At 38.2% G+C, this 72089-nt stretch overlaps 1 long non-coding RNA gene and 1 pseudogene across 3 annotated transcripts; both read right to left on the bottom strand.

Annotated features, from left to right (window-relative positions):
* Window positions 1-43807: 43807 nt before the first annotated feature.
* On the bottom strand, window positions 43808-46910 carry LOC111916825 (uncharacterized). Of its 3 annotated transcripts, none has more exons than XR_006192646.2 (4): window positions 45960-46910; window positions 44957-45755; window positions 44708-44797; window positions 43808-43981 (listed from the first exon to the last, which is right to left on the bottom strand). It is a non-coding gene; the product is annotated as an uncharacterized LOC111916825 (long non-coding RNA). The 3 variants fall into 3 exon arrangements; XR_002858682.3 differs by having other exon boundaries at window positions 44957-45355; window positions 45603-46908; XR_002858680.3 differs by having other exon boundaries at window positions 44957-46910.
* Window positions 46911-51332: 4422 nt separating this feature from the next.
* LOC111916828 (3-oxoacyl-[acyl-carrier-protein] synthase I, chloroplastic-like) lies at window positions 51333-53315 on the bottom strand (annotated as a pseudogene).
* Window positions 53316-72089: the final 18774 nt, after the last annotated feature.

Below are 72089 nucleotides of genomic sequence, written 5' to 3'. Positions count from 1 at the left end.
GGTGCGGTGCATAACACTCGTTTCAGTGTTTGGAACGCCTTCTCTTGTTTCTCTTCCCAGTCAAAGGCCATGCCTTTCTAGGTTAGTGTAGTAAGCAGCTTAGCGATGCTAGAGAAGTTCTGTATGAACCTACGATAGTAGCCAGCGAGACCTAGAAATTGACAAATTTCTGTAGGTGTCTTCGATGCTGACAAGTTCTTAATGGCCTTGATTTTGGAAGGGTCCATGTGAATTCCCTCTTCACTAACAACGTGGCCCAAGAATTCGACTCTTCGAATCCAAAACTCGCACTTAGAGAACTTCGCATAGAGCTTCTCCGATCGTAATGTTTCTAAGACTCTTCATAGGTGTTGACTATGCTCCTCCTTACTTCGAGAGTAGATACGTATGTCATCGATGAAGACAATGACGAACTGATCCAAGTAAGGATGGCACACCCTATTCATTAGATCCATGAATACAGCTGGTGCGTTGGTTAATCCGAATGGCATCACTACAAACTCGTAGTGTCCATAACGAGTTTGGAAGGCTGTCTTGGGAACATCCTCCTCTAACACTCGTAAATGGTGATACCCGGATCTTAGATCTATCTTAGAGAAGTAGTTTGCTCCTTGAAGTTGATCAAATAAATCGTCAATGCGGGGTAGAGGATAAAGATTCTTAATAGTAAGCTTGTTGAGTTCCCTGTAGTCGATGCACATACGAAACGATCTGTCTTTCTTTTTGACGAACAAGACTAGTGCTCCCTATGGTGAGAAGCTTGGCCTAATAAATTCCTTCTTGAGAAGTTTATTAAGCTGACTGGAAAGTTCCTACATCTCTGCCGGTGCCAGAAGATAAGGAGATTTGGCTACTGGAGTAGCCCCTGGCACTAAGTCGATTTTGAACTCGACTTGGCGTTGCGGTGGTAATCCTAGTAGTTCTTCTGGAAAGATGTCGGGAAAGTCACGTACTTCTGGAATGTTCTGAATGTCCTTCGCTTCTTGACTCGTATCGACGATGTGTGGAAGGAATGCATGATATTCCTTTCGCAAGCACGTTTGAGCTTGGATACACGAAATGATGCGAAGGTTCGTACTAGATTTGTCGCCGTAGATAACTAAAGTTTCGTTGTTAGGGAGGTTAAGACGAACTACTTTCTCAAAGCACATGATGTCAGTGCGACGATGACTTAACCAATCCATGCCAATTATGACGTCGAAACTTTTAATTGAGACCGGCATGAGGTCTATTTGGAAAGAATGACCATCTAGAGTTAGAGTACAACCTATGTATATGCAGTTAGTACTTTCCGTTTTCTTGTTTGCCATTTCTACAGTGAATGATTCCTCTAGCGCACATGGTTTTTGTTTAAGTAAGTGAACAAATTTATGGCTTACGAAGCTTCTCTCTGCTCCGCTATCGAATAGTATACAGGTATATGAATTATCGAGGAGAAACATACCAGTAACTATCGTAGGATCAGCTACGGCTTCCTCGTGGCCTATCGCTAGAATCCTTCCCACTCCGCCGGTATTCCCTGCCTTCGGGCAGTCTCTCTTGAAATGACCAACTTCGCCACAACCGTAGCAAGCCTGGCTCGCACCAATGCCGGGGACTTGGTTAATTGGCCTTGTCGGAGCCTTGCAGAATCGGGCAGTGTTCCCTTTTCTGTTACAGTTAGCGCACTGCATTTCCTGGCAGGCACCATTATGATGAAAAGTGCATTTGTTGCACTTGGGTAAATTTCCAGTATACGACTTCCTAGGCGCTGTAGCAACAGGTACAATCACGGCATTAACAGCCACCACTTGCTGCTTCTTGGCAGAGTTCTGTGCCGATTTGACTTTCTTGTTATCCCAGAACTTCCGCTTGTTGTCAACGGCTTTGGAGGGTTCTGGGATAGCCAGGGTTGTTGTCGTTGTCGAGGTAGAGACTCTGTGATCAATGAGTCTCTCTGCCAATCGCTTGGCACTATCGAAAGTAGTGGGGTTTGAAGCTAAGAAATTTCCCTGAAATGGAGGCACTAGCCCCCAAATGTACCTCTCGACCTTCTTCCCCCCAGTGGGAACCATATTGGGGCATAGTGCCACCAGATCGCTGAATCTGGCAGTGTAAGCCTCTATGTTGGAGCCTTTCATGGTTAGACTCCAGAGTTCCTGTTCCATCTTTTGAACCTCGCCCCTCAGGCAGTATTCTTCAATCACCAGCCCTTTAAGAGCTTCCCAGCCCATAGCATTTGCCACTATTAAGGTTAGTGACTTGGCATGGCTATTCCACCACGTCAGGGCTCTATCACTGAAGGTGCATGTAGCAAATTTTACTTTGCTTCCTTCAGTACAGGAACAGATCTCAAAGATCGATTCTGTCTTTTTGAACCATTGCGACAGCGCAGTGACTTTACTGATCCATTGAAAGTTCGGGGCTTACAATTGGTGAAGTCTTTATAAGTGCACTCTCGCGAGCGCACGACGATGTCACCTTGCGTGGAATGAATGAATGTTCCACCTCCACTAGTTCCTTGGTTGTTGTGATATTGTGCCATGGCTGTAGCAACAGCCGCAACTACCACAACATTGAGAGTTGCCGTATCAAATTGTGGAGGATTTGGTGTTTGAGTTGGAGTAATCGGAGGATTACGCCTTGCTGACATGAGAGGAGGCATCTTTCAACTTTAAGTTAAAAGATGAGAACAATGATAAGAATTCAATAGTGAAGTAAATGAAGGAGTCCCATGAACTAAATCGCCATAGCTCAACAACTAGATCAGAGTATGAGTTCCATAGAGTTCTAGAATCACATGAATGAATGTGTTTGAACCAAGATTTCTATAAAAGATTAGCTGACTGTCAATATCATTGACATTAAGGATGTAATGAGTTTGTGAAAAATTGACCTAAGAGTAGGTCTTACATCATATCAGAAGTAGCAAAACTTTGACCGTTTAGCAGTCTAGTTAAAGTACTTGACTGACAGGAATATTTTACAGGAAAGTGCTACCTAAAGCACCGATACGAAAGGCTATTCCTTAAACCAGAAGAAAAGATGAGTCAGACATCTTCTACTGGCGACGGGTATTCCTCTGGCGAACCCTCAGATCTGCCAGTTGACATACTACGTCCTGAAGATGTCGCTCATGAGGTCTCTGATGCACTCGAAGTTCTATAACCTTAGCGCGGGATGCAGCTAGCTGTTGTTACAGAGTCTCATTGGTCCTTCTAGTCCTTTCCATGGCTTCTTCGAGTTGGCAAATGCGAACCGTGTTAACGCCAGAGTTAGCATCAATTTCCACGACTCAGCCGATAGCTGCTCTACCTTGCTCAATATTCCGAGCAATCCTGCGGACCATAATGGGCAGGACTCGGTCAGCAGAGCCTCCTTCGATGAGATTGTAAAAGCTTCGGTCTCCATTGAAGGGTAATGGTTGACCCTGCTCATCACTCCAGCGATTCAAGTTTGTTTCCCACAAGGGTTTGGGACCTTGAAATGCAGGTCGAGGGTTGAGATTTGGGGCTTGACCCTCTTGGGGTAGGTTGTTGACTTCTGGTTCAAGTCAGAACCATCCGAAAAGCCTTCTGCGAGGTGATCATCCAAAGGGATTGGATGGTCATCTTCTAGCTCGTCATCCAGCCATCCAACATTGCCCTGATTTGGAAAGTACGGGTCTCCGGGGATATGGAATCCAGCCATGATATCTACGCGAGAAAAGGGGTATAAGAAATAATTAATAGACGTACTAACTAAAAGAATTATCAAATGATCTTTATTAGTTACTCCAACATTAGCATAGGGCATATCAGTCATATGAAATCAAAACATGATAGACCTTCGAAAAGGTGATCCTAACCCTAAGTCCACAATCAAACAAGGAACAGGAAGTAAAGCAAAGATCACATATTCTAAGTCTATACCACCATAGTCACATATAACCGTAGTGTATCCACTCAGCAACTATTGACATACTAATAAAGACTTGTTTAGTTCTCAAATAAGTAATTATAGTAACACAAAATAGTCCTATAGTATTTTAAGTTTATGTTATGTTCTAATGTTCTCATTGTAGTAGTGTTGGTAAGTTCTTAAACTTTTTGATACATCACAACCATTCTCGGCATATGCTAATCACTTCTTGGACCAACATAGTTGATCAGGCTATGTCCTTCCCAGAACCGACTATACATCCCTGAGCTCAATTATGCTGTTCAACAATCGTAATACTTTTGTTATGTTCTAGTATGCCACTGATCTATAGTAAGTATGTAGGTATGTAATTATGTATACTTCTTGTTAAGTAATTTTAGTACTTAAAAGTATAAACTCTTGGTTACAGTATTTTAATCCCATTGTGTTTATAGTTTGTATATCTTTTATGGGTTGATATACTCGATTCACTATAAACAATGCTCTGATACCAATATGTCATACCCCAAAACCAAGAACGGCGGAAACGTTCTGGGGCTGAGGACGTCATGTACAGTATCATAACAATGCAAAGTAGTAAATAAGCAACAACATCATGCATTGCATTAATAGTATAATTTCATACAAATGTGTTCTTTAATAGTAATAAGACACCAAAAAGAATAATCAAAATAAAAGACGAGTCTTAAAGATGCTCCGTCTTCTCAAAACCTGATCATCGGTACCTGTCTACTGGTGACCTGAGAATACAAGTTATTTTGAAAGCGTAGAACAACATTTAAGCTGGTGAGTTCATAAGTATTTAGTGTCAATGATTGTATAAGTTTGATGAAAATGTTTGAAATTGAACAATGTAAATGTTTGTATATGTTTGAAACTCCTAGAAAATCCTATATTTTCTACTAGTATAAAAAGTAGTCTTCTACCAAGACCCGACTACTTTGTATGTTTGTCTCTTTGTAAAGTAAATGCTTTTCCCAAGTATGACTATCATTTCCAAATAGTTTTATATTACCCTTTATGTGAGAAGATCACAATTTGAATATAATGGGAAATGTATATGTGTACTACAATATTATTTGTATTAATCACTGAAGTAATAACTACCTTAAAACCAATGGTTTAATTAAGGAAAAATGTGATATGATTGTTACCATACTAATCTGACTATAACACGGTGATGAAAGTCGTCGGAAGAAATGACATTTGGCACCTGTAGACTTGCAAGTCCCACTGTAGCGAACAACAAAGGTGTAGGATAGTCAATCCAGTATAGATCTATACGCAAACTAATGCTCTCCCTCCAGGAGATTCTGGTTACAAAATGTGACATAATGAAATGGTCGATGTGTGATGAAGTAGGATCTCACGTTAGGTTATCTATGAGTCTTGTTATAGTACACTTGTTATAGTAATAGTATTCTATGTATAGTTTTCTCTGTCTAGTATTCTCTATTATAGTATGCTCTGTCTAGTATTCTCTGTTATATTATTCTCTATTATAGTATTTGCATATGATAGTATTCTCCTAAACTATACCTATTATAGTTTACTAGTAACTTATGTATATAAATAGATGAATGTATACCTTTGCTACCCAAAGGTACTGAACTGATTGAATGGAACTTTTATGTCCACATATGAATACATAATATATATCTAATATTTAGATGACCATCGGACATCTGACCGATACCCTAAGTCCACATCCAAACAAGGAAAATGAAATAAAGCGAGCTAGCAGTCCTAAGTCCTTTAAACATTATGTATATAACTATACATATATAGACATGCTTTTGACAGTATATATAAGTTAAAAAGAGGTTTTGTAATACATTTAAAGAGTTTTGAACAATAAATAACTAATGACTTGATGTCAGTTTATAAAACTATTTAAAAGTAGTTTGTTTTGAAACACAGTTTGAAGTATATGAAATCCTTGATTTGAAACACCGTTATAAATCACATGTGATTGATCTTATAACTAGCATGTTTTCTACTTGTACCCCCGTATAAAAGCATTTAAAATCATTTAAAAGATAATTTTAAGGGGTATGAACTCTCCTGAAGTGAGTGATGCGAATGTAGGATCGGTAAAGGATTCTAAGTGTCAAGTGAGGACTTGAGCACACACGGATCCTATTTAACATATAATGACACATATATGCTTACAATTAGTGTTTATAACAACTAATTAGATAATAGAACAACCTTAGGGACTAGGAAACACTTGCATTGAAGTGTTAAACCACTTAGGGTTGCATATAAGGTGTGTAGGGCCTCACTTGGGAGTTTATTACCCATATGGTATGAACCACATGAGTTTACGGCCCAAAGAGCATTTCCTCATGAGTTTACGGCCGTAAAATCATGGTACTAAGTGTCAAGTTGTGATTTAAGGTCTTATAAGTCAATATGAAGTGTTCTATGATCAAGTCTAAGCCCTAGGATGGAAAGGTGGCACTATTGCACCACTAACTAGTGTTCACAGCCTAAGGACCATTTCCCCATGAGTTTACGGCCGTAAACTCATGGTATCTTGTACCAAATCAAAGTTTAAGGTCCCTATCTTATGATACAAGTGTTCTAGACTTGATCCTAAGGCTTGAGAAGAGATTAGGGCTCATTTGGACCCTTATATAGAGTTTACGGCCCAAGAAGGTTCCTTGGCCGTAAACTCCCTGTTGATTATGTTTTCTTGATGATTTTTAAGTGTAAACTAGTTGATTCAAGCATATAACAAGCTAAGACACGAGTACTTACAGAGTAGAAGCTTGAAAGGGTGCTTAAGGCTCAAGAACACTAGTGTGTGTTCTTGGTGTTCTTCGTGAAATGAAGAACACTTGATTATCTATCAAATGAAGAGATTTCATCGATGAAATCATTCAAAAACACTAGATAATGAAGTTTATTAACTAATAAAGGAAGAAAATACTTACTAAGTTGAAGATCTAGTGATGATACTTGAGAGAGAATGAGGTTTAGGACTTGAAAATGGTTAAAAATGACAAAATTAGCTAAGTGTCACTTATATAGTCATTAGAGTTTACGGCCCGAATACCATTCGGGCTGTAAACTCCAAACTCTTGGAGTTTTGGAACTTAAATGTTGCATAATTTACCCTAAAGTATCATCTCTCCAGTTATCTCTTGCAGTACTAGGCTTTAGAACACTCAAACTGACTCCAAAACTACTAAAATTTAGCAATTGAAAGTTTGACTTTGATTGAATGCAGGTTTTGTTATAAGATAGAAATTTCGAGTTGTCACATTTTAACCTAAAAAGAAAAATAGTAAGTCATTGGGAATTGATTCAACTTAAGTCCAAATATACTTATATAATAAAATATTATAAAATCCCGTAAATTAAATAGTGAAAAAGTGCAAACGTACACCATACATCTTATTTTTCTTTTATAATGATAAAAAACATTAATATCAAAACGTTTGATGCAACAATGAATAATAACTTAGTCCTATTAAATGACAAATATATACCAAAAGATATAGGACAATAAAATTCGTAATTTTGTTCAATATATAAATATTTTTTGCATGTATCTTGGAAAAACAAATTAATTTATTTTGGAATTACATAAACAATCTCCATATACTTATTATTTATATTTTTTTTATTTAAATGTAGTATCACAATTTTTTTACAAACCGTTTTTGGTGTATATTTTAAAAGTTTTTTATTTTTGTAATATTTAAAGTGTTTTAATAAATTAATTTCTTTTGATATTTATTTTTATATTAAAATACAAAAAAAAAAAACAATTATTGAATCAAAAATACGAAAACAAATAGTTACCATATAAATCATATGTGATTAAAATACATGAAAAAAAATATTGAATCAATAACATGAAACAAATTTGTCCATATAAATCATATCTGATTGAATACATTTGAAAAATCATTGAATTGAAAAAGAGAAAACGAATCATATCTATATAAATCATATGTAATTAAACACATATAATCAAATGTGATTATATACATGAAAATATATATGAGACAAATTATTGAATCGACAACGCAAAAACAAATTTTGTCTATATATGTATTTAATCACACTTGATTATATGAATTTAATCACATATGTTTTATGTGGACAATATTCATTTTCACATTCTCGATTCAATAATGGTTCTTTGTCCATTTTAATCGCATGTTATTAAATACATTTAATCACATGTGATTGAATAGTGATTAAATGTGTATAATAACATTTGATTTTATTTGGAAAAACAAATATTCGAATATTGTCTATATAAATCATAACATGTGATTATATACACGAGATCATTTATTGAATCGAAACCAGAAAAATAAATATTATCCACATAAATCATATTTGATTAAATACATATAATCACATCTGATTATATGTATCAAATCATATATGATTTATGTACATAAGATTCATTATCGCGTTCTCGATTCAATAATTGTTATTTGTCAACTTTAATCATGCATGATTAAATATCTCTAATCACATGTTATTATATGTATCTAGTCACATATGATTTATATGGACAAAAAAAAATCTTGTCTTTAAAAATATGTGATTTGATACATATAATTACATGTGATTATATATGCAAGAGAACAACCATTGAATAAAAAACATGAAAACAAATTTTTGTCCAGATTAATCATATGTTATTAAATACATATAATCATAAACTAATAAACACATGAGAAAAATTATTGAATAGAAAATACGAAAATGATTTTGTCCATATAAATCATTTGTGATTAGATACATATAATCATATATGATTAAGTACACTAGCACACATATAGAATTGAGTACGCAAATTTTGTCCACATAAATCATATGTGATTATATACATATAATCATATGTGATTATATGTATCTAATCACATATGATTTACGTGTAAAAGTTTCATTTTCACATTATGGATTCAATAATTGTTGTATTTAATCATATATGATTATACATATCTAATCTCATATGATTTATGTGGACAAGTTTCATTTTCGCGTTCTGGATTCATAGTTGTTGTATTTAATCACATGTGATTATATGTATAATGTATCTAATCATAAATAATTTTATGGACAAGATAAGTTTTGTCTTTCTCAAAATCAATATTTATTTTCGTGTATTTAATGACATGTGATTTATATGCAAAAGTTTTGTTTTTGTATTCTATATTCAAAAGTTGTATTTTGTCTATATTAATCGTATGTGATTAAATACATATAATCACATGTGATTAAATACATGCGGAAATTATTATATCTAAAACATGAAAGTGAAACTTGTAATCACATATGATTTATGTGGATAAGTTTCATTTTCGCGTTCTGGATTCATAGTTGTTGTATTTAATCACATGTGATTATATGTATAATGTATCTAATCATAAATAATTTTATGGAAAAGATACGTTTTGTCTTTCTCAATTCAATATTTGTTTTCGTGTATTTAATGACATGTGGTTTATATACACAAGTTTTGTTTTTGTATTCTAGATTCAAAAGTTGTTTTTTGTCTATATTAATCGTATGTGATTAAATACATATAATCACATGTGATTAAATACATGCGAAAAATTATTTAATCTAAAACATGAAAAAGATACTTGCCTATATAAATCGTATGTGAGCAGATAGGTATAATCAAATACGATTATATGTATTTAATCACATGTGATTTATGTGATTATATGCATTAAACACATATGGTGGTAGTTGTAGGTAGTGGGAGGTGGGTGGTGGTAGAGATAGGTGGTGGGTATTGGTGGTGGTGGTTGTGGTTGGTGGGTGGTGGTGGTGGGTAATTGTTCTTTGTCAACTTTATATGGACAATCCATTTTTGTTTTCTCGATTGGATATTTTTTCTCATGTATTTAATCACATGTAATTATAAGTATTTAATCAAATATTATTTATGTGCATAAAATTTGTTTTCGCGCTCTCGGTTTAATAGTTGTTCTTTGTCCATATTAATCATACCTGATTAAAAACATATAATCACATGTGATTAAATATATTAGAACAATTATTGAATCGACGCAAGAATAAATATTTTCTATATGAATCATATGTGACTAAATATATATAATCACATGCGATTAAATACACAAGAACAACTATTGAATCAACACGTGAAAACGAATATTGTTCATGTAAATTATATGTGATTAAATACATATAATCACATGTGATTTAATAGATGATGCTAATTAATAAATCGAAAACACGAAAATAAATACGGCCCACCTAAATAATATTTTATTTAATACATATAATCACGTGTAATTATATGTATAATCACATATGATTTACGTGGAAAATATTTGTTTTTGCGTTCTCAATTCACCAGTTTTTCACGTGTATTTAATCACATATGATTATATGTATTTAATATCAGATAAATCATATATGATTCGATACATATAATCACATATGATTATATACACGAGAAAAACGAATGAATAAAAAATACAATAACAAATTTTTGTAGGTAAGGGTGGGGGTTGTGGCGGCGGGTGGTGGAGGCGGCGTGGTGGTGGTGTGTGGTGATGGGTGGTGGTGGGTCGGTGGGTGGTTGCAAGTGGTGGTGATAGCGATGGGTGGTGGTTTTGGTGGGTGGTGGGTGGGTGTCGGTGGTGAAGGTAATTCATTTTTGCTTTGTTATTATATGAGTCTAATCACATATGATTAAATACATACAATCACATGTGATTATATGAATCTAATCACATATTATTTATGTGGACATAATTCATTTTCGCTTTCTGGATTCAATAGTTGTTCTCATATATTTTATCACATGTGATTATATGTATAATCGTATGTGATTAAGTACATGAGCACAACTATTGAGTCGAGAAGGAAAAAATGCATCTTTTCCACCTCAAATCATATATGATTATATACATATAATCACATGTGATTATATGTATCCAATCATATATGATTTATGTAGATGAGATTCATTGTCACATTCTCGATTGAATAACTGTTCTTTGTGCACTATAATCATATGTGATTAAATACATATAATCATATGTGATTATATATATCTAATCACATACAGAAAAAAATAATGATGTCTCTATAAATCATATATGATTAAAGGTGTTCTTGGGCGGTAAACTCCCGAAACAATTCCTAGACCTTCCCTTGTGATATGATACTACCTTGGACTTGTATAGAAGTGTATTAGGGACAAGAAAACATCAAAGAATCACCCAAGTTTAGGTGTTCACGGCCCAAGATGATCTTGGACCGTGAACTCCAAAATCATGCACAAAAGGGTGCTTTTAAGGCACCTAAAGCCTTAGACATTTACTAGTAATTGTTTCCACTTAAATGAAGGACCAAAACACATCAAAAACACCCCTCAAAGTGAGTTCACGACCCTAATAAGGTTCTTGGGCCGTGAACATCAAACAAAGGTACCAAAGTGTGCCTAAGGCCTTCATATGTTTAGGATAAAAGTCTAACACCTATACCACATGTGCAAGAGACTTGAAAGCGTCAAAAACATCATTCCCAGGGAGTTTACGGCCATAAACTACAAAGGAATTGGCCTTGGGGCCGTAAACTCCTCAAAGGAGTGTTTCTATGCCCTAAACCCTTCCACGAATTAAACCACCAAGTTGGAATACTTCTAGGGATCATTTAACACCTCAAAACAACCAAGGACATTAAGTCTTGGAGTTTAAGGCCGTAAACTCAAGAGTTTACACCCGTAAACTCCATGTGTGAGGTTATTTGGAGAGTAAAGTCAAGTATAGGGTCCTTTGGAACCCTAAACCCAAGTACCTTGTCCCACAATAGCTTAGATGCAATCCTTAGGGCTTAAAACACTTATATAAAGTGTTTATTATGTTCTAGGATGTCTTAACATTATCAATTAGTAATTTGAGACTAATTGAGTGCATATATGTGTGACTATATGTTCATTAGGATCGTAGTGTGTGTATAAGTCCTCATTTGACACCTAACAATCCTACACCGTCCAGCTCATCCAAACCACCATCTACAGGTGAGTTCATACCCCTAATCATTGTTTTAAATGATTTTAAATGCTTTAATGGGGGGGGGGGGGGGGGGAGGAATACAAGTAGAAAACAACATGTTATTAAATCATCTATATGTATTTTATAACTGTGTTTTCATTCAACATATTTCACATACTACAAAATGTGATGCATGAAATGGTTTTCTATCTTTAAAATACTTTGTTATCAAATGTATTACTTTTGAAATGGTTATCAAAATGACATCAAGTCACTTTTATATTTGTTCAAAACCCTTAGATGTCTTACAAAACCATTTTACATTCTTGAACTAAACTATGCATATACACTTATAATCTTATATATGTATTGTTGTTATAGTTTACATCTTTCATTTATTTTCCCACACCCTTGGGTAGTAAGAGTGTATAAACCTACTTGAACAACCAATTACCTTTCAGTAAATTATCATAGGGATAATTTGAAGATATCAAACATTATTCCTATTACAAGGAATCACACAAGAGTCAGTTCATTCATGAGTCCACACCAGTACATTACCTGATACATGAGTACATGTACATATGTTTACCTGATACATGAACATGTTTACATGTACTTACCTGATACATGAACACACTTACATGAATACCATACATGAACACTGTTACATAGGTGCACTATCCTGTATTCACTTACCTGGATACTTGTACTTAGAACTACGAGGATGATTTATTAGTACTTTCTGTGTAAATTATCTTTCCTATCCCGGATCAATGGGCTATCTCGGCGGGACTAACCATTCCGAACCCCGCTGATTAGCGCCAGTGGTCGATGACCATCTACGGAGGTCTAAGGTTACTATTTATATTAGGTAGATCGATATCAGGGCTAACCCCTCCACCCACCTGCTGCTGCTACAGAGGACAAGTGGACAATCTTCGGATGTTCATTAGGTTATACCTTTTGCTTATTGCGATGTTTTGTTACTCCTAGTACCCAGTGATAACACTTAAATTAATACTTTTTCTGGACAATCTTCGGATGTTCATAAGGTTATCTATTTCGATTATTGCGATGTTGTGTTAGACCTAGTACCCAGTGACGACACTTACACGAGTATATTTTTCCGGTTTACTTTATTTTGTGATATGTTCACATAAACGATGAGTTAGACTAAGTACTTTAGTACTAGTCAATAGAAGGAAAAACTATCATTTTACTTACAAAACAGTCGGGTCTTGTTTGAAGACTACATTTCATAATAATAGAAAATAAGGGATTTTCTAGAACTTTTCATACTTACATCAACATTTTCATTTAAAGGTTTACATGACTTTTAAAACAGCTTTTCAAAGCAAGACAATGACACTTAAATACTTATGAATTCACCAGCTTTAAAGCTGATACTCTCTTTCAAAATAACTTGTATTCTCAGGTCATCAGTAGACAGGTACGGTGGCCAGTTTTTGAGAAGACGGAGCAGACGACTCTCGTCTTTTATTTTGATTGTATATTTTTCGTGTCTTATTACAATGAAAGAACACACATGTATTAAAACTTTACTTATAATGCAATGGATGATGTTGTTGCTTGTTTACTATCTTACACTGTTGTGATACTATACATGACGTCCTCCACCCCTAAACGTTTATGCCGTTCGTGGTTTTGGGGTGTGACTGAATGTGCTTACCACAATTAAATTAAAAAAACAAATATAATAAAGAAAAACTGTTTATAACTGCCTTAAGGTGTCAAGCCAAGAAAAGCTTCCATCATAGAGGCAAAGCATGATTTTTTCAGCAACAATACCTGGTTGGGTCAAGAAACTCTCAAGGAAATATCTCAATAATGTAATGTTTGTTAAGTAGAAAAAATAGAAAAAACATACATTTTTCTTTAATAAAAAAAAACATATCATAGCTATCTAACCTCTCACGAAGTGAATTCTAGTTCTACCCCTATAATAAAATTCAAAACATCAAACAGAAACCATTTTTAAACTACTCAAGGGTAATGATGTCAAATTGTTGATTACCTAGAAAGATGCCACAGTGTCGTTGTTGCTTGTATCCGCCTAAAATAAATGAGGGATATTAACCAATGTAGAGTTGAAATATATGTTGTTGAGATAGAAATCATGTCAAGTGTTAATGCAACAGGGGTTGCAATGCCAAAAATAACCCATGTTATGGCTAACACTTTTATGAAAAAAAATAAAAAGAAAACACATGGAGCCTAATATTGTAGACCAAATTTGAATTGAATTTAAAGAAAGAGTGTCAAGAACTCCTGCAAGCTTAGTGTTCAACTTAAAACCAGCAGGGTTTCCCGGTAATCGTGCACAACTTATTAGTAGTTTGTAACATCACTAGTGAAGGTCAAAATAGTCAAACAGGTGGAATGTTTTCATTGTGAAGCTTTCTTTGCATACCTTGTTCATACAAGTTGTTCCTACTTATTGGATGCAATAGGTTCGTTGATCAAATATGAAGATTTCCAGTCATATTGTGCTTATTAAAAGAAATCACTTCATCTGTGTTATACCCATATTAGCCAGTCGTAAACAAGAAGTAAACTTCAAAATTGACTCGACCTCATTTTGATGAACACACCTCCGTATTAGTTGATCCGGACAATGTTTCCAAAGATAAGGGTCATCCCATACATAGTATTTGGAATCACTCTTCAACTTGGCCTTTTGGTGCTTGGTAAATGCATTTGGAATTTCTTTAGTAACCAAGTAATTCACAATATCCGCGTACCATGGAATGGAATTTGACATATAGAAGAGGTGTTCATCCGGGAATTCATCAAGGATAGGAGAAGAAGAATCAACGATATACAACCGACTTAAATGATCCGCAACTAGGTTTTCGACACCACTTTTATCCTTTATCTCAAGATCGAATTCTTGTAAAAGAAGAATCCAACGAATCAACCGTGGCTTGGCATCTTTCTTGGTCATGAGATACTTTAATGCGGCATGGTCGGAATACACAATTACTTTTGTCTCAAGAAGATATTGGCGGAATTTCTCCAGGGCAAATACAATGGCTAGAAGTTCCTTCTCGGTGGTGGAGTAATTGGCTTGAGTATTATCCAAGGTTTTGGAGGCATAGTAGATGACATGTGATGCTTTGCCCTCTTTTTGACCTAAGATCGCTCCAACAGCAAAATTGCTTGCATCACACATTATTTCAAATGGAAGCTCCCAATTTGGAGGTTGGATTATTGGTGCAGAAATGAGCAAGTCTTTAAGTTTGTCAAAGGCTTCTTGGCATGCAACATTGAAGTCAAAATCGATATCTTTTTGAAGAAGAAGGCACATTGGTCGCGTGATCTTGAAGAAATCTTTGATGAATCTTCTATAGAATCCCACATGGCCCAAGAAAGATCTCACTTCTCTAACACACGTTGGGTAAGGAAGGGTTGTTGATGTGTCGTCATGTTATTGGCTAGCTAATTCAGTGTGAGTTAAGTGAATGAAGTTATGTTTATATATGTCTGTCTTCTGTCCTCTCTCCTCTTATCTTAGGTCATGTGTTTATGGTAATTGCTTCAAGAAGATGAAGCAATTTATGAGGTGACTTGGGTTTATGAGAAGGGTCCTGTTAATCTATTGTTGCTGCTATTGCTGTTGTTGCTCTCTTTTGGTATTCCTAAACCCGTGTTTCCAAGTACTTTTTTCACTTCATTTTCTAATTCTATCACCATGTCATCTTCATGACCTAACTATATACAAACCATAATTTAGATATGCTTCAAGGAGATATGCAAGAATCTAGTGGGGCAAACACAAAAGCTGACACAGGGCAATTAAGTAATTTAAACAAAAAAAAAAAGAATTTAAGACAAGGGGAAGATTAACATACCAATATCAAACATAGCTTTCTCCAGCAAGAAAATGTAGTCTCTGTTGTTTCCACATGGACCAGTATCAGTCGCAATCTGTCTGAAAATTTACACTAATATGAAAAAGACTAAAATAGCTTCGATAGAAGGATATAAAGTATGATAAGTAAATTACTTGGCCATAACAATCAAGAAACATAATTGCTTATCTCCTTGATCTGCTGATCTGCTGCTGCTGCATAAATGTACAAGTAATTCTCAAGACTTATAAACATATCTGGATTGGTGAAGAGTAGTTTGAATCACTAACCTCTCAGAAGTCCACTGCTGCTACTGTTCTATGTTCTGATAAGTTGGCATGGGGATGGGGGGAGGTCCACCTATGGAACCACCAGAAAAAAAAGCCAGGCAATACCATTTTCTTGGTCCCCTGATTTCTAGAATTATTGGATGAAGCTGAAGCAACAACAAAGCTGCTTTTGAACTGAGCCATCACTCTCGTCCTAAACGACTTAACAGTTGAGCCAGTAGGAGGAGCTGCTTTGGGTTCTGAGCTGTATCCGATCCCCAAAATAAAATCCACACCACGCACACCTCGATTCCCACTGACCTCTAATGAAGCAACATAGATATACTCATGAAGCAACACGTTTCTTAACGACGCCTGAAACCAAGTAATAGGTGTCCAGTCACACAGTGACGAAGTAGGGCAGAAGTGGTAGAAGAATGAATGTAAAACCAAAAGGATCAAGTTGTGAGCCTGAAGCCTCCGAGCAGAGCCCTCAAGTCGATCAAACCTCGGTGGTCTGGAATATCATGTGATGCACGTCAGCGAGGTTGTGAGCCTGAAGCGGACCCTCAATTCTTAACTCCATGTCGGAGTACTTGATCTAAGATATGAGCTTGGTTGCGTTATTCCTTTAGGATGAAAAAAGGGATTTGGTAGTGGTGGAGGCAGATTAGGGTTTACATAGAAAAGGAGAAGGAGAGAGTGAAGGTTGTCAGCTGGTGGCGTGCCTACTGTTGCCTTGATCGACGTCGACGACCAGGAATGGCAAGTAACAATGGTAGAAGTGCAAGGGAAGAAGTAAGCGGTAGTCAATGTCGGGAGGGGGAAGGAAGGAGTGTCGATAACTAGGGCAAGAGGGAAAGGAGAAAACGGAAGGCGGGGTTTTTAATTTTTTAAGATTTCATTTTCCCCAAACTATTAAAGGATGGAACGTGTGTTCCATTAAAATTTATAAAACGACATCTTCAGACGACACACATTTTATTATAGGCGCCCTCCGTGTTTTTTTTTTTCTTTTTTTAGACACTAATTTAAGGGCACGCAATAATGTGTGACCTAAATACTTAAATTTTTTGAAGAGACGACACTTTTTTAATGTCACTCCCTTTTGCGTAACATAAATCAATGAGTGTCGTGGTTTGTGCGTCGTAAAAGGCTGTTTTTCTAGTAGTGGAAATCTGTTATATTTTAAACTTATATGCACCGATCCTCTTGTAATGATTATGCACAAATTCACAACGACTAGTCAACATACATTACACAATATTCCAATGGAGATCAACTCCATGGAAACAAAGTCTCATATTCAAAGTACATTGCTTTGAACATCCTTCTTGCATTAATTTTTCTAATCTTACACAGATTGAATAACTTCCACCTATGGGATCATTCCTATTTTGACTATCACTTCTGAACAAGAGTTGCCTCTTTTTAGAATATGTCAATATGGTCTTTCCAAAATTAACACTATACTTGCAACTGTCCCTGAGCAACCAATCTTTGGTAAACATTAGATTGTCCTCGACAATTGCTTAATTATTTTAGTCATATCCAATTCTAGACCATTTTCCCCTCTTAATGCCACCAGACATTTGGAAAATTTAGAAAGGATAAATATTATAGCACATGCAATCGATCCTACACCCGAAGCATATGGGACACGATTCATGATGTCTCACAAAAAGACATGATTCTAGACCAGTTTTTTGCTACAATATTTTTATTTCTATTTTCCACGTTATTAAAATTCAGATTATGAAAAGGGATACCGTAATCATAATCAAATTTTAAAACGCAAATAATGTTCCCATATATAGAATGTCCTTATGTTGAACCATTCCAACATAACATTCATATATATACTTGACTAAATTTGATTAAAATATCAGAACTAAATTTGTTTTCTATAATTAACATTGCTAACTTGCAACACTTATTATAATTATCATGCTCCCACCAACATGATGATTATTAACATAACACTTATGCTCTCACTAGCTTTGACACGTACTCAGAAATCAGCTGGACTTCTAGAATTCAATACTTTATTGACTTTCTTACCAAAGTTCAAACTTCTGATACGAGATGCTTTGATAAAACTTTATCAAAATCACACACCTTTCCTTAGATAGCACACATGTGTGTCTAAAAAATTTCAGAACTATGAAAAGGGATGTCGTAATCATAGGCCAAATTGGGCCCAAGTCCTCACATGGGCCTTATCCTAAATCCCATCTAATTACTTTGGTCTATTAACTTGTTCTTGGATGGCCCATTAGTAGTCCAATTGCCAAAGCCTAATAGGTAGGCCCAATTCAAGGCCCAAGTGAGATTAGGGCTTTCACATGAAATTATGATTAGGCTAAAATGTTTCTTAATTAACCCCTTAAGGACTTAATCCGTTAAGGACTTAATCCATTAAGGACTTATTCCATTAAGTCCATTATTGCTAAGTTAGTTTGCCAATGATTATTAATTATTATTTTAAGTTTAATAATTAATTCTCATGTGTATCCCAAACAATTCCCACAATTAGGGTTTTATGCTCTTAGGGTTTTGCAAACCCTAATTTGGGTTTACCAACCCAATACTAGCCCATTAGTCCATTAATTGGGCTTTTAGGTCACTTTGGGCCTTATTGGGCCCATTAGGGATTTTCTCAAACTCTGGGAGTTGACTATGAGGAGACCTTCTCACCAGTAGTAAAGATCAAGTCTATTGGAGTTTTGCTAGCCATAGCTATATTTCATGATTATGAAATATGGCAAATGGATGTCAAAACGGATTTCCTTAATGGAAATTTGGTTAAGGATGTTTACATGAATCAGCCAGAGGTTTTTTGTCGATGCAAAGTACCCTAATAGAGTGTGTAAGCTTGAGAAATCTATTTATGGATTGAAACAAGCATCTCGTAGATGGAATCTTTGCTTCGATGAGAAAGTCAAAGAGTTTGGCTTTTCGAGGAGCAAGGATGAGTCATGTGTATATGTTAGGGATAGTGGGAGTATAGTTAGTTTTCTGGTAGTGTATGTGGATGACATACTACTCCTAGGAAATGACATCCCAACTTTGCAGGAGGTTAAGTCTTGGCTTGGGAAGTGTTTCGCTATGAAGGACCTTGGAGAAGCTGCCTATATCCTAGGGATAAGAGTATTGAGAGAAAGGAGTAAAAGACTAATTGGACTTAGTCAAAGAACCTACTTGGATAAGGTGTTGAAAAGGTTCAACATGGAGAATTCCAAGAAAGGAGACTTACCGATCCAGCACAATGCCAGACTGAGTAAGACTCAGAGTCCGAGTACAGAGGATGAGATAGCTAAGATGAGTTGATTACCATATGCTTCCGCTGGATGCTCAATCATATATGCTATGACTTGTACTCATCCTGATGTGGCCTTTGCTTTGAGCATGGTCAGCAGATATCAGGGAAACCCTGGCGTGGCTCACTAGACTGCGGTAAAGAATATTCTCAAGTACTTACGGAGGACTAAGGACTGTGTAGGGTCTGAAAGGTGTTGCGTCTTGGGCTCGCTCTTTAGTCCGTTTTGTCTCCGGATTGGGCCTGTTCATCCGTGAGTTATTTCTAGGGTTTTGTATTTATAGATGCTTGCATGCATCTTAGTACGTAAGATTTGGAATTCAATTATTCTAAAAGATATTATCTTTATTGTTTGTAACCCTAACAGCCTCTACAGCGGAAGTTCTTTATCGAGCTCTGCTGAGGCTTGAATCTATTGAATCATTCGACATATATTGATTCATTCTTGTGCTTTATATTGCTGTTTTCGTTTTTGTGATTAACATATTAAAAGATCTAAACGATCAAAGAGTTTCTTAACTCTTCAATTGGTATTAGAGCAGGAGACTGTGTAATTCATACACATCTCTTCTGTGAAAGAAGTGATTAGGGTTTATTCCGAATTTATTGATATTTATTGAGCCGTCACACCATAATTGACGTATCTCATTATTTATTCATCTTGCCCTAATATTACGTATTACAAGTCTGATCTTATAACAGGTTAAACGATCAAGCATGGACGATTCTCAATCCAATCCTATCAACATCTCAAACAGTATAGGATCTACAACCAATATTCCAATTCTCTACACTCAAGATTACGAGGTTTGGGCACATCATTTTGAAGACTATGTCATTGGATCTGAAGATAATGGGTATCTAATATGGGAAGCTATTGTGTCTGGACCATTTGCTCATTCAGGAACATCCAGAATTATTAAAAATCAAAAGGAGTATAATGATCTGTTGAAAGATGTGAAAGATGTTGCTCATGAAGAAAAGGAGAAGTTTCAGTGCAACATCAAGGCATTGAGACTAATTCGATTCGCTCTTCAATCTGACACGTTTAGATTGATGAGTTCTTGCAGTACAGCTAAAGAAATCCGGGATCGGCTGCGAGAGCTGTATTCCACAGATGAAGATCTCGAGCACTCAATTCAGACCTTACTTCTGTCTGAATTTGGAGAATTCAACCAAAATCCTGATGAGTCTGTTACGCAGACATTTGATCGCTTTAATCATCTTCTCAGCAAGATGATCAAACATGATATTGAAAGGAAGCTCATCGAACAGAAGGTCACTTTTCTGAATGGTCTAAGATCCGAATGGAGAGCTGTTGTGTCAACGGTTAAAGCACACGAGCAGTTCAAATCGTACTTGCTGGCGAAACTGGTGGGGATTCTGAAATCCCAAGAAAAGATAGTGCTGCAAGAGAAAAGCGTGGTTTCAAATCTGGGGTCTCTGGCGCTTCTATCCAAGGGTAAATGTGTAGAAGAAGACGAAGATGATCTAAATCTAGGAGTTCACGATTTGACAGCCGAAGACTATGCTATGATGGTGTCAAATCCTAGAAGGTTTATCAAGAAAAAGTTTCCTTCCAACAAAAATCATAATTGGCAGGGAAGCTATAGTTCTGAAAGAGTGAAAGATGAACCGAAGGTTGAGGAATCGATAAAGGAAGCGAAGGGTGAAGCTGACTTTAGTTTTAGTTGCTTCTATTGTGGGGGAAAGAATCACTACGCAAAAGATTGCGTGCTGAAGAAGATGGCAAAGAAAGATGAAGAAGCAAGTCTTATGAAAAGGTTGGAAGAGATAAAAAGGAAGAAAGCTGCTACTAATTCCTCTATGCATGCTCTTATTGTGCAGGGTTCGGCAGATGATAATGAGTTCGGTGGCGTACAGGTGTGGTCGACCGACTCAGAAGACGATGAAGTGAGAAAGCCTTCTCATGGAAAGGCTTATGTTGCAAAAAGTGGTGAAACCTATGGAAGATGTCTGATGGTGACCGATGTATCTCAGATGAGAGGATAACACTGATGGTGGAAATGAAGAGGCCAAGGAGTGAGAGGACTTATGATTTACAGCAAAACCTCTTAGTGTGCAGATCAGTGAACTTGATGAACTGATCAAGAAGGTACAATCTGTTTTTGTTTCATTTAAAATTCCAAAAAAGTCATATGAAAAGGAATTAAATAACTTGAATTCAAGAATTTCAAATCTAGATAATTGTTTAACTCAAACACAGGTCACGAATTCTAATCTGACTGACCAAATAAGCAGGGTGTCATCCAAGAGTGAGGAGCGAAGGATGTGGATAGAGCAGAAAGAGTTGGAGCTGATTAAGTCTAGGGATGAAAACATTTATTTGGAAAGAGAAAATCTTAAATTGTTAAAACAAAAGAATGTTTTTTGTTTGATTGCCAAAAGGCTTTATGCTAACATTACTCAACGGCATCTAAATTGTGAAATAGGGTAGAAGATACATCGCATGATTCTACCCTTCCTTGAGTTTAAGGAGGATGAAATCGATGCCGAAGCATACAACTGTGAAAGTGTTGTATCATCCAATGATGTTAATCCTACTTACATGTATGGTCTGGACAAAATAGAATCTTTTATAAAGTCCAAAGACCATAAGAACATGCTTAAAAATCTTTTGGATGAAAATGATAAGTTGAAACTCAGGACCGAAACCATACAAAAATTCGACTCATTGAGTACCAATTTAAGTTCAGAAAACAAAATTAATGTCGAAAACGCATCTGAACTTAATGAGGACGATGATATGAGTGAAATTTCTGTAGAGGACGAAGTTGACTGTTCTGAGTTCGTCAGGAGCGAACCTGAAAACCACAAAAACCTGATGTCTGAAAATTCTGTGGAATTCGCTCGATTGTCCAAAACTAAGTCCCCAGTCCTTAAAGAAAAGGCCGTTGTGTTTCAGAAGTTTAGAACTACTCCCAATCAGGTGTATAAGGTCATAGGAGTAACCGAACAACAAACAGCCGAACTCACTGCCATAGTGAACGAAGATAATGCAGATGGCTGTGATGAGTTTTTCTGGTCAGCACCTATAGACAATGCAGACGAAATGGTTGGTCTGTCGGAACGAACGTGCTGGAAGGCCAAAGGTAGATATGTGCCTGAACCGCTGAATTAGCCTACCAACTTTGACGTACCAAGTACCAGTGGCAGAAAAGAAACTCCTATAGAAGAAATCACCTCCACAAGCGAAACCTCGTCTATGAAGAGTGAACCGGTTGCTAAGAAGATGAAACAAAAGGCTAATATCCACAGACAACCGAAACAGGTGAGAAATCAAAAACAGTAGAGAAACCTGAGATACAAGAAAAATCTCTCAGAGCGAAAGCAGTTTTGGCGCTCTCAAAATCCTCATTACTCTTACCTTGATAAAGAGTCTAAGTTAGAGAGAAAGACTTTCGGGCCACACGAAGAACAGAACCGAAAGGATAGGTTTGGTCCCGAAAGCAACAGCAACCGAAAAGCTAGTTTCAGTCTGTCAAATAACAACAAGCAAAGACCTGATTTTAGTCCATCAAGCTTTTACAATAAAAGACCCAGTTTCGGACCACCAATCAACAACACCCAAAAATCCAACTTCAGTTCACCATCAAACGGCTACCGAAGGTCCAGGTTCGGTCCCTCACATGATCACAACCAAAAGGGTCATTTCGAATCTCAAGTCAGGAAAGACTCTCATTCTAATTTCTTTTCCTCTAATTCTTCTCGTTCTCAATCTTCTTCTAAGCCCAATTCAGTTCTTACACAAAATTAGAGATCATCAAGGGATTTGAAAGGAAAAAGGAAGATTTCCTCAGCCAAGGAAGACTGAAAGCAGACCAAAGTCCAAACACCAGAATCTGAATCCAAAATGCCTGCAACTAACTCTAATAAAATCAAAGTGTTTACCATTAAAAGAAAAGATGAAACAACCTTAATAAAACGAACATATCTTGTCGATGTTTCTCTTAATATTCCTGTTTCTGTGAAAGGCTCACGTGGACCCAAGAAAATTTGGGTTCCTAAATCTGCTTAATTTTTGCAGGTTATTAGTGATGAGCAGTTTGACGAAGAATGGTACATTGACAGTGGCTGCTCACGTCACATGATAGGAAGGAAGGAAGACCTAAGGGAGTTTCGATCACTTCAAAATGGTGGCAATGTCAAGTTCGGTAACAACTCCTATGGAACAATAAAGGGTTATGGGATGATAACCAATGGAGACTTCACAATAAGAAAGGTGGCATATGTAGAAGGGTTGCAACGTAATCTCATCAGTGTATCTCAACTGGTGGGAGGTACCGGTCTCAAAGTTTCATTCGACGACGAAGGTTCAGAAATTATAGAGAAGAAATCCAACAAGGTGATACTCAAATCAGATCGAAAAGGCGAAATGTTTCCTCTGAATCTCAGACCAATCAAAGGGAATCCAACTATATGTCTTTTGTCCAAATATCATTCAGACGAAAGTTGGTTGTGGCACCGAAGGCTATCACATCTCAACTTCAAAGACATCAACAAGCTCGTCACCGGCGGTCTTGTTCGGGGTCTTCAATTGCTCAAGTTTGATCGTGAACACTTGTGCGCTGCATGCGAAATAGGGAAACGGAGTCGTCAAAGTCACCCATCAATTATAAACACAAAAGTTGTTGAACCACTTGAGTTGCGTCACATCGACTTACGTGGTCCATCTTTAATCGAAAGCATTGGCGGTAACAAGTATATTCTTGTTATTGTTGATGATTTCTCACGCTTTACATGGGTATTCTTTCTTAAGCACAAATCTGAGGCAACTCCTAAGCTGAAGCTGTTTATCAAACAGGTCGAAGTACAACTGAGAAAAGTCGTTCGAAACATTAGGAGCGACAATGGACTGGAATTCAAGAACAACGAATTCAAAGACTTCTTCGTAGAAAAAGGAACCAGTCATAACTTCTCAGCTCCTTACACACCTCAACAGAATGGTATTGTCGAAAGGCGAAACCGATCCTTGTGTGAGGCAGCCCGAACTATGCTAAGTTTTGCTTCTCTTCCCTTATATTTCTGGGCTGATGCTATTGCTGCAGCATGTTTTACGCATAATAGGTCTTATCTCAACAAGCGTTTCTCTCTCACTCCTTATGAGATCATCAACAACAGGAAGCCGAATGTAAAATTCTTCCATGTGTTCGGTTCAAGGTGCTTCATCTTCAACTCCAAAGAACATTGCAACAAGTTTGATGTTAAAGCTGACGAAGGAATCTTTCTGGGATATTCTCTTACTTCAAAGGCATACAGGGTTTTAAATAAATATTCTAGAAAGATTGAAGAAACCTATTATGTGACGTTCGATGACAATTTCGTCAAGAAACTAAAGACTGCTGAAGAAGCAATTGGAGAGATTTTCTCTCAAACAGGTCAAGTCACAGCTACAATTTCTAATTTATTTGATCAGTTCGTAGACTTATTCGATGAACCTGAGAAAGCCACTCTCTCGGAAGCCAAGGCAACAGACAACGAAATCGATCGTCTGAAGCAGATTGTCGAAGATGTAGCCAAACAAACGGGAGAAGGAGAACCAGTTCAAAATGAACTTCCTCAGCACAGCACTTCGGTTGAGGGGGAGAATCAATTCTCTTCAAATCAACAGGACTCACATTTTCAGGGGGAGAATCCAATCCTTGTAGCACCCGAAAGCCCGGATACACCCGGATGTCCTATAGCTCCCGAAAGCCCGACTACACCTGAAAGTTCAGTAGCACCCGAAAGCCCGGATACACCCGAAAGTCCTATAGCACCCGAAGGTCCAAATCAACCTAAAGATCCAAATGATTCATCCTCTGTCGAGGGGGAAAATTCCGATATGTTCTATGATGATGATATTCAATCAGAGTTGGAAGCAATGGTCAATGCTAAATTGGATCCATCCTATGATCCAAACTTTCCTCCACTCACCAAATGGACCAGAGATCATCTTGTATCTCAGATAGTGGGTAATGTATCTGAAAAGGTCCTAACCCGATCTCAAGTGAAGGCAAAGCAAACTTCCCTATTTTCCAAAGTAGAGTTCTGCATGTTAAATTCTTTCGTGTCCAAAGTTGAGCAAAAGACCGTCAATATTGCTCTTGATCATTCTGATTGGGTCCAGGAAATGCAAGATGAACTCAATGAGTTTGAAAGAAATAAGGTCTGGCGTCTCATTCCAACACCGAAAGATGCCTCAGTCGTTGGTCTCAAATGGGTATTTAGAAACAAAATGGATAAGGAGGGTAATGTGATTCGAAACAAAGCTCGTCTTGTGGTGAAAGGACACTGCCAGGAAGAAGGAATTGATTATGAAGAAACATGTGCTCCGGTAGCAAGGCTGGAATTTGTTCGAATATTTCTTGCCTATGTTGCACACAAGAACTTCGAGGTCTACGAAATGGATGTGAAGTGCGCTTTTCTGAATGAGGAACTTGAAGAAACGGTTTACGTGGAGCAAACTCCTGGTTTTCTAAATGAAAAACATCCAAATCACTGCTATATTCTAGATAAGGCTGTTTATGGTCTGAAACAAGCACCTAGGGCATGGTATGAAACACTAACTAAGTTCTTAAAGATGTCTAAATTCAAACAAGTTTCGATTGACCCAACCTTCTTTCGTAAAAAGGAAGGTAACCACCTTATGATAGTTCAGATCTATGTCGATGATATCATCTTTGGCTCAACGAATCCTAGCTTAACAGCTGAATTCAGAAAGTTGATGGAGACAAAATTTGAAATGAGCTCAATGGGTCCGATTAACTTTTTCCTTGGTTTAAACATTAGACAGGGACCTGAAGGCATCTTTATCAACCAGGAAGCATATACCAAGACTCTTCTTGCTAAATTCGGCATGATGGGAGATTCAAAGGTCAAAGTTCCTATGGCGTTCGGCACCAAGCTCACACCATCCCTGGAAAAACCGGCAGTCGACATAACGCTATACCGCCAAATGATTGGTTCCTTGATGTACCTCACAGCTAGCAGGCCTGATATAATGTTTTCTGTGTGCTATTGTGCTAGGTTTCAAGCGAATCCCCGTGAACCACACATGCTAGCAGTGAAAAAAATACTCCGATATCTGAAGCGAACCACTTCTCTCAGTCTCTGGTATCCCTCAAACTCAGGTTTCTTTGTTCAAGCCTACTCAGATGCAGACCTTGGAGGATGTGGTTTAGACAGGAAAAGCACTACAGGAGGCTGTCAATTCCTCGACGGGAAGTTGGTGAGCTGGCAATCTAAGAAACAAACATGTGTTTCTCTGTCTACAGCCGAAGCAGAATATATTGCAGCCGCTTCTTGCACATCTCAAGTGATTTGGATCCAAAGCCAACTCCGGGATTATGGCCTCAATATGAAAAAGATCCCTCTATATTGTGACTCAGAAGGTGCAATTAGGATCTGTCATAACCCCGTGCAACATTCCAAAACCAAACACATTGCATTGAGATATCACTTCATTAAAGATCACGTGGAAGACGGAAACGTAGAGATTCATTTTGTTCGAACTACTGATCAACTGGCTGACATCTTCACCAAAGCTCTTCCTGAAGCAAGTTTTAATAAAATTCTACAAGGACTAGGTATGATGGAATCGGAGTCAATACCAAAAACTCCTTCTCAAACCTAAAAGTTGGAAGCAAAATGAACCAAACATTCGGGTTCGGTTCACGTAGGTACCGAAATGAACCGAGCGCTCGGGTTCGGTCCTATTCACTTGTCTTCGCTTATCACTTAAAGGTAGTTTCTTTGGTTGTAAACTTTTTTGTACTCTTATTTGTCAATTATTTCTCAATTATTTCCTAATTCTTTTTCTTTTTCAAACATTTTTTTTGAAACCGAAATGAACCGAGCGTTCGGTCTATTTCGGGTTCGGTTCCAAAAATTTTTTTGGTTTGTTTTATTTTTGTTTTTCTCTTTGAATCAAAAACTCCAAAAATATTTTTTTTACTTCTGTTCGGTTTTTACCATTTGTGGATGATCAATGGGGAAGGTATTGTTCTCACACCTTTTAAATAGTTAAGTGTCCCTAGAAGCATGCCGTTGTATGTTGTCCAAAGCCTCAACTGATTCTGAATAAAGCCTTACTGAATTAGTATATACAAACCTTGTCTTCCCAATTAGGCTAATATATTTATTCTAATCATGAGCTACCTTACTCTCTTCTCACATGAGATAAGAGTGTTCTGCTTGGTCCTTATTTTAACAACAGAGGTACTTTGGTTTCTTTACACCATCTCCAATACTTTTCTCCATCCTATTCGCTTCATACACGTAACCCTTGAGACTCTCAGAAATTACCACTGAGGTTTATGGTTACACAACTTCTGTTTTTATGATCTTAGCTTCGTGCCACTATGTGCTAAGTGAAACCCACAATTCAATACCTACTATGCATCGACGGTGAACAATTAACTTTGCTCTCATTTTCACTAATGAATTAACGATTTCACCCAAGTGGTTGTACCTTGAAATCTCTAATTTTTCTTTTTGTGTGATTCTTATGAAATTGTTAAATCCCATAACATTTCTTCCTTTAGAATCTAGTTTCAATTTTTTTTGAGATTTCACCTAAAACTATCTTGAACATGTCACTTATATTCTCTTCACACCTACTTGTTCAACAGACCACATTGGTCTCACAAGTACTTTAGTCGATTTTTGTCTTATGTCAAGATCATGAATTATGAACTGAAGCGAAAGCCTCCCAAATTAGCCTTATTAAAAGATGCCTTTCAACACTTCTTAATTAGTGTCTGATCGTAATTCAACGGGAAACCACACAAACACTTTAAGGTCTCTCTTGACTTTGAAGGAAGAGATTCGTGCCCAGGATCCACTGTTTCGTGTCTTTATTGACATTACAATTTCCCACATATGTGTTGCTTTATTTCTTTTTCTTTGACACTCTATGCACGGAAATCTTTTTGATTTTCCATAAATGTGGTTTCGTTAATTAGAAGCTATTTTTAGCTATGGGATTTAATGTTATAAACGAGATGTGGTTAACAATGTTACACGTGCTTCTCTTGATCTATGACGACAACTCATATTAAAAGGATAAGTTGCTGACTCAGTCGAAAGTCTAATCGTTTTTGATATTTCAAACGGCGCCTGATGGGAAGGCGTGTGAAGCGGAATCGTTTTTAATATATCAAACGGCGCTTGATGGGAAGGCATGTGAAACGGGAAAGTTTTTCTCTCTCCTACGTAATCATCGGGGTTCTAAACTGTCACGCGTCAATCACCTAAGGAAACGCTTCGTTTTTCTTTGAAGATTTGGGAACAAATTCTTCTCTCTTTTCTCACCACGGTATAAAGGGTAAAATCTACAATCCTTTACCTCTTTATTGCACCAAATATTCAGAGAGCAAGAAAAGATTACTTTCTCCTACTATTCATCATCTTCCCCAAAAACTTCTCTTCAATGGCGGACTCCTCTTCAGTTCATGCTACCTCCCACATTCTGCCCATCCGTCCTCAACAAAGCCTGATCATCGATCTCACCCCACAAGTTTATGATGCATTCATGTCCCCAATCGTGGAATGTCTCAAGTATTCGCCACTGGTTCCAGCACTTACCAAGGTCGAACCTGTTCCAATGGAGTGTCTGTTGCAAATCTTCTCCACAGCCCACTATAACAAGTCTGTTGATCGAATCTTCTTCGACATTCTTGAGAACAAGTCCTCCATCTCCAAACAACGATTATGTTTGCTTTTAGGTTTTGAACCTGATGAGTCTAGGGTTAACCCTGAATCCATTCCTGTGGGACAGTTGTTCTCCATGTTTTACAACATGGGTTACACTGAAATTCTGACTACCGTTACAAAGTTCAAGAAATCATGCTTACCTCCTCAGTGAAATGGCTTCTTCACTGTGTTGTTCAAAGGGATATCGAAACGAAGTGCAGGGTCAGATGGGGCGAGCCGCCTGTTTATGAAAATTCTATATGGGTTGTACCACGACATCAATCTCGATTATGGATCGGTTTTATGGCAGCAGCTGATTCAGAGCCTAGCGTCTACTTCTCGCCATTTAGAGATATCTTATGCCAGATTCTGGACGCTGGTCACAAAGTGGGTGATGGACAAGTATCATGTCCCTATTGTTGCTGATTCTCCACTCTCCTTGATAGGAACTTTCCACACTACGAAGATCATAGTGTCTGATTCCTCCAAATTTCAGTTCGTTGGCTCAATCCCTGAGTCAATGTATGGGTGTGTTCCAAGCGACAGTCGCATCATCAGAACATACAAGGAGTTTTGTCGCTCAGGTACCAGAGAGCTCACTCCTGAAATGATTCAATCAATCCATGACCCTGATAGGCCTGCTCCCAGGGGAAAGAAACAAGACAAGGGAAAAGACAAGAAGGTTGTCAAAGGAGCGAAAGGTCCTTCTCCAAAGAAACGCAAACCTTCCGAGGCAGCTCAATCCCCTCCACCAAAGAAGAGGAAGACTCAACCCAGGCGTAAGCTTATTCTTGCCTCCTCCTCCAGTGAATCTGAGGAAGAGAGTTCAGACTCAGAAGAGTCACTTCGAGGTAATACTCCTCCACGTTCGCCTACCGCTGAGGTACCTATTTCCTCTAAACCTATCTCTCCTCCTTCAATCTCTATCTCTACTTCCATTCCCCCCCATAACCTCCACTACTCAAACACCACCTACCTCTATCCCTGTACCACCTCCTATCTTCACCGAAGCTACCACAACAACCACCGCTGGAGTTCGAACCAACATATCTGATACGGAGGCTCCTACTACAGCACCCGAACCTACTCCCACTACCGAACATACATCCGCACCCGAACCTACTACCACAACCGAGCCTCCACCCTCACCCTTATCTCCCGCTCACTCAGCAGAAAATGATGAACCTTTTCTTGGAGGAGAGGACATGACGTTTGACTCGATCTACTACAGTCCGTATCAAGTGCAAAGTGATGATGACGATGATGCTCCAGTTACCAAGAAGCATCTCAAGGAGCTTCATGAGAAAATTGATACTCTCATTGCTTCCTCCTCCTCTTCCTCTCGATCTACTATCTCAGAGGCTGCTATTCAGGGGCTCGTTGATACGTTCACCAAGGCTCATGAAGCCTTTATCAACTCTGCCACTGCTGCTATCGACGCCTCTACCATGGCGTGTGCTGCTGCGACCTAAAAAGTCGAAAAACTATTTGTTGATGCTAATACTCTTCTGCAGTCTTTACAGGGAGCCGCTGACTCCAATGCAGAGAAGCTTGACTCTCTTGTCAACAAGATCGCCACCCTAGTTGCCTCCAAACTGCTGTCCTTTGCCAGTCTTCGTCAGTCTCTCAACGATGACAACAAATTGTTTCAGGCGACTGTTGAGGAGCGCCTGACAAAGCTGCAAGAAGACCTCGCTTCAGAGAACATAGTGATGGATGCTCTTGATCGCAAGACCACTGCTCTCAAGGTCAAGAGTCTTCATCTTTTCCAATCTCAAAAGGAAGTCGCATCTCTTCGATCTGAGCGTGAGGTTATTTCATCGTGTGTTTCGGACGTCCACGCCGCCCTTTCCAACATCATCGAAGCACATGATCCTATCCTGAATTACTCAGTGAGGCGCACTCTCGCGGAGAAGCTTGCTCCTGACCTTGCCCTACTAAGCAAACTTGAAAGGCTCCTTGAGTTCGTGGCCTATCCGAAACAAGGGGGAGAAGATGTGTCTCAACCGCCTCCCACTTCCACAACAACTAAAGCAACCGAACCTCCTCCAGCAGGTCAAGCCTCAGGTTCGGGTGTCAAAGACAAAGGAAAGAAGATTGCTAAAGACAGTGATGATGATGATAAAGAGACCATCATTGATCTCTTAAAGAAAGAAGGTCGGGATAAAGATGTTGACATGAGCGCTCGTGTTGCCAGAGAGTTTGAGGTGAACGAACGAAAAATGAAGGAGGCTCATGATCTTCTTGAGAGTAGAAAAACTCTTTTTCCTCCATGGACTCTCGAGAAGCTTATAAAAGAAGCCATTGAAACTCCCAACATCCTGTGGCTCGAACCAGTAATATCCTTGGATCGAATCAATTTTGTCGACTCTCAGTTCGATATACCACTGACCCGAAAAGACTTCATCTTTCATGCTTTTGATAATGTTGCTGATATTCCTCATCCTCATCCAAAAGTTGATAGGAAGCTTGTCGAATTCTATCTGAAGTCTGCTCAACCTCAGTATCAAACATGGAGCGCTCAGAAGATCGTCAACGTTCGGGTCCACAAACGTTCGGGTCTAAAGCCTCAATTGATTCTGAATAAAGCCTTACTGACTTGGTATATACAAACCTTGTCTTCCCAATTAGGCTAATATATTTATTCTAATCATGATCTACCTTACTCTCTTCTCACATGAGATAAGAGTGTTCTTCTTGGTCCTTATTTTAACAACAGAGGTACTTTGGTTTCTTTACACCATCTCCAATACTTTTCTCCATCCTATTCGCTTCATACACGTAACCCTTGAGACTCTTAGAAATTACCACTGAGGTTTATGGTTACACAACTTCTGTTTTTTATGATCTTAGCTTCGTGCCACTATGTGCTAAGTGAAACCCACAATTCAATACCTACTATGCATTCACGGTGAACAATTAATTTTGCTCTCGTTTTCACTAATGAATTAACGATTTCACCCAAGTGGTTGTACCTTGAAATCTCTAATTTTTCTTTTTGTGTGCTTCTTATGAAATTGTTAAATCCCATAACATTTCTTCCTTTAGAATCCAATTTCAATTTTTTTTGAGATTTCACCTAAAAGTATCTTCAACATGTCACTTATATTCTCTTCACACCTACTTGTTCAACAGACCACATTGGTCTCACAAGTACTTCAGTCGATTTTTGTCTTATGTCAAGATCAGGAATTCTGAACTGAAGCGAAAGCCTCCCAAATTAGCCTTATTAAAAGATGCCTTTCAACACTTCTTAATTAGTGTCTGATCGTAATTCAACGGGAAACCACACAAACACTTTAAGGTCTCTCTTGACTTTGAAGGAAGAGATTCGTGCCCAGGATCCACTGTTTCGTGTCTTTATTGACATTACAATTTCCCACATATGTGTTGCTTTATTTCTTTTTCTTTGACACTCTATGCACGAAAATCTTTTTGATTTTCCATAAATGTGGTTTCGTTATTTAGAAGCTATTTTTAGCTATGGGATTTAATGTTATAAACGAGATGTGGTTAACAATGTTACACGTGCTTCTCTTGATCTATGACGACAGCTCATATTAAAAGGATAAGTTGCTGACTCAGTCGAAAGTCTAATCGTTTTTGATATTTCAAACGGCGCCTGATGGGAAGGTGTGTGAAGCGGAATCGTTTTTAATATATCAAACGGCGCTTGATGGGAAGGCGAGTGAAACGGGAAAGTTTTTCTCTCTCCTGCGTAATCATCGGGGTTCTAAACTGTCACGCGTCAATCACCTAAGGAAACGCTTCGTTTTTCTTTGAAGATTTGGGAACAAATTCTTCTCTCTTTTCTCACCACGGTATAAAGGGTAAAATCTACAGTCCTTTACCTCTTTATTGCACCAAATATTCAGAGAGCAAGAAAAGATTACTTTCTCCTACTGTTCATCATCTTCCCCAAAAACTTCTCTTCAATGGCGGACTCCTCTTCAGTTCATGCTACCTCCCACATTCTGCCCATCCGTCCTCAACAAAGCCTGATCATCGATCTCACCCCACAAGTTTATGATGCATTCATGTCCCCAATCGTGGAATGTCTCAAGTATTCGCCACTGGTTCCAGCACTTACCAAGGTCGAACCTGTTCCAATGGAGTGTCTGTCGCAAATCTTCTCCACAGCCCACTATAACAAGTCTGTTGATCGAATCTTCTTCGACATTCTTGATAACAAGTCCTCCATCTCCAAACAGCGATTCTGTTCGCTTTTAGGTTTTGAACCTGATAATTTTAGGGTTAACCCTGAATCCATTCATGTGGGACAGTTGTTCTCCATGTTTTACAACATGGGTTACATTGAAATTCTGACTACCGTTACAAAGTTCAAGAAATCATGCTTACCTCCTCAGTGAAATGGCTTCTTCACTGTGTTGTTCAAAGGGATATCGAAACGAAGTGCAGGTTCAGATGGGGCGAGCCGCCTGTTTATGAAAATTCTATATGGGTTGTACAACGACATCAATCTCGATTATGGATCGGTTTTATGGTAGCAGCTGATTCAGAGCCTAGCGTCTACTTCTCGCCATTCAGAGATCTCTTATGCCAGATTCTGGACGCTGGTCACAAAGTGGGTGATGGACAAGTATCATGTCCCTATTGTTGCTGATTCTCCACTCTCCTTGATAGGAACTTTCCACACTACGAAGATCATAGTGTCTGATTCTTCCAAATTTCAGTTCGTTGGCTCAATCCCTAAGTCAATGTATGGGTGTGTTCCAAGCGACAGTCGCATCATCAGAACATACAAGGAGTTTTGTCGCTCAGGTACCAGAGAGCTCACTCCTGAAATGATTCAATCAATCCATGACCCTGATAGGCCTGCTCCCAGGGGAAAGAAACAAGACAAGGGAAAAGACAAGAAGGTTGTCAAAGGAGCGAAAGGTCCTTCTCCAAAGAAACGCAAACCTTCCGAGGCAGCTCAATCCCCTCCACCAAAGAAGAGGAAGACTCAACTCAGGCGTAAGCTTATTCTTGCCTCCTCCTCCAGTGAATCTGAGGAAGAGAGTTCAGACTCAGAAGAGTCACTTCGAGGTAATACTCCTCCACGTTCGCCTACCGCTGAGGTACCTATTCCCTCTAAACCTATCTCTCCTCCTTCAATCTCTATCTCTACTTCCATTCCCCCCCATAACCTCCACTACTCAAACACCACCTACCTCTATCCCTGTACCACCTCCTATCTTCACCGAAGCTACCACAACAACCACCGCTGGAGTTCGAACCAACATATCTGATACGGAGGCTCCTACTACAGCACCCGAACCTACTCCCACTACCGAACATACATCCGCACCCGAACCTACTACCACAACCGAGCCTCCACCCTCACCCTCATCTCCCGCTCACTCAGCAGAAAATGATGAACCTTTTCTTGGAGGAGAGGACATGACGTTTGACTCGGTCTACTACAGTCCGTATCAAGTGCAAAGTGATGATGACGATGATGCTCCAGTTACCAAGAAGCATCTCAAGGAGCTTCATGAGAAAATTGATACTCTCATTGCTTCCTCCTCCTCTTCCTCTCGATCTACTATCTCAGAGGCTGCTATTCAGGGGCTCGTTGATACGTTCACCAAGGCTCATGAAGCCTCTATCAACTCTACCACTGCTGCTATCGACGCCTCTACCATGGCGTGTGCTGCTGCGACCTAAAAAATCGAAAAACTATTTGTTGATGCTAATACTCTTCTGCAGTCTTTACAGGGAGCCGCTGACTCCAATGCAGAGAAGCTTGACTCTCTTGTCAACAAGATCGCCACCTTAGTTGCCTCCAAACTGCTGTCCTTTGCCAGTCTTCGTCAGTCTCTCAACGATGACAACAAATTGTTTCAGGCGACTGTTGAGGAGCGCCTGACAAAGCTGCAAGAAGACCTCGCTTCAGAGAACTTAGTGATGGATGCTCTTGCTCGCAAGACCACTGCTCTCAAGGTCAAGAGTCTTCATCTTTTCCAATCTCAAAAGGAAGTCGCATCTCTTCGATCTGAGCGTGAGGTTATTTCATCGTGTGTTTCGGACGTCCACGCCGCCCTTTCCAACATCATCGAAGCACATGATCCTATCCTGAATTACTCAGTGAGGCGCACTCTCGCGGAGAAGCTTGCTCCTGACCTTGCCCTACTAAGCAAACTTGAAAGGCTCCTTGAGTTCGTGGCCTATCCGAAACAAGGGGGAGAAGATGTGTCTCAACCGCCTCCCACTTCCACAACAACTAAAGCAACCGAACCTCCTCCAGCAGGTCAAGCCTCAGGTTCGGGTGTCAAAGACAAAGGAAAGAAGATTGCTAAAGACAGTGATGATGATGATAAAGAGACCATCATTGATCTCTTAAAGAAAGAAGGTCGGGATAAAGATGCTGACATGAGCGCTCGTGTTGCCAGAGAGTTTGAGGTGAACGAACGAAAAATGAAGGAGGCTCATGATCTTCTTGAGAGTAGAAAAACTCTTTTTCCTCCATGGACTCTCGAGAAGCTTATAAAAGAAGCCATTGAAACTCCCAGCATCCTGTGGCTCGAACCAGTAATATCCTTGGATCGAATCAATTTTGTCGACTCTCAGTTCGATATACCACTGACCCGAAAAGCCTTCATCTTCCATGCTTTTGATAATGTTGCTGATATTCCTCATCCTCATCCAAAAGTTGATAGGAAGCTTGTCGAATTCTATCTGAAGTCTGCTCAACCTCAGTATCAAACATGGAGCGCTCAGAAGATCGTCAACGTTCGGGTCCACAAACGTTCGGGTCTAAAGCCTCAATTGATTCTGAATAAAGCCTTACTGACTTGGTATATACAAACCTTGTCTTCCCAATTAGGCTAATATATTTATTCTAATCATGATCTACCTTACTCTCTTCTCACATGAGATAAGAGTGTTCTGCTTGGTCCTTATTTTAACAACAGAGGTACTTTGGTTTCTTTACACCATCTCCAATACTTTTCTCCATCCTATTCGCTTCATACACGTAACCCTTGAGACTCTCAGAAATTACCACTGAGGTTTATGGTTACACTACTTCTGTTTTTATGATCTTAGCTTCGTGCCACTATGTGCTAAGTGAAACCCACAATTCAATACCTACTATGCATTGACGGTGAACAATTAACTTTGCTCTAGTTTTCACTAATGAATTAACGATTTCACCCAAGTGGTTGTACCTTGAAATCTCTAATTTTTCTTTTTGTGTGCTTCTTATGAAATTGTTAAATCCCATAACATTTCTTCCTTTAGAATCCAGTTTCAATTTTTTTTGAGATTTCACCTAAAAGTATCTTCAACATGTCACTTATATTCTCTTCACACCTACTTGTTCAACAGACCACATTGGTCTCACAAGTACTTCAGTCGATTTTTGTCTTATGTCAAGATCAGGAATTCTGAACTGAAGCGAAAGCCTCCCAAATTAGCCTTATTAAAAGATGCCTTTCAACACTTCTTAATTAGTGTCTGATCGTAATTCAACGGGAAACCACACAAACACTTTATGGTCTCTCTTGACTTTGAAGGAAGAGATTCGTGCCCAGGATCCACTGTTTCGTGTCTTTATTGACATTACAATTTCCCACATATGTGTTGCTTTATTTCTTTTTCTTTGACACTCTATGCACGAAAATCTTTTTGATTTTCGATAAATGTGGTTTCGTTAATTAGAAACTATTTTTAGCTATGGGATTTAATGTTATAAACGAGATGTGGTTAACAATGTTACACGTGCTTCTCTTGATCTATGACGACAGCTCATATTAAAAGGATAAGTTGCTGACTCAGTCGAAAGTCTAATCGTTTTTGATATTTCAAACGGCGCCTGATGGGAAGGCGTGTGAAGCAGAATCGTTTTTAATATATCAAACGGCGCTTGATGGGAAGGCGAGTGAAACGGGATAGTTTTTCTCTCTCCTGCGTAATCATCGGGGTTCTAAACTGTCACGCGTCAATCACCTAAGGAAACGCTTCGTTTTTCTTTGAAGATTTGGGAACAAATTCTTCTCTCTTTTCTCACCACGGTATAAAGGGTAAAATCTACAGTCCTTTACCTCTTTATTGCACCAAATATTCAGAGAGCAAGAAAAGATTACTTTCTCCTACTGTTCATCATCTTCCCCAAAAACTTCTCTTCAATGGCGGACTCCTCTTCAGTTCATGCTACCTCCCACATTCTGCCCATCCGTCCTCAACAAAGCATGATCATCGATCTCACCCCACAAGTTTATGATGCATTCATGTCCCCAATCGTGGAATGTCTCAAGTATTCGCCACTGGTTCCAGCACTTACCAAGGTCGAACCTGTTCCAATGGAGTGTCTGTCGCAAATCTTCTCCACAGCCCACTATAACAAGTCTGTTGATCGAATCTTCTTCGACATTCTTGATAACAAGTCCTCCATCTCCAAACAGCGATTCTGTTCGCTTTTAGGTTTTGAACCTGATGATTTTAGGGTTAACCATGAATCCATTCATGTGGGACAGTTGTTCTCCATGTTTTACAACATGGGTTACACTGAAATTCTGACTACCGTTACAAAGTTCAAGAAATCATGCTTACCTCCTCAGTGAAATGGCTTCTTCACTGTGTTGTTCAAACGGATATCGAAACGAAGTGCAGGTTCAGATGGGGCGAGCCGCCTGTTTATGACAATTCTATATGGGTTGTACCACGACATCAATCTCGATTATGGATCGGTTTTATGGCAGCAACTGATTCAGAGCCTAGCGTCTACTTCTCGCCATTCAGAGATCTCTTATGCTAGATTCTGGACGCTGGTCACAAAGTGGGTGATGGACAAGTATCATGTCCTTATTGTTGCTCATTCTCCACTCTCCTTGATAGGAACTTTCCACACTACGAAGATCATAGTGTCTGATTCCTCCAAATTTCAGTTCGTTGGCTCAATCCCTGAGTCAATGTATGGGTGTGTTCCAAGCGACAGTCGCATCATCAGAACATACAAGGAGTTTTGTCGCTCAGGTACCAGAGAGCTCACTCCTGAAATGATTCAATCAATCCATGACCCTGATAGGCCTGCTCCCAGGGGAAAGAAACAAGACAAGGGAAAAGACAAGAAGGTTGTCAAAGGAGCGAAAGGTCCTTCTCCAAAGAAACGCAAACCTTCCGAGGCAGCTCAATCCCCTCCACCAAAGAAGAGGAAGACTCAACCCAGGCGTAAGCTTATTCTTGCCTCCTCCTCCAGTGAATCTGAGGAAGAGAGTTCAGACTCAGAAGAGTCACTTCGAGGTAATACTCCTCCACGTTCGCCTACCCCTGAGGTACCTATTTCCTCTAAACCTATCTCTCCTCCTTCAATCTCTATCTCTATTTCCATTCCCCCCCCCCCCATAACCTCCACTACTCAAACACCACCTACCTCTATCCCTGTACCACCTCCTATCTTCACCGAAGCTACCACAACAACCACCGCTGGAGTTCGAACCAATGTATCTGATACGGGGGCTCCTACTACAACACCCGAACCTACTCCCACTACCGAACATACATACGCACCCGAACCTACTACCACAACCGAGCCTCCACCCTCACCCTCATCTCCCGCTCACTCAGCAGAAAATGATGAACCTTTTCTTGGAGGAGAGGACATGACGTTTGACTCAGTCTACTACAGTCCGTATCAAGTGCAAAGTGATGATGACGATGATGCTCCAGTTACCAAGAAGCATCTCAAGGAGCTTCATGAGAAAATTGATACTCTCATTGCTTCCTCCTCCTCTTCCTCTCGATCTACTATCTCAGAGGCTGCTATTCAGGGGCTCGTTGATGCGTTCACCAAGGCTCATGAAGCCTCTATCAACTCTGCCACTGCTGCTATCGACGCCTCTACCAAGGCGTGTGCTGCTGCGACCGAAAAAGTCGAAAAACTGTTTGTTGATGCTAATACTCTTCTGCAGTCTTTACAGGGAGCTGCTGACTCCAATGCAGAGAAGCTTGACTCTCTTGTCAACAAGATCGCCACCTCAGTTGCCTCCAAACTGCTGTCCTTTGCCAGTCTTCGTCAGTCTCTCAACGATGACAACAAATTGTTTCAGGCGACTGTTGAGGAGCGCCTGACAAAGCTGCAAGAAGACCTCGCTTCAGAGAACTTAGTGATGGATGCTCTTGCTCGCAAGACCACTGCTCTCAAGGTCAAGAGTCTTCATCTTTTCCAATCTCAAAAGGAAGTCGCATCTCTTCAATCTGAGCGTGAGGTTATTTCATCGTGTGTTTCGGACGTCCACGCCGCCCTTTCCAACATCATCGAAGCACATGATCCTATCCTGAATTACTCAGTGAGGCGCACTCTCGCAGAGAAGCTTGCTCCTGACCTTGCCCTACTAAGCAAACTTGAAGGGCTCCTTGAGTTCGTGGCCTATCCGAAACAAGGGGGAGAAGATGTGTCTCAACCGCCTCCCACTTCCACAACAACTAAAGCAACCGAACCTCCTCCAGCAGGTCAAGCCTCAGGTTCGGGTGTCAAAGACAAAGGAAAGAAGATTGCTGAAGACAGTGATGATGATGATAAAGAGACCATCTCTGATCTCTTAAAGAAACAAGGCCGGGATAAAGATGCTGACATGAGCGCTCGTGTTGCCAGAGAGTTTGAGGTGAACGAACGAAAAATGAAGGAGGCTCATGATCTTCTTGAGAGTAGAAAAACTCTTTTTCCTCCGTGGACTCTCGAGAAGCTTATAAAAGAAGCCATTGAAACTCCCAGCATCCTGTGGCTCGAACCAGTAATTTCCTTGGATCGAATCAATTTTGTCGACTCTCAGTTCGATATACCACTGACCCGAAAAGCCTTCATCTTCCATGCTTTTGATAATGTTGCTGATATTCCTCATCCTCATCCAAAAGTTGATAGGAAGCTTGTCGAATTCTATCTGAAGTCTGCTCAACCTCAGTATCAAACATGGAGCGCTCAGAAGATCGTCAATGTTCGGGTCCACAAACCGTTTCGTGAGGGGAACTTCACGAACGTTCGGTTCAAAGTACTGAGGGGTTCTGCTAAAACTGAACATGCTATATCTCTTGCTGATCTTCCCAACCTGAATCGACATGATTGGATTATTTTGCATAACATCCTCCTCACCAACGAAGCTGATTATGGTCCAATCATTAATCACTTCAAAAGAATGCTTGTATGCTACATTATGGAGGTTGCCAAGATGGATCAGGAGATCGCTAGCATCTTCAAGAAAAAGCCAACTATCTCTCCTGTTGGCTCTGCTAGTGATTTGAACATGATGCAGATGGGAAGAATCGACCCGAAGCGGAATTCTGTCATGTTTACAAGGAACGAAGGCCAAAAATGCATGTTCGCCTTGGCAGATAAGCACCTTTACACCACTGCATGCTTGGAACATGTTCTGGGAATCATTCATCGATGCAAGCAGAATTCAGCAGATGACAAAAAGTATTTTGATGATATGATCTAGTGGTACATTCGCTTCAGACAGACCAGCCTTGCTCTCATCCCACGTCTGTTTGAAACCACTAAGAAAGTTCCTGCAGCTGGACCCAGCAAGCCGAAGCAATAGTCTCGCTCCAATTGACGCAAAGGGGGAGATTGTAGGGTTTGAAAGGTGTTGCGTCTTGGGCTCGCTCTTTAGTCCGTTTTGTCTCCGGATTGGGCCTGTCCATCCGTGAGTTATTTCTAGGGTTTTGTGTTTATAGATGCTTGCATGCATCTTAGTACGTAAGATTTGGAAGTCAATTATTCTAAAATATATTATCTTTATCATTTGTAACCCTAACAGCCTCTAGAACGGAAGTTCTTTATCAAGCTCTGCTGAGGCTTGAATCTATTGAATCATTCGACATATTTTGATTCATTATTATGCTTTATATTGTTGTTTTCGTTTTTGTGATTAACCTGCTAAAAGATCTAAACGATCAAAGTGTTTCTTAACTCTTCAGACTGGGTTCTTACCCACGATGGGAGTGATGACTTAAGAGTAGCAGGGTATAGTGATGCTAGCTCTCAGACTAATAGGGATAATTTCTGCTATCAGTCAGGCTGTGTCTTTACCCTAAATAGAGGAGCAATTACTTGGAAAAGTTCCAAGCAGGAGACAATAGTTGATTCTACATGTGAATCAGAGTACATACCAGCGAGTGAAGCGGGAAAGGAGGCGATATGGATGAAGAACTTCATTGGAGACCCTGGAGTTGTACTAGCTATACAGGAGCCTATGGAGATTTTCCGTGACAGTAATAGTGCGGTTGCCTTAGCCAAGGAACCAAGTGATCATAGCAGATACAGTCTCATTGACATAAAATATCACTTCATAAGATACAAGACAATAGATGGACTCCTCGTGACAAAGAGGGTATTGTCATAATAGAACCCTACAGATCCCCTCACCAAGGGTCTGACTAAGGTTAGACATTTGCAGCATGCGAGAAGCATCGGGCTGAGAGACGATATTAGTTTTAATAATTAGATAGTTTTCAGAATCTTGTAAAATGTAATTCACATTTGATGATTAAATAAAAGTTATTGTTTATTTATAAGTAAGGTGTTACTATCTTATGTTGATCGTTTACTGTTGTTTCAATTTTGCATGTTTTGACCTCAAGAATAATTATTTTATTCAAAACTCTCCACATTCGGTCGTACGTTGGAAGTAGGTATTGAATTAAGACTGTCATCAATTTGGCTTGAAAAATTTGTCTAAGGTGCATTAGAGATTGCAATGGTTGCAACAACAATCATGAGTGCTCATAAGTTCTGAGTATTGAATTAAACCCACACTCACTTGTATCACTTCATGGAATTTATCTTGAGTTATCGTGAGACGGTAATATCATATATATCTTCAAACCTAGAGATATGAGTCGTTGACTATAGGTTAGTTATCCGTTAATTGAACGAAAACGCATCAGTAACTTGATGTCATAAAACGTGTTTTTCTACATAATTCAACTTGTAGTTAGTACAAGCATATGAGTCGAAGTTTATCTGTTCTTATTAGCAACAGAAGCGATATCTGGGCCCCTCGATGATTTTGTTTTGTCTTATGTGTCGGGCCCCATCAGAACCTAATTGATGTGCTCCATTTAGTTCTATGTCAAACAAATCAGAGATCGAGAAACAACTGCTGGACAATAAGTACGACATTGTTCCATGTATTTGTCCGGCTGATATCTTGAGAACAGAGGATTATATTATCACTTATCTAAAATGGCGCTTCATAGTTTAGCAGAGTTTTAAAAGAGCTACGATTGTTGGTTGGTTCCTGAAGTTGTACTTGCAACTAGAGTTATTAGACTTATCCAAGTGGGAGACTGTTGGATGAGGTGTCTAAGTTCGTAACTATATTTGGTATAACTTGACCCAACCCGACATGGTCCATTTGGGTTGCACATTACCTAACAATTTGTATGGATATAGTTTTAAGAATAATATGTTTACGATCTATTAATATATTATAATTTATAATATATTAATATGAAATTATATTATTTAATTAGTGTTGATAAATAATTAATTTTGGAATTAATCTAATGATCAAAAGAGGCTAATTAAATATGGACTCTTATATATATATATATATATATATATATATATATATATATATATATATATATATATATATATACTAGTCGTTACCCGCGCCAAGCGACGGGTGCGAATAATTTTTTCAAATATTAGTTTCTTGAGGTGATTAATTCTTTTGCGCAAATAGTTTATTACATCAAAACAATTATCAATAAAAATCATGATAGCAGAAACAAAATCAATAAGAATTAAAAATGAAAAGTTTAGATTGTTTACAAATATATATGAATACATGATTGATTCTACATTATTAAATGTGCAACACTTCTTTATAGACCACATTTAATGTATAGATTTCACTGTCGTTGAATTGTTCGTGAGGGTTTACTAATAATTTTTTATTAACATGTGAATTGAAATAAACTAACTAATATAAATGTGTTTTAAAAAAAATACCAATTTTTTCAGTTTTTGACAAATGTTCATTTACTACCGAATGCCTCATTTCAGATTTGATCATCAAATTTCAGAGTTTTTTTTTTAATCTTTTTTTTTTTAACCAAAGAAATATTTATATTTATGTCTGAAATGTCTGGTTTAAAGTTTTTGACGGCACCATTTTTCCATCAGATGTTTGATTTTCGTAAATTAAATTTTATTTGTCGGACATTAGATAGTTTTCATTTAACGGATAATTTCCTTTAGACGAATAGCTTTGTTTTAGAAACATGTCATATTACAAAAAATATGTAGTGTATAAGTCAATTATTTTTTAGGGTATAAGGTTTCGTGTTTCACATTTATGATTTAGTGCTTAGGATTTGAAGTTTAAAATTTAGCATTTAGTAAAAATGAGTTATATCAGACCAATATAAATTAAGCTTTGTAACAAAATAAATATCCAATCCAATAACTTTTGTTGATTCGCAAAAAAAAAAAAAAAAAAAAAAAAAAAAAAAAAAAAAAATAGGTAAAAAGTTCTTTATGCGTATTAGATCAAAATTTTCCATAAAAGATGGAAATACTACAAATAACAATTGTAAAACGTAATTTATTTCTCTTTTTAATAATATCCTATTATTAATTAATAACTTTTATTAATTTGAACTTTAAAAAAAACAAATATTAATGGAAATTCAAATCCTATAACAAAAAGAGGCAAATACAGACACTAAATCAACACAAAATTAGTTTATTAACATCAAAACATAAAATTAAATTAAATGTCAGCAGGAAGATAGATGAAATACAAAATATATGAATTGCATAAATGAAATACAAAATATATGAATTGCATAAATAGAAAGCCTTCACCAATGCAGTAATTAAAACTGTTAGAAATATACACAATTTCAATAAAAAATAACAGCACCAACACCAAGACAATGAGGACAGACAACAATCATCTGAACCTGCAAAAAACGTTCATGTTACTATTATAAACCACACTTAATAGATTTCAAAAAAAAAAACACCGAACACCACCCCAAAATAACCAAGACATTGAATTATTTTATTCATTTGGAAAGGTGAAAAAGATAAAGGCATCTCCAACACAAAGGTGCGATGAAATCCACCAGCATCCCCAACAATTGTAATTCTTTTTTCGAGTAATTTATAGTTTTAATTGTTGATTTTTATATATTTAGTACCAAAAAGTTCTGTTGCGAAATTTGGTCCTTTTTGGGGTTCATGATTATCCATGTTGTCTATGTAGATAACCTTGCTTTCAATTTTTTAATAATGACCATTTTTTCCTTGAGAAGTTTAAACAAAATATACACGGTAACAAAATTATAATTTCTCTTATCCTTTAACTTTGATATAAATTTAAAAAAAAAACAATTATCCTTTAACTTTGATATAAATTTTAAAAAAAACAATGACCAATTTTACAAATATTATAAAACTTAATTAAAGTATAAGAGAATATTACCAATGTTGGTCCCTATCGAACCATTCTTTTTCTGTTTTTGTCAACGGTTATAATGGTCAAGATTTAAGTTGACAGTTAGACTATTTTCTACGTAAATTTTAGTCATAACTATTTTTAAGTAAAAAAAACTATTTAATTTTGCAAGTCAAACAAATTCCTAAAAGTATGCAAAAGAAAAAATCTAGTCAATGAAGTAACTCACCTCAGCTTCCTCTGTCTCGATCTTTGACAGGAAAGCCACCTTGGCTACTCCAATTAACATATAAATTTTCTATTATGTTCTTGCCATTGCCTGTTATCATAAATTCATAATAACATAGTTTTAACAGATGTTTCCATGAAACGAAAGTAGGATACTATTGGTTACCACTTCTTCTATGACATTTTAAGATTCTTACACGAAATTTTGTATATTATATAAATAAAATAATATTGGGAACATGAATCTTACATGTTTTTTTTTTTGCCATGGAGGTAGCTGTACAGCATTTCAGAATTTATGTAAGAAGGGAAGCTTCGTTTTGTTGACATACTTTTTAAATATCTTATAGCCTTGCGATTTCAAATCTGCAGAAATATGTTAACAGAACTTTCAAATTACTATTATCCAAAAAGCTAAAATTGGTAATTAACTTTGAAATGGAAAACCATATTAAAGATCTAGTAGGCACACTTGACAAATTCATTTTAGACTTCACTAAGACTCTAAATGTTACTCTTTAAAGAAAAGACTCTAAATGTTCATTTTAGCCTTAATCAGGAGCATACACCACCACCCATACTCCTTCCTCTTTCTCTCCCACAATGGTCCCTGTCACGAAAAATAGAAATCCAATCACATCCAGTCGACCTGAAACAAAGTTTCTATTGATTTCAACGGGTTATAGACAATATAGGAAGCCTAAATAAGAAAAAAAAAATAGAACTAAAGGTATGTTGTTATATTAGACAAAACAGACATACATTGTTAATTATTACATTCAACCCACGATTAGGAAAAATGCAATAAATCTCAATGCACTCTCATTTTATTTTTTCTAATATAACTTCTTAATTTCATTTTTTTCTTATCCACGTTAAGCAAAACATGTTCTTACCTAGATTTAGGTCCATATATTCCCTCCAAAGTACCTTCAAGGAGGAATTTTTGGTCTTTAAGTGATCACAATACAACAACATATATATATGAATAATGTGGACTGAATGTACCAAAACACGTCATCAAATCTTCAATTTACCTAAAGTCGCAACTTTTGGAAGAACAAAAAACCAAAAATAAAGTTGATATCTCCAAAAAGAAGAAAAAGGAAGAATTTTTACATGTACTTAGAAACACCTAGCTCGTAGCAAAGACGCTATACTAACTTTAACTGTAAATGTAAACACCAAAAGCCATCCAACTGCAAATTGATAAATACCTATAAACACAAGGGAAATTAGGAAATACAACTTACCAGTTGAAGCTTGGATTTCTTGAAACCTTCATTAAAACTGCAACCAACCAGACCAACACAAAAATCAATGAAATGTTAAATCAACAACCATTTTAGGAATTGTTATGGTGGTTTTAAATAAATACGGAAAGAGAGGTTGAGAGACAACGAAAAAGAGTCAAAGGTTGTCATGTATTACAAATTTATATATTCATGGGCGAGATATTTTTTAATCTGATTTTTTGAAGTCCAAGAGTGAGGAAGTTATAACCTGATGGTGAGAGGAAGGCGGCCTAAAACCCATATTTAAGAATCAAGAGTATAGTTTAGGGTTAAATAAACAGAAACCACAAAACACAAAATACAAACTCGTTTTTAGTGATTTTCGAGGTTTTCCTTTAGATGTGGCGGCGATGTATGTGTGTTTTCTTCTTCGTATATCTGGTGACGGTTTGTGGTGGTTGATGGCGGTAATGGAAACACTTTCAGGTCCAAGAGCATCAATCGAGTGAGAAGAGAAAAATGAGTGCGAAGAGAAGGATATTTTGAGTCCAAATCCACCGATAGGGTTTGGGGGTGACGGTGTATTTCTGTTGAGATTAGAGATTCAAGTAATTTGTTTCTTTATCGCCTTCATCAACAAATAAACAAACAAATTGTGGTGGTGCAATGGTATTCGAGGAGAAAGACAAAGAGGCGTGAAGAGGTGCAATGTGGTGGTTTGATTAGATGTGAGGTCCGAGTGGTGCGCTAATGTGAGGTGAATTTTCTGGTGGTGGGGAGTCGTCCGGTGAGTGGCTGTGCCGATGCACCAAGAAGGGGAGATAAGGATGAGCAGGGGGGAAGAATGGAGAAATAGGAGATGCCAATTGCATCTGCAATTTTAGAAGAGCTATATAATGTCTATCTAACCGATTCAATTGATGGTTTTGACCAATTCACTTGGCTAAAATTGAGGAACCGACGGTTCAAGTTTGACTAATTCACTTGTTTGACAGGATAAGAAAGGTCGGCGGAGTTTGTTAGACTAGAAAGGGGATGTGGACCGAGTCAATAGCCATCTTTTAAAACTTATATTGACCGCATAGCATAAAGTTATTGTACATATTGTATAAGAAGTAGTACCTCTTAAAATTCAGCCTTTGACTAAATATGCATATTAAGGTATAATAGATATATATATATATATATATATATATATATATATATATATATATATATATATATATATATATATATATATATATATAGATTGGGGTAATAATTATTTAGGATAAGCTAAGAGTATATGGAAGTCCAAGGATAGTCCATGGAGCTTTTAACCCATGGATCCTAGGTAAATGAAGAGTCATGGGTATTAGGGTTTAACCCTAATCCTCCATAGTATATAAAGCGGTCCTTGGTTCTTGAATTGGCAGTAGGGTGTGTCAAAAACAAGGGTGGGCCGATTCTAGCAAGCATCATATTCTCTGAAGTATTTTCTAGTTGTTTTGGGTGATTTGTGACACCACTTGAGGCATCCACACTATTGGTGGTACGCTCTAAACTCCAAGCAGTTAACCACAAAAGAAAGGTATGTTATTCTACTTAAAGTTTTGTATTACAAGTACCACATAACATGCTAATTAGTTTGTAAACCTTGGAAATCAAATTTTCATGTATTTTAGAGAAAACATAGATCCAAGGTTTCTAGGGTTGCATGTACACCATAAGAGTGTTAGTATGCTCAAAACCTAACAAATCAGTCCATTAGTCTCTTTTGATCAATAAATTGATTCAAAATTAACTCTTGATCAATACTAATTAAATAATATGATTTCTCAATTAATATATTATACTTATAATATATTAATAAATCACAAATAGCCTTATTCTCAAAAGTTCATCCTATTAAATTGCACTGGTGAAGGCAACCCGAAAGGACCATGCTACAATTGGTTCAAGTACATTTCATTTATAGTTTTGGGCTTAGACACCAAATCCAACACTAACTTCCATGGACCTTAAATATTGAAACTTTACTGCTTATGGGGCTCATATATCATTAACGGTGGCAACCCTTGGCCTAGAAACAAATTTGAGTCATAAAGATCCATTCTTGGTACTAAAAAGGTCCAAAAAATCAACTCTAGATCTAAGCATACTTGAGGAAATTTGTGAACTTTATACCTTCAAAGAATCCCAAATGATGATGCTATCCTGGGTCTATGAGCTCAAGATACTCAAGTTCCTCTTCACTAGCTTCTCTATCCTTCTTTCAAGCTTTTAAGCTCCAAAAAAAGCTTCACAAGTCCAAACACACACAAGAATGAGAATAGGGAAGCTATCTAGGGTTTCTGAGGTTGAGAGGCTGGTAAGGAGGCTAGGGTTTGAGTCATAATGTTGTATTTATATGGCATAAATCCTAAAAATTAGTGTTTGGAATCTACTCACGTACGATGCGCGTACTCCTTGGTACGTTGCATGTACGTGCATGCGTCCCCTGTATCCAATGCTCCTCGACGCCCTACATATGCCAAGGCAACACCCAACGTACGTTTTCCGGGCAGCTCAATTATACGACCCACTCACTAATGGTCCACTAAATAATCCATCTATTAAATACTTAGCCCAACAATTAATTAAAGAAATAATAAATAATTATTACCTCAAGTGACGGATGTCACATGTATACTCCATACATACTCTCCATTTGTTGTTCTTCTTCTGCACAACAACCACGTTGGCAAGTCATCTTGGAATTTTGACTTCCTTGATCATCCCTATTTTGAGGAGCTTCTCTACTTCTTCTTGGAGGATCGGATTTCGTTTGAATGAAAAAATTCTTCTCTATTGGTGTATTTGTCTGAAAGAAGGATCAATGTTATGTTTAAGAGTTATGATATTCTTATCTATGCCTGTCATATCCACATGCTTCCAGGCGAATGTTTTTCTTCTATCTTTCAGGAACTTTGTCAGTTCCTGTTCAATTTGTTCTGGTAGTGAGGATCCTATCAAGATTTTGGCTTCAAGATCCTCGAAGTTTAGGGGCACTTCCTTTGCATCATGTTCTCTTGTCTTCAGCACACCCTATGCCCCCTGAATTAACTTCTACCCATGTTGTGGTATTTTTGAAGATTTCATCAAAGTTTTGTAGAATTCCATGGATTCTTGTTGATCACCTATGACCTTTGCTGCCCCCCATGGAGTGGGCATTTTGACACAATGATGGTATGTCGATGGTACAACGTTCATATTGTGGATCCCTGTTCTACATATTATAACATTATAGGAGGACAGTGTATCGATTACACAAAAGCATTTCATAGAATTTACCATCTCTATGTAGATATGTATCTTTATTTTGTCGACGGTATGTTTTGTTTCGCCACTAAATCAAATCAGCACTAAGGATCTTTTGACTCTTTCTCCTTTGGGGAAGTTCATCCTTTTTGGAGCGTCTAAGAGTATGATGTTGACTGGGGATCGTCCATTAATAACGATCCTTCTAAAAAAATGGTTGGCAATATAAATAGTGATCACCAGACCATCATGACGAGGATCTTGGACGTCTATTCTATCTATTTTGTCGAAGGTGCATTCCTTCTCGCTTTTGATCGACGTGTTTTTCCGTCGCTTGATACTTTAGCATGTCTTTTTGCTGTAGAATAAGAGGTGCCGCAAATGTCAGATCTTCTAGAAATTACATTGATTACCTTAGCATCTGTAGGAGGGGATCCTGATTTTTCTAGGATCTTATAAGAATCATGATCCTTTTCTTTGGATCTTTCATTTCTTCTTCTAAGGATCTCCTTGAGGTATCCTTTGTTGAGTAGGTAACTAATCTCTTTTCTTACGGCTATACAATCTTCCGTAATTTTACCAAAGTCCTCATGGAATGCACACCATTTGGACTTGTCTTTCTAGGTGGTTGATTTTCCCCTTTTCTTGGCCATCTCCTTTTGTCGCCAAGATCCTGCATGACAAATATTAGACCTGAAACATCCAAAAAAAAAAAAAAACAGTAGTCAGTGATCTTAGGAGATTCTTCTTTCTCCCATTCATCTTCGAGGTCATTAACCCTATGATGATCAGGTGTAGAATATAGTTTAGATTTATAGGATCTTTGGGTCAAGGATTCGGGCCTTCCAATAGGGATTATCATATGAGCTTGGTGGATTGTTCCTCTTTTGGATCTCCTTGTCTTCATTGAGCCATAAGAACCTTAGGGCTCTGCTCCTTTCTCATTCCATTCTTTTGCATGGAGTTATTACAAGGTCTTCGTAGAAATGAGAGTCCTTCTTTAGTCCCATTTTGAAGGCTTCCACAGCAGTTGCCATGTCGATGTTGGGGATACTCAAAGCTTCCCTACCAAACCTATTCACAAAATCCCTGAGGGATTCCTTAGGATCTTGAACCACCAGAAAGAGATCACTAGTGATCTTCTTGAATGTGTTTCTACAAGAAAATTAGTTGTTAAAAATATTAACTAAATGTGCAAAAGAAGTAATAAAGTAAGGAGGAACATTTAGTATCCATTTCAAGGCAGATCCTGTTAGGGTGGAACCAAAACCATTGCACAGACAAGCTTCCTTCAAGTGTGTGAGAATGGTGATGATCTCCATTCTTTATGTGTATTGTGCCACATGTTCTTCAGGATCTGTGGTCCCGTCACAGGGCTTCATATTGGGAGTATGGAAGCTCTTTGGGACCTCGGTGCCAACGATTGTAGGAGCGAATCTCGAGATCTTGTGGCTTATTGAGGAGACTTCCGGTATAGGTTGGACTACTCTAGGTACGCTTGAGATCATCTGCTGTAGCTGTTAAAGTTATTTGGCCATAATCGGGCTCATTCCTGCATCAACATCCATATAGTTCGTGGTAAAGGAATTATTATTTACGAAGTTACCAGGATCCATGTTATTGGGAGTAACGAAGGTTTCGTCGGGATCTTGGATCGTATGGGCTTGCTCTCTTGGAGCCATGTCCCATGCGGGTACAAAGCCCGATATTGAGGATCCTATCTCGGGGCGGTTCGCTAAGGATCCCACGTTGTTGAAGCTCAGGATCTTTAAAATTTCCAATCATGTGTACAATAAATAGTAAAGGTTGTGTGTTTAATAATTAAATATTAAAAAATTAAATAAGGAGTGTGTATTTGATAACATAATTTATTAATTTTTCTTTGGAAATCCTTATGGGTTATGTTTGCCCTATAAATGAACTCGAACCCGGAGTATTCGTTGTTGCCGTTTAAAAAAAAAACGGTTGTTTATATAACTATTTTAGCAAATAGTATTTTGATTATAAATTTCCTAGAAAATACCAAAAGGGTGAACAAAGTCAATGCTAAATTTCATCCAAAATTTTTTTGGCAAATATTAATTAAGGAACGATCCGAATAACATCCCTATATCCGTGAGGTTCAATCAACATCATAATTACATATACGTAAGAAAAATCTATATTATGTAAATATGCACCGACACATTGGACAAGTTTATCAAGTGCCTCAAAGGCCATGATGTATTTGACAAATTATGGATGAACATATCATGCTTTAAATGCTGAGAATGCTATTACGGAGTTGTGTCCACCAATACCAAACGAACTTGAAATTGCTGCATGCATAAGCATAACAAAAGCGATTAAATAAGTTAACTTTATTAAACATGACATCTGAACCATGGACAAAGAGAAACCAACTCACCAACATTGATTTCATGCTGTTGCTTTTCATTTGCAACTGTGTCGAATTCAACTGCAGGTTCTGGGTTCTACAGTTGCGATGAGGACGTTAAGATCGAACTCAAATGATAAAACGCAAACAAATATGAATGTAAGTAGCACATACAAATTGATTAATAGTGGGATGCAACCATCCTGTTTTAATAGCTTTGATTGTCGCAATTGCTTCCAGACCTCCAGCTGCTCCCATACAGTGCCCAATCATACTCTGCAGAAAAACACAAAATAAGATACGCAACATAAAACTAAGGAGACAAAGTTGACGATGGACGTTCTCACCTTAGTAGCGTTCATTTTGATCCCTTCCTTGCTTTTAAACACCTTTTTGAGAGCATTAACCTCTGCCAGATCTCCTACCACTGTTGAAGTTGCATGTGCATTGATGTAATTTACCTACAAACAAGATTTAGCTCGACAAGATAATGTATGAAGCTCTTTTAATTTTCAACCTACTTAAAGGAAAGATAAGTAACATAAAACTTAAGTACCTCCTCTGCAGACACACCAGCATCCACAAGGCAGCTTCGAATGCAAGATGAAACACAGAGCCCATCAAATCTCGGATTAGTTACATGATAAGCGTCACAATTAACTGCACCTCCTAAGTATTACGCAAGTATTGGAGCATCCCTTTTCATTGCATGCTCTAAACTCTCCATCACCTGCAAACAAAGGAGATCAACGTTCACATATAGCCAACATGATCAACAAATAAGATAGAAGTCAATCTAATAAAAGCATGGGTGCTAAAGTTACCAAAACACCAGCACCTTCCCCCATGACAATCCCATCTCTATCTTTATCCCATGGTCTAGAAGCAGTTTGGGGATCATCGTTTCTTTGAGATAAAGCATTACAAGCAACAAAACCTCCCAATTGCACGGGAACAATGGGAGCATCGACCCCACCAGCAATCATCAAATCAGCCTTCCCTTCACGGATATGATTAGCAGCAGCACAGAAGCAAAAGTTGGATGTCGCACAAGCAGCTGAGATGGAGTAGTTCGGTCCCATAAAGCCAAGATCTTTAGCAAGTAACGCCGGACCCATGTTTGGTATAGAATAAATTGCCGAAAACGGTGTAATTTTTTTACAACCACTCTCTAAGAAAGCCTCGACATTATCAGAAAAGATCCTAAAACCTCCGAATCCTGATCCTACAACCACACCAGCACGATCCTTATCGATCTGCACATCATCAGATATTACTGTAACACACTGTATCACATATTTAGAAACATGACAAACGGAAGAAATTACAAACTTTGGAGCGTTCATGGCTCTCAAGACCAGCATCTTCAAGAGCCTTTTTCCCAGCAACAATACAATACCTTTGACAATCATCAAGTCGATTGTCACTTTTGGCGTCTATATAACCTTTTGAGTTGAATCCACGAATTTGGCCACCAAACCTTGTTGGGAATGATGAAGCATCAAATTTGTCTATTAAACTGATTCCACTCTCACCCGCTAGGAGGCTATCGTAGAACGTGCCGACGTCACTCCCAAAGACGGAGACGAGACCCATACCCGTTACAACAATCCGTTTTTTGGCATCTTTCTCCCGTTTCGGTGCGATGGCCGATGGGTGGGAAGCAAGTAACTGGCGACGTGTGGCACGCATTCGTGCTTGTGATTTCACAATTATCGGTGAAAAGCTTTTGCAGATTGTGGGCGCCGAGGGAACTAGTAACAGCTGAATAGATTGCGCTTCCATTATTGCGTGCCCGTCTAACGTTTGAAGAACGTGAAGCTAAGAATCCATTTCTATAGGATATATAGAAGTCCTGCAGCTAAATTTAAAATAGCCTCAGTCAGGTAGCTTGTAGCCCTACTACTATTTTATTAAATTTTTAACATTAGGTATGTTAAACTAGTTTGAAAAGTAATATTTGTTTGGCGGTTTGTTATACCGGGCACGAGCTCATTCGTGGTTGACGTGGGCACGATCCTGCACGGATCGTGCAGACTATCAAGGCCGATCGTAATTAGTGGTTGTCGTTGATGTTCTTTGTTGGGAAGACGGATAACAACGACCAATCAAAACATTTTCTGGCTTTGAACACCTTTCCTCCTTTGAAAACCTAACCGCTAGTTTAAATTTTTTTTTTTTTTTACTAATTTTTACCTATAAATACAACCATACAACTTTTTTATATGATACATTTCCTTTTTACTTTTATTCACTTTCATACAAATACATTTGTGTTACTTGATCATTCAAAAACCATGACATCTAAATTGTAGAATTGGTCGGAAGAGTAAGTAGAGAAGTTGCTGCTAGCATGCGTGTCGGTTTCGAAAGACCCAGATGGTCAAACGTCTAGGGACTTTTGGGTAAAAGTTGGATACGTTTTCCATGATTTAAGGGGTTATAGAAGTCGTAATCTTGATGCAATATGTTTTAAGTTTCATGTTATGAGGGCAAAATGCAGCGAGTTCGACAGGCTTTATAACTTTGTTATAAAGAACGTATACGAAGACGATCCGGTTGTTGTGGTCATGCATCAATATGAAGACATAAACCACAGACCGTTTACAGATCTCAAAGTTTGACTAGTTTAAACAAACCCCATGATGGAATAATTTAAAAAATGAGGTTAGAAACTACTTTAAGTTGTTTTTGCTTGTATTTTATGTTTTTTTGTATTAAATTTAATAAAAACTAATGAGGTGGAATGGTATGGTAGTGGTAAGTTATCTTATGTTTTAGTGGTAGAGGTGTGGTGATGATGTGACATCCACAATTATAATGATTTGTGGTGGGTATAATGGAAGATCTCATATAAAGCGAAAAACAATTGTTTGTGTTTTACGCCAAATTCTTGTTTCGACAATGTTACACTTTGTTAGTTGGATGGTTTTATGGCTTGAACTGTTGGTACTAGGATGTGATCTTTCATTCGGTGCTAGTATTTTATATCTTATAATTTTCTAGGCTATAAAGTTTATTTTAACGTGGTACAGGCGTGATCATACGTCGGTGCCATGGTGGTGATGAACGCGGGGATCCACCACCTCCATTAGGTCGAGGTCTTGGGAAATGTGATTATGCTTTATTTATTTATTATATTTATTCATTAATTTATTATAAACTTTAGTAACTAATATTTTTAAATGTTTTCAGCTATTCCACAACGAAAAATAGGAGGTAAGGCTATAAACATTAAGCTCTCAAAGGAGTTGATGAAAAATCTAGGGAATCCTTTGAATATTTAGGCCATCCTCAATAGGAGTTTTCATGTGTATGGTTGGGAGATGGAAAGAACGATGAGGAACGATGAGATCCTCATCTAAATGGTTAGATGGTGTCATGGCATGCCATGAGCCATCAAGGATTTCACCCACGTGTGGGGGCCGATTATAAGATTCCAATATTGGAAGTGTTATAATATCTACCTGCCATGACAAGGCATCCATGAGCCATCAAGGATTTCACCTACGTGTGGGGGCCGATTATAAGTTTCTAATTGGACCGCAGCCTCGCTGGCACCTTCTGATTGGTCTGATGCCTTGTCCGCCTTGTGTCCGAAGTAGCTTAGTCATCCGAGCATATGGCAACGCGTGTCGCAACCCCCTCGCACCGAAGGCTCAGCCAATCCGAGACTGCCACCTGCCTTCCCGTGTTGACCTGCGAAGCGAGCCACCTGGAGCCTCGCATGCAAGCCACGTCCGAGCCACGCATCAGCCTCGTGCCCCCTCGTTGCTGATGCTACCGAGCTGCTTCGCTGCCTGGTTCCTTCCCAGCCGACTTTGGTCTCGCACCCTATAAATAAGGGGGTTGCGAGATCTTCCGACTAGAATCCCAAATTTGGCATTTTTGGCCCCTTTTTCAATATTTTCATTATTTTAAATTACCCCGAAGCCCCAATAACATTTTTAAAGCCCAGAATACGCCCCGAAGTGCCCGGGGAGCCCGAAAAATTTATCTTTTCGGTTTTGATGCTCTACCTTTTTAGAGTCCGGTTTTTAACTAATTTTCCTGGTTTTCAACAAATAGAGGCATATTTGGAGCCGATATGCTACTCAAATTACTATTTTAACCCCCGATTATTTTAAGGTGAGTTTAATATATAGAAACAATTGTATGTTATGTGTTATATGTACTACATGCTTTTCAGCGTTATTATTCCGGGTTATTTTCCTGGGTTATTTTTATTTGCTATTTTTAATAGCAAAGATATACCTTTGACCTTGTGATCAGTGAAAGGACTTAGATTCACGGTGGTACTGGTATGTAGCCTCTGGCCATGTAGAACATGTCTCGTAAGAGAATGATTTCTATTCTATGGCATTGGCAGAAGGTTAGATAGGACTGGTATGTAGCCTCTGACCATGTAGAGCATGACTCCGTAAGAGAATGAACTCTATTCTATGGTATTGGCAAATAGTTAGACAGAGCTTTAAGCCTGAAATCTACCAAAATGTTAATCCGAAGTTGTATATCATCTGTGCCGTTTGGGCCAAAAGCTTTATTGATGCATATCAAGTATAGAAATTGTTATGTCTCATTGATCGTAAATCTTTGAATCAAATCTTGAGTTGATATTGAAAGCGTGACATATGATACACATATGTTATTGTTGTTCTTGTTCCCATTTGCTTCTGTCATATTGGTATTTATAAGGCATAAGATTATATTGTATCTATTTATTGAATTCACTAAGCGTTATCACTTATCCCTCTCAATATTTAACAATTGCTGGTGATGAGTATCCAATATAGTTTTATACTGCTGAAAGATTTAGAATAGTTAATACTATTTCTATGTATTTTAATGTTCATGTATGTATATGAATAGTAGAATCCTGGGTAGATATGAAATGTAATAAAACTTAGTCGGTTTGTATCCAATCTTTTGTAATCACTTTATCAATATAAAATATTGTTTTATAAATATGCATGTAGCATGTTTTGAGGAAGTAACTTAAGAATAATGTTGGAATAGTATGAAAGTTTGGGTCTTTCATAAATACAAAAGTTGGGGTCTTTCAATCATGGTATCAGAGCAATGGTTTAAGTGAACTAAATATCACGGATTGGTATTTAGTCTTAAACTGTTGGAAGCTCAATATATGAGCCGATTCATAATAAGTATATGGATACAAACCATAGGAAATATTTAAGTGGGGGATTGGGTAGTGATAAACCCTAATATTCTAAGATATTAAGTTACTTCAGAATTTTAAGAAAATTAGTTTAAGTGAACTAGGAGTTTTGAGAATTTCTAAGCTTAAATAAGAATTGTTAAGTGAAGATGATACGATATGTATCTGGTATATTTTAGGTTGAATACCTAATGGAGTCAAGTACTAGAATATTAAGAGGAGATATGCCTTATATTCTAATATGTGCTAAATGATAAATGAATATAGCATGCCTTAAGGTGCTTATCTATAATTGCTATTATTTGAGAAAGCTTAAGGTCTGTTGCCGACCTTGGTTTAGAAAATTTTATGTTCAGAATTCTAAGAATTTTCGTAATAGAATTTTTCGAAGTGATAAAGAGACTTATGATAGTTGACATCGATAAGTTTATAAATAAACGATCGCGAGATATCGTAAAATAATAAATATGAATTGTTATCGTAATAAGTGTATTAATACCAATAGAGTGGTAACATACATTTAAAGTATGTTTGATATATAATAACATCTTTGGAAGAAAGATGTGCGTTTGAAACACGTTTGGGCGAGACAAATGTGTTGGTGCAAATCCACGAAGTTGTTTCCACCGCTGTTTAGATTGAAGCAGTGATTGTTTAGAGAGTCAGAAGAACCGAAGATGGCGGTCAATACTTCGATAGTATCTCAATCGATGTTGTACAAGATTTAGAAGAATTAAAGGAAGGACTAATTAAGTTTTTCAGACTCAATAGGCCAAGACTTTGTGATGTAGTATGTAGTTCGAGTAGTAACCCTATAAAAGATGTTCAGACTTAGTATTTAATAATACTAAGTGATGATTGACTTTTATCCCATCCTTATAGAAGTTCCATTGTGTGTTAAGCCGAATTTAACATACAAGATTGGGATGGTGAATTGAGTCATTTAATGGTAAATGGTTAAGCAACTTACTTGTTTAAGTAAGGTAGAATGCTTAATTGAAGAAGAAATACACCCATAGTATCGTATGAGAAGAGATGTTGTAGTCAGGAATGACAGAGAACTAAGTTGAAGCTAGTAGAGCTTGCTGAGATGCAGCTAAGATGCAGACTTCTTAGGATAGACTCCTATGAAGTAGACTTAGGCTTACTCAGATATAAGTATCAAGATTTCAGGGAAGAATAATGAAATGAACAAATGTGCATGATGGTTTGCATGAGTTAGAAGATGATGCAGGTAGTAGAAGACCATTTGTCTCCATGCTGCTAGAGTAAATTTTGGAATAATGTGTCTTGTAGAGTAGACACTACTCGAGAAAGAATTTATATGAAGAAATGGAAGTAAAATTTCTATCGACCTATGGAAAAGTATTAGGATATATTAAAGCGAGCATATGCATGAGAAGAATCCTAGAAGGAGAGTATAGGTAATCCAATATATGTTTGATAGAAACGTGAAAACCCTAGTTGAGTCTAGGAGAAACTGTTGTATGTATTTGTTTGAACACATTCATGTGTGATAAGTTGCTTTGTGAAAACTTTTGAATGGTGACTTGGGAACTACGAGACAAAACTTGGGACGAGTATGAGTAGGTGTGAATAGTAGTAAAGGCCTATACTACTGGAAGCACAGGACTCACACTTGGATCAGGAAAAGTCACAAGGTTATCAAGAAGCTAGTAAATGATTTCGTTGTATTCATGTGTGTCGTTACCTTCGTTTCGGTAATGACTAAGAAGATAATTATCGTTCAAATCTTAATGTCATAAAGAATCGAGTCAGATTAGTATAAATCCGCGAAAGGAGTTGATTGTTTCAGAGAACCATGTCTCATATAGTGACGAAACTTCAGTAGGAATACTGAAGAAGTAAATGGTCAAGGTATTCGATAGAAATATAACGATCTTCATTAAAGAATTGAGCAATCATTTGCCAGAGATATGACTTGCTATGTGGTGTTACTGGACACAAGAAATGTTTATGCCCTACTCTTACTAGTCAAATGGCGGGGAGTCAAGTTTCCGTTCAACAATCAAAGAGTACTCCAACTAAAAAGGAGGAGGTGCCAAAAGCTAAAAGATATGTAGGTCCGAAAGCACGAATTAGAGATACGTGGTGCTATTCTTTCTGTTCCAAAGCATCTACGTGTTGATCAAACTCTTTTCATTTTCTTTATTCGATCAACTTGATTTATTTGATCTGATTCTAATACAAGAGTTTGGTTCGTTGTGTGTCTTGTGTGTTATAAATACAAATGTCATTAGAATAAAACCATTCAAGATACTGTTATAGCAAAGGTAAAGACCTTATCACGGGTTTAGTCTATAAATCAAGAAGGAGCAAGAGTCTGTAATGAGAATTCAGTTTTAACTCAAAGATTAGGATCGAAAGCCCAATAGAGAATGATGAGCGGGTGCAGGTTTGAGCACCGCTAGTAATTAATAAGTTTGAAGATTTTGACAATCGTTTAGCAAACTAAAAGTTAAATATCGTACATTTTAGATTACCACAAAGGAAGTAAGTTAAAACTCGAATGTTGTGACTAGTAATTTTCTCGTAAACTCTAGATCTACTCACATCTTATTTGATTTCAATGCCTCAGATTCTTTCATGCCTTATAAATTCGCATATTCTTTTCAAATTGCTTGTTACGCAATTGTCTAATCATTTCATATAGATAACATAGGAAATATATCAATACTTGCTGATAAAGCCTATAGAGTTAGTATTATAGGAATTGAAATTTATAATCTTCCTGCTAACCTAATTCCTATCTTTGATATTTTTCTCGACATGGATTGGTTGTTAAAGAACCACGCAGAGCTCTTGTGCTACAAAGAGATGATATGCATCCCTATCGAAAGGGAAGATTCTATTTATGTCTACGGTGAAAATAATAAATTTCTTTCTTAGAAACTCGTAAATTATGTTGAAGGGATATTCTACTTATCCGGCTTATACAGTTAATACCTTGAAAGAGGAGAAGAAAACTGTGAATGATAATCTTTGGATAATTATCGACCGGCTGATGAAGAGTGCATATATTCTCGCCACACGTGAAACAAATCCATTGGAGAAATACGCGTAAGTTACTTAGATGAAATCATCGCGAGACATGGTGCCACTAAAGATTTTTTTTCCTGATCATGATACTCGCTTCACTTCTCACTTTTGGGCGAGTATGAAGAGTGAATTGGGATCTCGAATTACTACCAACACAACTTATCATCCTCAGACAAATGATCAGATGAAGAGAGCAATCCAAATAGTAGAAAATATACTGAAGGTATATAAAGTACTATATGAGCATAAATGTCATACTCAAATATGTTGGTGTGACGTAGGACAGAAGATCTTTGGAGGATCTGAAATGATTTATTACATCCCTGGCAAGATACAAATTTTACCGAGAATAAAATGAAAGCGGCCCAAGATCGACAAATGTCCTATGCAGAAAAGAGGAGACGACCCATAGAATTTCGGGTGGATGATTTAGTAATACTGAAGGTATTTCATGAAAAGGCGTTATTCTACTTTGGAAGAAAGAACGGTTGGTAAGCAAGCATACTACTTGGAATTGCCTAAAGATTTGATAGATATTCATGAAGTGTTTCATGTGAGTTATCTGTGCAAATGCTTAAGCGTATATGATGAAATGATTCCGTTATCCTAAGAGATATTGGATAATAAGCTAAGATATGTAGAAAACCCTGAAAAGACTGTAAACGAATGAACGACTAATCTACATAATAAAGAAGTAGAGTTGGTGATTTTCAAGTAGAAACACCAACGAGGCCCAAATTATACTTGGGAAAAATAAGAATGAGATAAGAGTGAAGTATCCTCGTTTATTTTAATCGTTATGATTTCGGGGACGAAATCCTCAAAAGGAGGAGGTATTTGTAACATACACGTTTTGGAAATCGTGTATTGTAAATTTTAAAAGAGAATAATATTATGTGAAATTGAGTGTTGAGTTCTAATGGATATTTTTTACTAGAAATGAAGTAAAACTATGTTTAGAATCAGTCATAAAATATTGGAAGTCTTATGAGATTCCAATTAAAACCTAAATAGTGAAATATAGCGAAAATATAAAATTTGAAATAAGTAAAATTTTATTATTGAAATTTGTAGAGAACCTCGTTAGAAACACGTAGGCGAAAACCTCGTCAAAATCCGAGTTATAACGAAGAAGTTATGACTAATCGAAGATCCGCGACAAAACCGGCACGGCGCCGAATGACGTAAAAAGTGAGTTTTTGATAAACTACTTTTTAGCCTTATTAATCTAAATGAGAGTTGTAGTATTCGTTAAACCGACAAGTTCGATAAAAAGAACGCCAAAATCTGACTTCGTATGAGGAAGTTATGATTTTTCGAAGTTTCAGCTTAGCAGTAGACAACTAAAAAGTCGAATTTTAGATCGAGTGATTTTTAGCTGACACAACCTAAAAGAGAATTGAAAGTCTCGTCATTTGTAGTACGATGGTAAAAAGTCTGACGAAATCGGATATCGGATGAAGAAGTTATGAATTTTTAACGGATTATCCTGTCCTGGTCTGTTAAAAATAATAATATAAAAATTAAATTCAAAATTAGCCGACGAAGTCTAAACGAAAGTTGTAGAGCATAATTTTAGCTACGCGCGCATATAAATAACGTCAAAACGGAGCTCGTATGCAAAAGTTATGGATTTTACAAGATTTGGCAAAAAAAATTTATTTAATTTTCGCATGAATGGTGTTAATCCACATAGCAGTTTCTAATTGGACCGCAGCCTCGCTGGCACCTTCTGATTGGTCCGATGCCGTGTCCGCCTTGTGTCCGAAGCAGCTGGCAACGCGTGTCGCAACCCCCTCGCACCGAAGGCTCAGCCAATCCGAGACCGCCACCTGACTTCCCGTGTTGACCTGCGAAGCGAGCCACCTGGAGCCTCGCATGTGAGCCACGTCCGAGCCACGCAGCAGCCTCGTGCCCCTCGCTACTGATGCCACCGAGCTACTTCGCTGCCTGGTTCCTTCCCAGCCGACTTCGGTCTCGCACCCTATAAATAAGGGGGTTGCGAGATCTTCCGACTAGAATCCCAAATTTGGCATTTTTGGCCCCTTTTTCAATATTTTCACTATTTTAAATTACCTCGAAGCCCCGGTAACATTTTTAAAGCCCGGAATACTCCCCGAAGTGCCCGGAGAGCCCGAAAAATTTATCTTTTCGGTTTTGAAGCTCTACCTTTTTAGAGTCCGGTTTTTAGCTAATTCTCCCGGTTTTCAATAAATAAAGCCATATTTGGAGCCGATATGCTGCTCAAATTACTATTTTAACCCCCGATTATTTTAAGGTGAGTTTATTATATATGAACAATTGTATGTTATGTGTTATATGTACTACGTGCTTTTCAGCGTTATTATTCCGAGTTATTTTCCCGGGTTATTTTCATTTGCTATTTTTAATAGCAAAGGTATACCTTTGACCTTGTGATCAGTGAAAGGACTTAGATTCATGGTGGTACTGGTATGTAGCCTCTGGCCATGTAGAACATGTCTCGTAAGAGAATGACTTCTATTCTATGGCTTTGGTAGAAGGTTAGATAGGACTGGTATGTAGCCTTTGACCATGTAGAGCTTGACTCCGTAAGAGAATGAACTCTATTCTATTTTAAATTACCTCGAAGCCTCGGTAACATTTTTAAAGCCCGGAATACTCCCCGAAGTGCCCCGAGAGCCCGAAAAATTTATCTTTTCGGTTTTGAAGCTCTACCTTTTTAGAGTCCGGTTTTTAGCTAATTCTCCCGGTTTTCAACAAATAAAGCCATATTTTGAGCCGATATGCTGCTCAAATTACTATTTTAACCCTCGATTATTTTAAGGTGAGTTTATTATATAGGAACAATTGTGTGTTATGTGTTATATGTACTACGTGCTTTTCAGCGTTATTATTCCGAGTTATTTTCCCGGGTTATTTTCATTTGCTATTTTTAATAGCAAAGGTATACCTTTGACCTTGTGATCAGTGAAAGGACTTAGATTCACGGTGGTACTGGTATGTAGCCTCTGGCCATGTAGAACATGTCTCGTAAGAGAATGACTTCTATTCTATGGTATTGGTAGAAGGTTAGATAGGACTGGTATGTAGCCTCTGACCATGTAGAGCTTGACTCCGTAAGAGAATGAACTCTATTCTATGGTATTGGCAAATGGTTAGACAGGGCTTTAAGCCTGAAATCTACCAAAATGTTAATCCGAAGTTGAATATCTTCTGTGCCGTTTGGGCCAAAAGCTTTATTGATGCATATCAAGTATAGAAATTGTTATGTCTCATTGATTGTAAATCTTTGAATCAAATCTTGAGTTGATATTGAAAGGGTGACATATGATACGCATATGCTATTGTTGTTCTTGTTCCCATTTGCTTCTGTCATATTGGTATATATAAGGCATAAGATTATATTGTATCTATTTATTGAATTCACTAAGCGTTATCACTTATCCCTCTCAATATTTAACAATTGCAGGTGATGAGTATCCAATATAGTTTTATACTGCTGAAAGATTTAGAATTGTTAATACTATTTCTATGTATTTTAATGTTCATGTATGTATATGAATAGTAGAATCCTAGGTAGATATGAAATGTAATAAAACTTAGTCGGTTTGTATCCAATCTTTTGTAATCACTTTATCAATATAAAATATTGTTTTATAAATATGCATGTAGAATGTTTTGAGGAAGTAACTTAAGAATAATGTTAGAATAGTATGAAAGTTTGGGTCTTTCATAAATACGAAAGTTGGGGTCTTTCACCTATCCGAGAGGTTGCGTCGAAGTGATAGGATGTTGACTTGCTGGAAAAGTCATGGTTGTATATTGAAAACTCTGATTGGGATTCTCTTTCGTGGAATCATGTTCATCTTATTGTAAGGTTTCATGTGAGTTCTCCCCCTATATTACCTATGTCATGGTGGGGTAGATACTACACAAGGCGAGTCTTAGTAGCTGATGGTTGTTATGAGTATTTTTAGGACTGTTGATAGTCCTCAAGATTGGTGATAGCCCTAGGGTCGCTGATGACCCAATGTTATGTATATTGACAAAAGGGAAGTGGTGCACTGGTTAGAGCACCATGGGGCTATGGGATTAGTCGTTTACTTATGACTTGTTAGGAAGTAGGATGTGTAATTGAGGACCTCAGTCACACTAGTACATACGGTCACATTAGGAGTTACTGGTCGTATCCGTTTAAAAATAGTAGCAAAGGAAATAAAATCAAAGACGAAACCATTTCAAAGGTCATGAAAAAGTATATTTTGAGTGACGTTAATCAATCAAATTGCCGTGTTAGTATGATGGGCGTACCTGTGGTACTAGCTTAGTCTATAAACCCTAATTTTAAGGGTTTGCTCCCTATTTAATCAACTTTATGCCTCCTTTGGACATTTCTCATCAGCAATGAGTGGCATAAGGTGTTAAAAAGAGTAGTGAAATGTATTAATAATCTTGAAAAGGTGTAGTTTGAGTGACGTTAGTCCATCTAAATGCTCCATGAATATGATGTTTGTGTAGTCTTTTGTATATTTGGTGACATAATCATTGGTTTTTTTTGGGGATTTGGACATTTACAATTAACCAATGAGTGGCCTCATGTGTTAAAAAGAGTGGTCAAATGTATTAATAATCTTGAAAAATGTAATTTTAGTAACATTAGTCCATCAAATTTCCACATGAATATGATGTCTGTGTAGCCTTTTGTATATTTTGTGACACAACCATTGGATTTTTTGGGGGATTTCGTCACTTACAATTAAGCAATGATTTTTTTAAGGTGTTAGAAAGAGTGACTATATTGTTTTTAAAGACAAGTAATTGAATATTTTTTACTACCCTTTTGTATATTTGGCGACACAACGATTGTGTGACAATAAGATTATATATATATATATATATATATATATATATATATATATATATATATATATATATATATATATATATATATATATATATATATTGGTAACATCCGATTTTCAGGTATCTTCATTTTAGCCCTTAGCCTATTTAAAGTTTGCATATTTGGTCCTTTGTTAAAAGGCTTGCTTTTCAACCTGTACGTTGGGCTTACGAGTGGTACATACAACGTACTAGTGAGACACATAGATCGCATAAGCCATATTAGTATGATGGCGTACCTAAGGTACATAGGTCATACTAGCTTAGTCTCCAAATCCTAATTTTAAGGGTTTGCTCCTTATTTAATCAACTTTATGCCTCCCTTGGATATTTTGTCATCAGCAACCCTTCCCTCGTAAACCCCAATCTTGAATATAAGCTTTGTGTGTGAGAGTTTTGAGCTTCTTAGTGATTTTGGTGCTCATTTGTTGAAGAAGTTGGCTATTGTACAAGGAGGTGTTTCTTCCAAACTTGTAGATCCAGAAACTAATTCACCTTGTGCATCTTATGATGGTATAAAGTTTATACCTTCATATGTTTCCTTTTAGATCTCCATAGATGGGTTTTTATGAGCTTTTTGTCAGGACCTTTGTGAGTATGGAGCACTCTAGAGCATTGTAATTGTCCTTTTATGTGTTCTAGGTCTTGTATATTTATAACAATGGTTGCTTGATCATTTCCCTTGGCCCATGCATGATTTATGTGACTTACAATGTGATGAAAATTAGAATTTGTGTATTGGGTCCTTTCTAGCCATCCAATGCCTTAAAGTCGATGACTCTCTGGGTTTAAAGTCGACGACTCTCTAGGTTACAACATGCATTTATGGTTAGACATGAAGTTGGGATATGTGTGTTAACGGATTAAGACATAAAAGTTGATGAATGTGGATCGAGCAATGTATGTTAGGCATACTACTGGCTACGCCCTGGGTAGCTAGGCCCGTTCCTGATTGGTCGCTGAATGAGTTGTACACCCCGCATAAGAAGGAGTACACCCAACGTACGCGCTAGGCAATTGACTTTGGCTGACTTTTGACCTTTGATCAATATTTAGGGTTTTGGACCATGGGAGAGGGAAAACAGTATTTTTTCCCTTAAGGGTCTTAGCTATAGAATTTGGAATCGTGAGTTGAATTGGGGACCTTGATTATTAATTAAGGTTAGTTATTATGTTATTAGGCGGAGTCTAGTTCTGGCAGTTGAAGTTTGCGATTTATTTGTCATCAGTATCAAGTCAGTCTCCACACTTATTTTTACCTGTGTAGTGGGATAGTTGTCTTTTTGATGACAAGCTAGGCATAACTGATATTATTATGCTATTTTGTTTATACTTGACTAAGACTGCGGATAGTCTCCATGGTTGCTGATGAACTACTGGGCGTGTTGTTTGCCCACTAGGGCTGTTGACAGTCCCCAGGGTTGCTGATAGCCCATAGTTGTGCATTTATGTTGTGTTTTATGTGGTATCTTATGGGAAATCCCTAAGCTTCATCCTTATAGTTGTTGATGTATATGTTTCAGGTAATTTTGTGGATCGCGTGAAGGCGAAGGTTTGATTGTACACACATATTAGGAGATTTGTTACTTGGGAAGTCTGTGATATTCTGATATTTTTTGATGAATATTTGTATTTGACACTTATGTTTTTGGATGACTTGGTTCATGAACAATATTTTGGTAATTTAAAAATGAAAATCTTGGTTTACAATTTGAGGTGTTACAATTTGGTGTCAAAGCTCTGCTTGAGGGATTTGGATGAACTTTAGGGTAATTCCAAACTCAAACTAAGGATCTGAATATTTTCACAAAAACTATACAAGGATATGAAGATTTTTACAGGAAAAAAACCCAATGATGCAGTGTGTACAATTAACTAGAGCTCGAGCGGTAGTTTCCCAAAATACCTCAATTTATATTACGAGTAGTGTAGAGCTCATATTTTATGAGCAGATAGAATTGCATGCTAGTTAGTGGTAGGCTAAGGATCATGCAAGAATAGTGTGATAGTGTTGCCTGATTTGTGATGCCTTTAGTCGAGGAGTTCGATCTTATGAGATTGAATCTGTCACTGCTATTTGGTTGGTGCATGTTGTATAGCTATACATAGTTAGGATTTTATAGCCTTAGAATGCCTGATTTAGCTTTTCTTCCTATTCCTCGTTTGTTTGTGATTTTGAGGTAGAATCATTTATTTGAATGTCTATCGAGTCTTGTATTGTGTACAATTGGGTGAAGAAAATGGTGTGCACAGGGGACATCTTTTGAGGTGGAGCGGTGTTGGGGAGCAGTTTAGAGTTAGTGTCTAGATGCTTAGTTATCGTTCTATAGAACCAACAGGGAGAGTTTATAGCTGATCTCATGAAATAGAGTCATTATGACTTAGTGTCTTGAGAGGACGACTTGAGACAAATACGGGTTGGTGTGGAAGGTAGTATTGGGTATGTACTACTAAAAGCACTAGATCCGCACGTAGCTCAAGAAGGAATGCTAAGTAACTAAGGAACTTGTAGGAATATGTGCATGTAACAGTCCGGATTTCCAGGTATCCTTTATTGCTTTGATTTTTGGTGTTTTGAGAGGGGACTCGGCGAGTTGGAGCTCAAACTCGCCGAGTAGGATCGCGATTCTGGACGCGGGATTTGTTTGGACTCGGCGAGTCCAGGATCTGGACTCGGCGAGTCCGCGTTGTTTAATGAAACCCTAATTTCTCGGGTTTGGGACCTATTTAAAGGGCCTTATGGCCGTCATTTGTACCCAACAGTCCATAGAGAGAAACCCTAGAGTGCTTTGGCGATTTGAGAGAGAAAGGAAGCATTTCTTGACCTTTGTGTGTTGTCTAGCAAAGAGGAGGGAGGTTCTAGCCAAGAGGAGGCAAAGGAGGCTGCTATTCTGTGGATTTGAAGCTTAAATCTTCGATCTGGAGGTATGATTTCAGCTCATCTTCTGTTTTGTGAAGTATGTTGAGTTTTAGGGTTTCTTGTGACCTTTTTGGGTTGATTGGATGGCCAAATAGTCCCTTGCTCGTGATGGGGCCTTGGATCTGGATCCATAGAGGTCCAGAGAGCCTCATTCATCAAGCTTTATGAAGAACAATGGAGGTTATGACCTTGGGTAATGATATTTGTTGGTATTCCTTCATTTATAGTCATATAGAGGTTGTATGTGCATCAAGTTTGGGGCTTTACGTGGTGAATCAGTCTAGAAAGGCCAGATCTATGAATTGTTGGAACAAATCTGACCTTAGAAGCGAGTTTGAGCGATTGCATGGCATGGACTCACCGAGTCCGATGAGCAGACTCGGCGAGTAGCTTGAAGATTGCCTTGGACCGGCCAGTGAGTGGTCCAGTCGAGTCATGGGATGACTCAGTGAGTCAGGGCGAGTTAGAGAGGGTTGACAGGTGGACTGAGTCGAGCTGGGACTCGCCGAGTTGTTTTTGAGACTCGGCGAGTTGAGTCGGGGTGGCCCCGCGATTCTCCCAGGAGGAACTCGTCGAGTCAGGGGAAGTACTAGACGTGTAAGAAGGGAATCCTAGGGTGTTGGTGAAAACGTCTAGACTCGCCGAGTTGCCCTTGTGCACTCGTCGAGTCCGGTCAAAGTTGACTGTTGACCAGAGTTGACCTGTGTTTGACTTCTTAGGGATAGTCAAGCTTAGAAGATAAAAGTGTTAATAAGTGATGTATGATGTTATAGGGAGGTTGTAGCTCGGAGGATCGAGCACGAGAGATTCCGGGATTTGCTAGCTATCGATATTCGCGAGGTGAGTCTTGTCACTATACTGTACCCGGAAGGGTTTGATTGTGTGACCGGAAGGTCGGATATGATATGAGACATATGTGCTAACTGTGATATGTAATATGTTATATGTGCTATGTATGATATGCTTAACGTGGGCCGGAAGGCATTATGTTATGGGCTGGAAGGCATTACGTTATGGGCCGGAAGGCGATTGTATTATGGGCCGAAAGGCGTTGAAATGTGGACCGAAGGGTTGACTGGGTAGGACTGGAAGGTTTACCCAGCAGGGACGGAAGTCCCCTGAGACACATGGACCGGAAGGTCAGGGCCTGGAAAGGCGTATGTGCGTAAGTTGTATTTTGGGGAACTCACTAAGCAATTATGCTTACAGTTGTTGTGTATGTGTTTCAGGTACTAGCGAGGACCGTGGGAAGGCGCCGACGTGATCTGTACACACTGATAGATGATTTATGATCTTGGGATTCATATGGTTTGTATTATGACATGAGACGTGAAATGTTTATGCCTGTTTTGGATGGAAACACTTTATTTGAAATGAAAAAAAAAGTTTAAAAATTTCCGTTGTTACAGTGCATGTTTGTGTATGCGCTTTAGCCTGATTTTGATGGTTTTCTTATGTGTTTTAGTATGATGGTTACCCAAGGTTCAGGCTCCAACGACCCTGAGAGGCCAAGTGCCAATGATGATGAGATCCACAGGATTGTTGCTACCAACGTGGCTGCAACAATCAGAGGGGCTATTCCAGAGATTTTTGTGTTTATCAAGACAATGTTGATAGAGACTTTTAATGAGCGTTATGTTGTGATCATTAAGACTACTACTGTCACATCCACTGCATCTCTTGCTGCTGCGAGACCGCAGGGGGGTGATTCGTTGTGGTACTGGGAGTTCATCAACACAGAGCCACCCGAGTTTGATGGGACCCAGGATATGATTGCTAACATGTGATGGATTTCTAATGTTGTGGGATGGTTTTACACTTGCTTCTGTCTAGAGAATCTGAGGGTTCGTTTCATGTTGAACCTACTTTGACTGGGAGCGAAGGATTGGTGGAAGTTTGTGACTGATGATTACACCCTTTCAGAGCATTCTGTAGTAAACTGGGAGAGATTTATTGAGATGTTCAAAGATGAGTTTGTTTCAATGGCTAAGAAAGGGAGAGAGAGAGAGAGAGAGAGAGAGAGGTTAGCCCAGGAGTTCCTGTCTCTCAAGCAGAAGATAGAGACTATGATTGAGATCACCAAGATGTTACATGAGAGGGCCTTTTTTTTTCATGAGTAGGTGTCTTCTGAGCAGACACGTGTGACTCAGTACCTTAGTATTTTAAGGAGGGATATCAGTGAGTTGGTAGTGAACACTTCATATCAGATATTGGCTGAGACGTATACTAATATTAGGAGGAGAGAGATGCAGCCGGAGACCTAGGCTAGGGAGGAGAAGGAGATACAGGTGAGATATAATAGACCAGTGTTGTCACAGCCAACAACTAAATGGCCCAAGCCCGTTGACTCGCAAGTTGGTGGCCAGAAGGTCAGCACTTGCGGTGAGTTCAGTAAGGGGCATGAAGGACCCTGTCGGTCAGAGACAACTTGCTACCTATGTGGCAAGGAGGGACATTTGGCCAGGCATTTCCACGAGGGATTTTGGGTTTACTTTAATTGCAAACATATAGGAAATATGAGTGTAACATCCCAAAATTCTAGCCCAAAAATTTCATTTTAGAATTAATATGTTTAGTAAACATTTTACGAAAACATTTTATCGATTGTCGATAAAAGAACACCTTACAAAATCATAATGTTGTGTCTCAAACCATGACATCAAAAGTAATGAAAATCCGAGTACAATCCCAGAAACTCAATGCGGAAATCATGTGTGTGTGATGCGCTGCTACATCGCCGAATCCTTCCCCTTTGACGAAGAGGTACCATAAACCAAAACCAAAAACTGTAAGCACAAAGCTTGGTAAGTTCCCCCATCATACCACATACCATACAACATTGTCGGTATCTTTCAACCGGTAACCATCATCGGTATCTTTCAACCAGTGACCATCATCGGTATATTTCAACCGATAATCATCATCGGTATCTTTCAACCGGTAACTGGGGACTATTTCATCCCTACCACTAGCATGCAACAATAGATATAAGCACACAGTCAGGCATATCCGGGTACTGACCTACCCCTATGTCCTAAGGACCACTGTCAGGGAAGCTAATCCCTACTACACATATAACATGTCATACAATTAAATCTCATGACCAAAACACATAACCAGACCGAGGTAATTATCACAAAGACAATCATCTTCTAAATACCCCTTTTTGGTGGGCCGACATTGTGGCCTTGACTCCCTTCGACTCCTCCATTCCTACACGACAGTATTCAAGTCAACACGCTACATGTGCAACCTAAATAGGGTTAGTCCAAGTCCAGTCAAAGTCAACTTCAAGTTGACTCGACTCGCCGAGTTGGGCTGTCAAATCGTCGAGTCCCTAACTCTTTACTCGTCCTTATCCACGTCTCAAGTTGTCGAGTTTGGCATTGACTCGACGAGTTCCTCTCTAGTATGAACATCGCATGAAACTCATCTGATTTTCCGAGTTCTGTGAACACTCGTCGAGTCCACCTTCATCTGATAAACATGTCCTGTCCTCGACTCGCCGAGTTGCATGAACAACTCGTCGAGTTCATCTTCAATCTTAAGAAGATTGCCTTGGACTCGCCGAGTCTGTTCTAGTCTTCGTCGAGTCCCATGAACTCCAGGTCTGAAATTACGTCCACTGCGTTGGGTCACTCTTTCTGTCTGGGTACAACCCTTCTAACACTCAACTAAGTTCTTTTTACCTTCAACATATATGGGACTCAATACCTTGGACTCGTCGAGTCCCAAGAACATACTCGCGGAGTCGGTCACGTCCACACTCTAAATCCTCGATTTCTGATGTAAAACCTTTGATCAAAAGATAGAAAGCTTCTACAATCGATCTAGCACGTAAAGTTACAAACTTTACGTGCTTGCATGGGACTTTGAGCTCAAAAAGACATGAAACAAGCTCTTTTGATGCATGGGACCTTTCATGGGTGCAAAAGCAGTCCCCAACTGCCTTGTGACTCCCTTAATGACGTGATTCTGAAGCTCTAACCCCTAACCATGTTTGCAATCATGGTTGGCCATCAAAAATGGCTTATAAAAGCCCTAAATCTCCCCAAAAAGGGATCTAACAAATGAAAGAGCAAGGTTACAGCTTTTTACCTTCAATAAACTGTAGAAGGTGCACGAACTCAGGTTCCGTTGGTCCTTCAACTCGCTGAGTCCAAGGCCAAAAATGCAAAATACTTAGGAATAAATACGTACCAAGACTCGGGTGCTACAAATCTCCCCCACTTGTTTTAGACTTTGTCCTCGAAGTCTGCTACTCGTTCCTAAAACAGTTCTCGGTAATGCTCCATTATCTCGTCCACCGGCTCCCAAGTCCCTTCTGAGCCCTTCCGGTGCTGCAATTGCACCTTCACGAGCTCCAGCCTCTTGTTCCTTAAATCCTTCGAGTTTCGATCGAGGATTGCCACATGACGCTCGATGGCGACACCTTGCCCCGTTTCCTGAATG

The sequence above is a fragment of the Lactuca sativa genome, chromosome 1, assembly GCF_002870075.4.
Source record: "Lactuca sativa cultivar Salinas chromosome 1, Lsat_Salinas_v11, whole genome shotgun sequence".
Taxonomy (NCBI): domain Eukaryota; kingdom Viridiplantae; phylum Streptophyta; class Magnoliopsida; order Asterales; family Asteraceae; genus Lactuca; species Lactuca sativa.
Note: the sequence above shows the minus strand (reverse complement) of the source record. Positions and strands in the feature narration are given on the sequence as shown.